This window comes from Pan paniscus, chromosome X, assembly GCF_029289425.2.
Source record: "Pan paniscus chromosome X, NHGRI_mPanPan1-v2.0_pri, whole genome shotgun sequence".
In the NCBI taxonomy this organism is placed as follows: Eukaryota; Metazoa; Chordata; class Mammalia; order Primates; family Hominidae; genus Pan; species Pan paniscus.
Genome location: NC_073272.2, coordinates 26085197 through 26157285, shown reverse-complemented (window position 1 = coordinate 26157285; position 72089 = coordinate 26085197). Strand labels below are relative to the sequence as shown.

At 42.6% G+C, this 72089-nt stretch overlaps 1 protein-coding gene across 5 annotated transcripts; it reads left to right on the top strand.

Annotated features, from left to right (window-relative positions):
* Nucleotides 1-11646: 11646 nt before the first annotated feature.
* Nucleotides 11647-51567, top strand: LOC100971827 (putative transcription factor SPT20 homolog-like 2). 5 transcript variants are annotated; one of them, XM_055106819.2, is made up of 5 exons: nt 11647-12031; nt 44605-44832; nt 45119-45160; nt 45283-45489; nt 45672-51567. In XM_055106819.2, exon 5 carries the CDS (start codon nt 45692-45694, stop codon nt 48146-48148), a length of 2457 nt encoding a protein of 818 aa, XP_054962794.1. In that variant the 5' UTR covers nt 11647-12031; nt 44605-44832; nt 45119-45160; nt 45283-45489; nt 45672-45691; the 3' UTR covers nt 48149-51567. The 5 variants fall into 5 exon arrangements, with proteins under 5 accessions (XP_054962794.1, XP_054962791.1, XP_054962793.1 ...); XM_055106816.2 differs by lacking the exon at nt 45283-45489 and having other exon boundaries at nt 44955-45160; XM_055106818.2 differs by lacking the exons at nt 11647-12031; nt 45119-45160 and having other exon boundaries at nt 38581-44996.
* Nucleotides 51568-72089: the final 20522 nt, after the last annotated feature.

The window sequence follows — 72089 nt, the reverse complement described above, 5'->3', positions numbered from 1 at the left end:
ATTCCCAACAGCAATGTTGAGAATTCCAGTTGTTCCACATCCTTGACAGCATTTGGTATTGTCAGATTTGTTTTTTTGTTTTGTTTTGTTTTGTTTTGTTTTGAGATGGAGTCTCACTCTGTCACCCAGGTTTGAGTGTAGTGGTGCGATCACAGCTTACTGCAAGCTCTGACTCCCAGGTTCACGCCATTCTCCTGCCTCAGCCTCCCGAGTAGCTGGGACTACAGGTAACCACCACCATGCCCGACTAATTTTTTGTATTTTTAGTAGAGATGGGGTTTCACTGTGTTAGCCAGGATGGTCTCGATCTCCTGACCTCGTGATCTGCCCGCCTCAGCCCCTCAAGATTTCTTTTGTTTTAATCCGTTCTAGTAGGTACCTAGTGTGTCTCATTGTGGTTTTGATTATTTCTTTAATAATTAGTGCTGCTGAGTATATTTTCATGAGCTTATTTTCTATCCATCTATGTTTGGTGACATGTCCATTAAAACATTTTGCCTATTTCTATTGGATTTTTTTAATCATTGAGGTTTGAGAATTCTTATATGATCTGGACACAAGTCTTTTAGGAGATACGTGTTTTGCAAATACTTTCTCCCAATCTGTAGCTATATTTTCATTTTCTTGACAGTGTCTTTTGAACAGCAGCATCTCTTAATTTTAATGAAATTCAATTTATCACTTTTCTTTTCAGGAGTGTGTTTTTGGTATCAGATCTAAGAAAAATTTACCTAACCCAAGGTCACAAAGATATTCTCCTATGTTTTCTTCTAGAAGTTTTATAGTTTTAAGCTTTACATTTAGGCTTATGGTCCATTTTCAGTTCATTTTTATATAAGGTGTGAAGTGTAAGTCATGTTTTATTTTTTGCATATGGATATCCAAACATTCCAACATCCTTTGTTGAAAAGGCTATTCTTTCTCCACTGAATTGCCTTTATACCTTTGTTAAAAAAAAAAAAAAGATTGACCATATATATGAAGTTCTGTTCTATTCCACTGATCTATTTGTCTATTTTTGTGCCAATATCATTGTGTCTTTATTGCTGTAGCTTTACAATAATTTTTGAAATCAAGTAGTGATACTTTCCAACTTTGTTCTTCTTTTGCAAAGTAGTTTTGGCTATCCTAGTCATTTTGCTTTTCCATAAGCTGTACATTTTAGAATCATCTTGTCAATTTCTATAGCTTACAAGGCCCAAATCCTTGTTCCATTAATTATTTGTGTGCCCTTGAGCAAATTATTTAACTCTTTTGTGTTCCTGTTTCTTCACTTACAAATTGGAATGATGATGATGGCTACTCACTTAGTTGTTTTAAAGTTAAGTGACATAGTCCAAATAAATTGTGTCCATAAAACAATGCCTGGCACATTGTAAGAACTCATTAAAGGTTGGCTATGTTCCCCCTCACCACCATCCTTCTAATTGCTTCAGAAACCTTTTATTTCCTGGGGACAGTGGGGAACTAATTAACAGTTTGGAGAGGAAAAGTAACCTTTTTTACCATGTTAACTGTAGTCATGGTGATGACAGTGGACTGGAGTGGAGTGAGATTGGTGGCAGGAAACAGATTAGGAAGTGATTGCAATACCCCAGTGGCAACTAATGAAGTCAGTGTTTGTGAAGATGTAAAGGAAATACTTCAGTCATGTCTCAGATATTTTGAACAGGGCTTGGTAACTGATTGTAGGAGTTGAAATAAGACAAGAGTTGGTTTTTTTTCCTATTTCTAATTCTTCCCAAGGTGAAGCACTTACTCAGGTGAAGCTTACAGTCCATTAGAACCTCACTCAGCAGACCCTCAAAACATTAGAGGAAAATCACAAGAAAATGAACAGGTCCAAAATGTACTCACATCCATGAGGCATCATGAAAACAATATTCGGGATCAAGATGCAGAGACAAAGCAAGATTAGCATTGTTACGAACTAAATGTTTACATCCCTCCCAGATTCACATGTTGAAATCCTAACCCCCAATGTGATGGTGTTCGGAGGTAGGGTCTTTGGGAGGTGGATTAGGACATGAGGGCAGAGCCCGTATAAATAGGATCAGTGCCCTAATAATAAAAAAAAAAGGCCCTAGACAGCTGCCTTGCCCCTTCTACTACCATGTGAAGACACTGCAAGAAGACACCATCTACAAAGGATGAAGTGGGCCCTCATCAGATGCTGAATCTCTTTGCATCTGAATCTTAGACTTTTCAGCCTCCAGAACAGACAGAAATAAATCTGTTGTCTATAAGCCACCCAGTCTATGGTAGTTTGTTTTAGTAGGCTGAATGGACTAAGACAAGCATCATCATTCAAAGATTCACTTACATTCATTGTACCCTACCTGCAGAAGTAGGAAAGTAGATCCATGCTACCACTTAGGCTTCCAAAGACAAAGGCTAACATCCAAAAGTCTTTTTCACTATCCACAATACTCTAGTGCCTAAATCAGCCCATAGATTGCGTGGTTTTACAAGAATTACCAAATGTGGCTTGGAGAATTAAAATTATAATTGGTGTTCAGGCCGGGTGTGGTGGCTCACGCCTGTAATCCCAGCACTTTGGGAGGCTGAGGCGGGAAGACCACCTGAGGTCAGGAGTTTGAGACCAGCCTGGTCAACATGGTGAAACCCCATCTCTACTAAAAATACAAAAATCAGCCGAGTATGGTGGTGGGCACCTGTAATCCCAGCTATTCGGGAGGCTTAGGTGGGGGGATTGCTTGAACCCGGGAGTTGGAGGTTGCAGTGAGCCGAGATCATGCCACTGCACTCCAGCCTGGGTGACAGAGCAAGACTCCATATCAAAAAAAAAAAAAATTATACTTGGTGTTCAGAAAAATAAAATTCTATTTGCATGTATTTGTGTCTATATGTTTATATATGTATATATAAGTACTAAAATTTTATATGTAAATATCTCAATGGTATAAATATATAAGGTTAATATGAAAATATAAATATATAAGGGAAACTAGCAGGTTCAGTGTATGTATAGCTTTAATATATATAATGTATTCATATATTAAAATTATATGTATATCAAATTTCACTATTTTACTTTACCCAAAGAAGTTCCTGTAGACAAAGTACCTCCTGTTTAGTCATCCTACATTTTGAAAAGAGTAAAAACTTAAAATATTTTTAAAAGAAAAAAATTGTGTCATCAGATCCATTTTAATAAGGCTGACTAATGTTACTAAGTATATAACACTAATACCAAATTACAGTCAAAATGCATTGCTAAGAAAAGATGATACCCCCAACTATAATTTTAGTTTTGTGAGATATGAAAGCTGGATATGACTCCTGGCCTACATTTTTTCTGGAAAGATTGTTCATTATCCATTCATCTGGCCCAGACAGTCATTGCCTTGTGCCATCACCATTTTTATAACAATCTGGCCTTTACAAAGCCAAGGTACAAAAGTATTATCTCATGTAAGAACCTCTCATATCTGGTGTGAAACTTAAACTCTAAGTGTAACGCAAACATTAGCTTCCCCTACTCTCTTCAAAGATGACTTTTTTACGTTATATTTCCAGAAAAGGAGGTTCCTCATCTGCCTGCTCCTGAGTCATCCACTTGGCATCACCCTTTCTGCTTTGTGAGCTCCTGTTCTGGGCCACCACCTGGGGATATGTCTTCCTCTATGTGATAATGCTGTCATGGAGCAGTGAAGGGCGGCCCAGGGTAGGCCGTGTTCCCAGTTGTGTCCTGCCCTCGATACCCCCGCAATAGCAGGTGATAATGTGTTTCAAGACTTGATTGACCGAGGCCGGGCACGGTGGCTCCCACCTCACGGGGGTAGAGTGGCTTTTTTTTTTTCCAAGCCAAATTGTATCCAGCTTTATTAAAGATACTTTCCATAAACAATCATGGTATTTCAGGCAGACATGGGCAGACAATCGTTAACAGTATGCAGCTTTCAAACTCCCTTCTTCAATGGACTACCAAAAATCAGAAAGCCACTATAAAACCCAATGAAGTCTTCATCTGATGCTCTGAACAGGGAAAGTTTAGAGTGAGGGTTGACATTTCACGTTTAGCATGTTGTTTAACAACTTTTCACGAGCTGACCCTGACTTTCAGGAAGTGAAATGAAAATGGCCGAATTTGTCTGAAGATCCACCATCTAGAAATGGAACCACTGCTCTTTTGAGGGGTGCTATCTCAGTGGCATCACTGGAAAGTCCAGATTGCCTGACACACTGGTAACCAATGACTGGAGGTGAGGTCCCAACAGATGTCTGGGTTTAAGGGAGTTAAGTCTGTGCTGAAAGGTGGAAAGGGAAAAGAGGACATAAAAATGAATTTGTTTTTCCATACCACAAGGCTTTTGAAATGCCAAGGTGGCCATGTGTGTCAAAGTCAGGGAGTCCCTCCTCCTGGGAGACAAGACAAAGTCTTGGGAAAGGTGCTTTCCCCACATCAATCCAGCTTCTGAAACATTCTATTAGTGACATGGTATTTCAAACTGTACAGTCACTAGAAGTACACAGTTATCAAAAATGCACACGCTTCCCTCAGCATCTCCGGCACCTTTAGCTCTCTGTGCCTGCTCTGTTTGACAATTTGCAGGTTAAAAGCAATATGGAGTCAATTAGGATAGATCTCTTTCACTGTCCTAATTTTCTCACTGTTATAATTTTTGCAAAGGCAGTTTCAGTGACATTGGCATGATTCAGATCACCCCATACTTCCCTATACACAACCTTTGAGGTCACCACTAATAAAAGAAATATGAAGACTTTGAGACATGGTGAGCATTAAAATCAGTTTACTGATAGACAAGATTAGGGAAAACTTAAGTAGAATTAGGTCCTGTAGGATGGAGTCTTCAAACTGTCAAAGAATCATTCAGAGACAATTGAAAATTGAAGTACTGAGAATTTTTTTTTTTTTGAGACAGGGTCTCACTCTGTTGCCCAGGCTGGAGTGCAGTGGTGTGATCTTGGCTCACTGCAACCTCCACCTCCTGGGCTCAAACCATCCTCCGGCCTCAGCCTCCTGAGTAGTTGGGACTATAGTTGCATGCCACCATGCCTAGCTAATTTTTTTGTTTTTGTTTTGTTTTGTTTTGTTTGAGACAGAGTCTCGCTCTGTCACCCAGGCTGGAGTGCAGTGGTGCGATCTGGGCTCACTGCAAGCTCCGCCTCCCGGGTTCACGCCATTCTCCTGCCTCAGCCTCCCGAGTAGCTGGGACTGCAGGTGCCCACCACCAAGCCCGGCTAATTTTTTGTATTTTTAGTAGAGATGGGGTTTCACCATGTTGGCCAGGATAGTCTCGATCTGACCTCGTGATCTGCCCACGTCGGCCTCCCAAAGTGCTGGGATTACAGGCGTGAGCCACTGCCCCCGGCCCCTAATTTTTGTATTTTTTAAGGAGGCGGGGTTTCACCATGTTGCCCAGGCTGGTCTCAAGCTCCAGGGCTCAAGAGATCCACCCGCCTCAGCCTCCCAAAGTGCTGGGATTCCAGGCGTGAGCCACCATGCCCAGCCTGACGTATTGAGGATTTACTAGCATTTAGGCAATATACAAGGGAGAGCATACCCTCTGGAGACCCTCAGAGTGGGTCTTATAAAAGCAAAGCTGCAAAGTTTCACAAAGATTGATTGGTTGAACAAGGCCAAGCTTATTAGTTCCAGATTGGGTCATTGTAATGAAGCTGGGCACAGGCCGTTTACTGAACCCCAAGTCTGGTTGTAGTTTTTGGGAACTGTGTTGACCCATTAAGTCGTTAGGTTGACCTCAGATATACAAGCTGCAAACAGTCATAGTTTTATCATCAAGCTATATTTTCTGCTGAATCAGACCAATTTTCTAGTAAGTGGTCACCCAGTTCCTTTTAGTGGAGCCCTGACCACATGCTGTCTTGCAATTTCTCACGCCCTCCAGGCTCAGGATTCTGCAAATCCTGTATTATATTAAACCCAGGTGTTGTCACTGTGATCAGGAACATTTCCAAAATTTAAAGTTGATGGTTTACCTCTGGAGGAAAAGGACATTAAATGAACAAGGTAGGAAATAATGTACCCTGTGTTGGGAGGTCCCCAAGTCCACCTTCAAGTCTGACAATTTGCTAGGAGGACTCAGCATATACTTGCACTCACAGCTATGTTTTATTACAGTGAAAGGATACCAAGCACCATCAGCAAAGGGGAAGGGTGCATGGGATGAAGTCCAGAGAAGACCACGCACAAGCTTCCAGAGTCCTCTCCCAGTGGAGTCACATAGGACATGTTTAATTCCCCCCAGCAATGAGCTGTGACAACATGCATGAAATGTCACCAACCAGGTGAGCTCATTAGAGACCCAACAATCAGGGCTCTTATCAGAGGCTGGTCACATAGGTAGCCTCTGCCTGGCACCTTCCCAAATTCTAGACTCCCAGAAGGAAAGCGAGGGTTCAGCACAGATCATATTGTTTAAACAGTTTATGCACAGTGAACCAGTCTTATCAGTTAGGGTGAAAACCCTCCCCAAAATCTAAGTTGCCTGACACCAGTCAATGGCCAACCTTGCAAGCAGGTTTTTAATTTTTATTTATTTATTTATTTATTTATTTATTTATTTATTTATTTATTTATTTATTGAGATGGAGTCTCGCTCTGCCATCCAGGCTGGAGTGCAGTGGCACGATCTCAGCTCGCTGCAACCTCTGCCTCCCAGGTTCAAGTGATTCTCCTGCCTCAGCCTCCCAAACAGCTAGGATCACAGGCATGTGCCATGACACCTGACTAATTTTTGTATTTTTAGTAGAGACAGGGTTTTGCCATGTTGGCCAGGCTTATCATGAACTCCCGATCTCAGGTGATGTGCCTGCCTCGGCCTCTCAAAGTGCCGGGATTACAGGCATGAGCCGCCACGGCCGGCCGCAAGCAGGCTTTTTAAAGGATAGCAATTAGGCACGGTATGTTAACTCTTTTCTGCACATATCCCCACTTGAAAACATTCACTGTCATGTTCAACTTCTTTATTTAGAACACCATGGAAAAAAATAGATATTTCTATAAAGGATTTACCAATCTGGGGAATATGTCTATCTCTCAACTTATGTTGTACAGGGCTTTTTTCCTTTGGTTAATTTTTTTCTGTTGGATCTCCTAGACAAGGGGTTGGCAAATTATGGCCTGTAGGTTAAATAAGGCCTATGACTGCTTTTGTAAATAAAGTTTTACTGGAACACAGCCATACCCATTCATTTACATACTGTTTATGGCTGCTTTCACTCTAGAGGGGCATATGTGAAGAGTTGCAACAGAGACTGTATGGTTGTCAGCCTATTATATTTACTAGCTGGTCCTTTAGTGAAAAAGTTTGCCAACCCTTGTCTTAGGCCACAAAAAGTGCAAATAATCTGCTTTCCTGTAATGCTGGCATGTGTATTCTTCCAAACCTGTGTTTCCTGTATCAAATACAGCATTCATTCAATAAGGAGAAAATGCTGAGAATCAGACTTCTAGATGAATAATAGTTAATTCTTGGGTTTTCTCCATGTAAATTGTTTACCTGTGCCCAGTATGCAGATCATCAGAATAATGGCTAAAACGTTCTAAGAAAAAGTGTCTTCCTGTAATACAAAGAAGTGTTGCTAGATTTATTTTTTCTTATCATAGTGCCAGGCCTCAGTGTGTTAGAAAAAAAATCTAAGTATTAGAGAAATGGACCAATTCTCTTGGTTTTGGAAATTCTGTAGTGATCATTTATGGGCTTTAAGACAGTTGGCTTAAACTAATTCCTTTGAAGGCAATTTTCAGAGGAGAAGGTGGGCCATTTCTCAAAGTCTCACTACAGTACAGATGGGGAGAAGAAGAGTGCAATCAATCAAGCACAGGCCTGGGATTCACAAATCCTACAGTCAATCTCACATTGCTTTGGATGGAACACACCTGAAAGTGGTTCCTGAGTATATCCCTGCTTCAGTAACATCGTAAGTACAAGATTCACTGTTAGGCAAAGAAAGAAAAAATCAAACCATAAAGATTACCACAAATGTCAAGAGACCAACTGTCCATGGACACCAAAATTCTGTACAGGAAGCTGAGAGTTAAGAATACAGGAATCAGCCGGGCGCAGTGGCTCACGCCTGTAATCCCAACACTTTGGGAGGCCGATGCGGGCGGATCACGAGGTCAGGAGATCGAGACCATCCTGGCTAACATGGTGAAACCACATCTCTACTAAAAATACAAAAAAATTAGCCAGGCGTGGTGGCAGGTGCCTGTAGTCCCAGCTACTCGGGAGGCTGAGGCAGGGAATGGTGTGAACCCGGGAGGCCGAGGTTGCAGTGAGCCGAGATCACACCACTGCACTCCAGCTTGGGCAACAGAGCGAGACTCCATCTCAAAAAAAAAAAAAAAAGAGTGCAGGAATCATTTTCAACTGCTCCAGGATTTATAGAAGCATGAACTTGTATAGGGGCCATTCCAACTCCTGGGGCAGCAATCAAATAGTATTACCCTAGTGTCTCCCTCTTATGGAAGGACAAGATAAGGCCCAGGAGCTCTCCAAGGTCTACACACGGAAGCAAATCTTCCTTCAACATGGAAGCTTCCAGAGTCTTCTCCCAGTAGAGTCACACAGGCTGCTGTGTGCTGCCGCAGAAGGAATATCAGCAGGCTGTGACCACAGGTAGTAAGAGTGATTCTGAGGAGGTGCCCATAGTCAAGGTGAAGAAAAGGAAGATCCTGAACCTTCAGAGGCATTTCTAGCAACTGAGGCAAAAGCACTAAATCACAAAAGCAGGCCTATCTGGTATCATTCATTCATTCTTTGTTCATTCAGTCAGAAATACCTATTGGTCACCTGGTATGTCTAGGTGCTGGGTGCTGGGTATTAAATGGAGCTTGCAGCATAGTGGGGGAGATGGACATTAAATAAATAGCTATGAGCTGCAGTCTAGCATAATGGTTAACAGAGCAAAGTCAGATTACTTGGGTTCAAATTCTGGCTCTGCCACTTGCTAGTATATGATTCTGAGTAAGCTACTTGACCTTTCTGTGACTCCATTTCTTAGCCTATAAATTATGATTAATAATAATTCCCACCTTCTTTGAGATGAACCAAACTATAACTACACACAACAATATAGACGAATGTTGAACAAAAGAAGCCAAACACAAGAGTGGAGCCTGATGGCATAATTACTGGAAGAAAACATGAGGGGGGCTTTAGATGCAGGTAATATTTTACTGTGGCAATTCATTGAACTGAACATTTACATGAACTTTTCTACATGTATATAAAATTTCCACAAATAGGAAAAAACCTACAGGAACAAAGTTAAAAGACAGATTTAGGTAAGTATAATTTTTATTAGAAAATATGTTCTTTATAGTTTTATTTATCTCTATGAAAAATTACAGACAGTCTAAATGTCTGACCAACAACTTTATAAAAGATAATCATGGCCAGGCGTGGTGGCTCCCGCCTGTAATCCCAGCACTTTGGGAGGCTGAGGCAGGCGGATCACGAGGTCAGGAGTTCAAGACCAGCCTGACCAACATGGTGAAACCCCGTCTCTACTAAAAAAATAGAAAAATTAGCTGGGCGTGGTGGCGCATGCCTGTAATCCCAGCTACTCAGGAGGCTGAGGCAGGAGAATCACTTGAACATGGGAGGCGGAGGTTGCAGTGAGCCGAGATTGAGCCACTGCACTCCAGCCTGGGCAACAGAGCGAGACTCCATCCCCCCCAATAAATAAATAAATAAATAAATAAATAAATAAATAAATATAAAAAATAATCATGGTGACAATAACATGGAAAAATTTTTATAATCTATCGCTAATTGATCAAAGCAGAACATGACATTTTGAATATATGTGTTTATCTCTGTAATAATTAAAATGTATCATTAAAAAGAAAAATAATGACCTCATTAGGTTGTTGGGAGGATTAAATGGGATACTAAAAGGGCATGGAAAAGTACTTAGCATGTAATAAGTGCTCAATATTGTTAGCTGTTTTTGTTTTGTTTTGTTTTGTTTTGTTTTGTTTTGTTGTTTTTGAGACAGGGTCTCTCTCTATTACCCAGGCTGGAGTGCAGTGGTGTGATCTCAGCTCACTGCAACCTCCACCTCCTGGGCTCAAGCAATCCTCCCACCTCAGCTTCCCAAGTAGCTGGGGCTACAGGCACGTGCCACTACACCTGGCTAATTTTTGTATTTTTTATAGAAACGGGGTTTCACCATGTTGCCCAGGCTGGTCTCAAACTCCTGGGCTCAAGTGATCCTCCCGCCTTGGCCTCCCAATATGCTGGAATTACAGGCATGAGCTACCATGCCGGGCCAGCTGTTATTATTTTTATATAAATATATAAAATTGTAGACTGTGAAAATAAATATAATGAAAAATGTGGTGCTCTAAAAGTAGACCTGGGTCTACTTTTTGTTTCCAAAACAAAGGATTTCTGTCATCCAGGATGTCTTGCTGCTAATACAGAGCTTCAGCCACTAAAAGGCTTTGCAGCCAAGAGTCAGAGCCACCAACCTTGGAACAGGCCACAAATGGACATCCAAATAGAAAGGGCTACAGACATCCACTGATAACAACAGTAATACAGTACATGGGTATAGCTTGTTAAAGCTTAAAAAGTATTTTCATGCGAAAAAGACTTCTATGCTTATAAAAATAAACCAATGAGGTAGATAGTATTCTCATTCTTCAGATGAGGTGACAGCTGTACTAACTCCCTAAAGTAACACAAAAAGGGGACAGCTGAGATTTGAGCTTCAGTTGGTTAAGTCATCTGTCTGTATGCCCAACTCTAAAACCCGCATTTCCCCAGTGCCCCAGAGCTTCCACAATCTGGACAGCCATACACAAACACAGAAGGCACCCTGCCTCCCACTCTTGTTCTTTGGAAACTGATAAGGAAAGGATTAGCAGCAAGCTGCAATCCAGTCTCTCCAACCGAAGGATTTCCTGGGAAGAAAAAAAAAGTGAGTTACTCAAATCTCCTTGTACACATGCTAATAACAGACCTCCTGGCAAACAAACTAATAATATTAAACTAGCAGGACAGTCCTTATCTATGGAATGTTTTCAGGAGAATGTATTTGGTTCATCTAGCATTGTTTATGGTAAACAAACTTGGAATGTTTGTATTTATGGGGCATGGCTCTCTGGAAAACGTCATGTGTTAAATCAAGTTTAGCCTAAAGTTGTCTTCTTACGTATTTTAAGTTTGGCCTAAAGGTTTATCTTTACATGGTGAGCTATAACAAGTGGGGGTGTAAACAGACTGCAGCCCACACCTGTGCCAATCACTGAGTTTTGGCCAATCAAATGTAGCCAATTGTTCAAACTGTGTTCAAATGAGGCCGACGCCAACCTGTAACCAATCCAGCTTTTTCTGTACCTCCCTTCCATTTTCTGTGCATCACTTTCTCTTTTCTGTCCATAAATCTTCTTCCACTGCATGGCTGCACTGGAATCAGAGCCTATTCTGGCTCCGGAGGCTGCCCAATTTGCAAATTGTTCGTTGCTCAATTAAACTCCTTTAAATTTCATTCAGCTGGCCAGGCGCGGTGGCTCACACCTGTAATCCCAGCACTTTGGGAGGCGGAGGCGGGGTGGGGGTGGGGGTGGGGGTAGGGGTGGGGGTGGGGGTGGGGGTGGGGGGGCGGCGGAAATCACCTGAGGTCAGGAGTTCAAGACCAGCCTGACCAACATGGTGAAACCTTGTCTCTACTAAAAAATACAAAAATTAGCCGGGCATGGTGGCAGCACCTGTAATCCCAGCTACTCGGGAAGCTGAGGCAGGAGAATCACTTGAACCCGGGAGGTGGAGGTTGCAGTGAGCCACGATCACACCATTGCACTCCAGCCTGGGCGACAGAGCAAGACTCCGTCTCAAAAAATAAAAAATAAAAATAAATTAATTCAGCTGAAGTTTTTCTTTTATCAGATGCCGTCAAAAGTGGGACTTGAAGTAGAGCTTCTAACAACCCGCAGGAGCGCTGAGTGACTAAGCAAGGCACCTGCCAGACCCATTGTGCCGTTTCTCTCTTGGAGCAGCTGGATATCATGGTAAGTTCTCTCTCCGGTTCCAAAGCTCCATAGATTTGTGTTTGGAGCTGAGTTTGAGCAAATTTCTGATCCAAACTGGGTTTGGAAGTCATGACAGAAACTGGAGTGGGTCCGGGATCGGATTGGATCTGATAATTAACTGGTTTGGATCCAGTTAGAGGCCTATTACATCTGACTGGGTGAGAAAGAACCCAGTAGTAAATGGCAATATTGCAGGGGGTGTAAAACTTGGCTTTTGGAAATTCACAGGGATTTTTGCGTTCTATCCCTTTGTTTCATTTTTCTTGCATGCTAAGATAGGAAAAACAAATCATTGGCTAAGTTGATCAAGGGAACCTGAGAACAAAGACAAAATTTGAGGTAAAAAATGGGATCCTTAATTTCTGAAGAACTGAGTTCCTTCTGGCTTACACATGCATAAGTGTTAGGCCCTGGAAGCAGCAAAGTCTTACAGAAATGGTGAAATCTTACTAAAGATAACTTACGGTGAACATTCCAAATGAACAACACTGCACTGGAGAAGTGCATTTGCAAATGAGAGCTCCCAAATTAGTCTTATCTGAAGATGCCTATTGATACGCAGAAGCTCCTAAAATTTCAATATTTTTATTTAAAGACTTTAAGAAAGCCAAATAAAAAGCTTAAGTGACTAATTGATTTAAAAAAAAATTAAATCTGCTAATCTTTTGGCTTGGTTACAATCCCAATCCAAAGAAAATAGACTGCACACCAATTGGCCGATTTGGGGTAAGTAGTGGGGTACATTTTACCTGGGTAAAGGATAGGATTGGGTTAGAGGCCCTCCCTTCAGTAAACTCCTTCTTGGTTAAAAAAGGATTTCGCACTATAGCATGTTAACCACTATTCTCTTTAGATTAATCTGCCTTGCACTTTTTGCTGATGGCTATAGGTGACAGGATTAGGCATGTACAGGATCATGGGACATGGGGAACCTTTTTTTTCCTCGGAAAGGGAAACTTGCAGGCTAATAGGACTGCTAGAAAAGATCCCTTCACAACTGATAAGGAGCCGCCTGAACTTTTGATTCAGTGTTGCTGAAATGGATGGGCCTTTCTCTGGCCACTCTGAGCTCCTTGCCTTCCCCAACTCGCCGCAAGCAATGCTTTTCTCTTTTTCTCCTTTCCCTTTTCTATCTTTTCTGTTACTCAGGACAACCATCTTGCCCAGAGACCACATGTTAAAACTCCTTTAATCCACTTGGAATGGATGAAAGATGACAGAGCCAAACTAGGGGCAAGTTTAAGCCTGGCCAGTTCGATGTTGGGCACTAAGCAGAGTGGCTAATGTCTGTTTTGTCACACATATTTTGCTCTGGCCAGAATGGAAAATGTTAATTCGGGTCCCCCACGCATCCGGTTGGGCAGCAACTTATAAAATTGAAAGGCTTTTTACTATGGTTCCATGAAACAACAACAAAAAAAGATTTTCCTTTGTGTTGTGGCTTGGGCCCCATGGCTGTGGAGCAGCGAGCAGGGTCGCTGGTGCCGCTCAGGGATAGGGAATCCAGAAACCTGGCATGCTGTCAAAAAGGCAATTTCTTACCAGACTTCTGGCCTCTTGCTCTCTGTGCAAAAATCACTGTTAGCGCCCGTGTAAAGTTTTGATTAATGGGAAAATGGATTTATGAGGCTAGTCTTAAGCTGTAGCAAATCTAATGTACTTTGTGCCATGAATTTGTCTTTCTGCATTGTTCTGTCATAAAAAGGGGTACTACCATAGAATAGAATGCAGGCTTAGGACCCCCGTAAGCTCACTGTTCAACCCAGCCAACTGGTCAGTTATAAATTTTGCTGCAGGTCCCTGAAACAACAACAAAAAACTGGATGAGGTTTCCCTCCCATCTTGTTTTATGCCCTTGGGAGCTTGACCTTATAACCATACGGCGGTACTTTTTCTTGGTCTCTGCCATGCAGGGAACCAGAATTTGGGGGGTTATGTCATAGTTAGCTCTAAAAATTATCTTGAGCAGTTAAAAGCCTTTGCAAGCTTAAAATTGACTGCTGTAGGCTCCTTCTGGGAAGAACAATGGAAACCTTCCAAAGCTATAGCTCAGCAGCTGAGGTTTTGCCATTTTACAATGGCAGTCCAGGTTCAATCCTGGCTTAGGGAATAAGTGCTTTCTGGTTGATATCTGTGTGACCTTTACCATTTGTTGATTCTCTGCCCCTCCAGGTGCAACTTCCAGCTTCCTTTCTTGAATCTTCCTTTCTGTGAGCTACCTTTGGAGATTCTAGATCTTGTAAAAACTGCTAACACCTCTTTGAAAATACCTTGTACACTTATGGTTAAGTCATAACCTTAGTTAAGGATTATTGGTTTCACCTGGGAGGTTACCAGCGTAAAGTTCAAAAGCCAGAAATATTGGCCATTTGGCCTGGCTAAAGTCAGGTAATAAGAGATTTAAGAGGACTTAAAAGGCCCCAACAGACCAGATCAAACCAAAATGGAGTCACTCATGCTAAATGTGACATAATCAAACTAAGACTTTAAGGAAACACATAGATCCTAGAACAGACCAGGTTTTGTTTTTTCCCTGTAAATAGGATGTTCCAGCGTAAGCAACTACGCTCTACTCAGTCCTTCTTCCTACCTTGCAAAACCCACGGTTTTACTGTTTCCCAGTGGGTTTCAAGACCAAATAAGTACATTTACAATGGTGATGGTGATATCAATGACTAGAGTTTTCATCAGTCTCTCAAAACTGAAATGATGACCAAAAGGGGGAAATTGTTAAATCAAGTTTAGCTTAAAGCTGCCTCCTTACATATATTAAGTTTGACCTAAAGGTTTTTCTGTTATCGTGAACTACAACAAGTCAAGGTGTAAACAGACCATAGCCTACACTTGTGCCAATCGCCAAGTTTTGGCCAATGAACAGTGGCCGACTATTCAAACCATGCTCAAATAAGGCAAACACCGAGCTGTAACTAAGCTAGCTGTTTCTGTACCTCACTTCCATTTTCTGTGTATCACTTTTTTTTTTCTGTCCGTAAATCTTCCACTGTGTGGCTGCGCTGGAGTCTCAGAGCCTATTCTGGCTGGGGAAGCTGCCCGATTCGCAAATTGTTCATTGCTCAATTACACTCCTTTAAATTTAATTCAGCTGAAGTTTTTCTTTTATCACATGTAAGCTATGTAAGAAATTTTCTTACTGATTGAGCCAGTTTGAATCAGGGCTTTCTGTTACTTGCAGCCAAAATTATCCTAACTGGCAGGCATTCTGGCTTCTATCAGTTTCCCTGGCAGGGGCAAGAGTTGAACCGCACCACAAAGACCCCCTGTGGAAGTTTTGCAGGCAAAGAGGGATGATAAGGATCTCCCCAAAGGGACTGTGCCTGAGAGCTGATGAGATTCATCTTATAGGTTAGTGCCAGGCATCCCTAACTGGTTTGAGTTTGGAGCTGGTTTTGACCACCCCCAGACAGAGGCTGCCCTGATGGGCTGCTCTCTGAAGGAAATAGACTTAAGACTGGAACCCAACCTGCCCAAGGAAAGAGCAAAGGATTACAAATCACCTGAAGTTGATCCAAAGACAAATGGACATACTATCACCAAGGTAGCCCTCTTTTCTGTAAGTAATGACTATATACATTGTTTCGCTACTTTATATGTTAAATCTGGGCTAGTGTGCATCTTAATGTTACCCAAAAAAGGACCAAGAGAGCTGCACTGGCAGTCGCTGACCTCTCTCTGCTTTGTCTGTGCCTCATAATTACTTGTATCCTTGAGATTATTAGTAAAGCTTGATACCGGGTGAGAGTTCTTGTAAGTCTAATTTGCCAATTTGTTTCCTGTGTTATTTAGCTCAGAAGTGATGGGTGTAGAGCAGTAACTGTAGCTATAGCTGTTAAGTGTCCAAAGAGCACACTGGATAGGAAACCATTCAGAGACTACAGCCCACAGGGCATCAGCCACATCAAGAGACATCCCAGGATGCTCCAAAGATGTGAGTAGTCCAAACCCAAAGTAAGATAGAATTACTCCAGGTAAGGCTTAGTTTCCCAAAGTGCACAGGATGATTCCACTGAGAGAGATATACAGGTCTTTCTAGATGGTCACAATTTTTTTTTTTTTTTTTTTGAGACAGAGTCTCACTCTGTGTCACAGGCTGTAGTGCAGTGGCAGGATCTCGGCTCACTGCAACCTCTGCCTCCCAGGCTCAAGCGATTCTCCTGCCTCAGCCTCCTGAGTAGCTGGGACTATAGGTCTGCACCATCACACCTGGTTAATTTTTGTGTTTTTAGTGGAGATGGGATTTCGCCATGTTGGCCAGGCTGGTCTCAAACTCCTGAGCTCAAGTGATCCTCCCGCCTCGGCCTCCTAAAGTACTGGGATTACAGGCATGAGCCACTGCAGATGGTCACAGATTCTTGAACCAGAACCTTAGCCCTAGAAAAGACTCAATATTATTTTTTACTACTTCTCATATCCAAACTCGAGTTCACCTTCCAAGTTTGCTGATCATACTTTAACTAAAGATCATTTGATAAAGAAAGGAGAAACCCTTCTTCAGAAAGCTTACCTGTTCATAACTCACCTTTTCAGTAAGTGTTCCTGACTGGTCTAGTTGGTTCCAATCACTCTAATCATTAACTGGTTCCCAGGGAGACCCCCAGACACTCTGTATTTTTTCCTTTTGCCATAAGTAAGTCCAAGTACTGCCCACAAGCTTGGACCTGGGACTCCCTTGTGAATACTTAAAACACCAGGCAAATGCAGAATTTTCCATTACTCATCCACAAGCTTCTCTTGCTGAAGCAGGAAGAGAAGATCCACAGGAAGCCACCTCATCTACCATAGCTAATAAGCTGATGGTGGATCAGAATAAGGCAAAACCACAACCTCTTCCTGCTCCCATCCCAATCTACAAATAAAAGTTGTTCTTCCATGACTATACAGAGTGGATTCATCTGTGGAAATGTCCTGTTGTTACAAATAGGAACACTTCATCTTCTGGTATGTAAACCATCTTCAGAGATGATTCTTCTCTGATTGAAAATTAGGTCACAACTTTCAACTCTTAAGTTGTGGTATATGCAAGCTAGGTTTTCCAACTTTATCATTTCAGGATGTATTATAGTGGGGTAAGGCTGGCCATGGCTAGCCAGGAGAAACTGATGGAAGAACAAAATTATCTAAGTGATTTCTGGCGGTGATATGTTTAGTTAGGGAGCCTCAGTAAAATATTTATCTGAGCATGTTGTATTCCCTCTTGTGAGAATCAATTCTGTCTACTTGGCTAATGGATACAAAAGCCTGAAGGCACCACAGTTAGATGGAGTTTACAGACATTTTATAATTCCTCATTTAAAAAAAATTCCACAGGCATACAGCAGGCTGGCCATAAGCAAACTGAGAGAGGTCAAATGTACCTTGGGATCTATCATTTTTAATTTCTCTCTCTGAAATAGACATTCCCCTCATACAAAAGTATCCATTCTCCAAATATTACAGTCCTTCCATCCCACTCCCCCCAAAAAATCCCTTGCTGTGTCCCAAAGGTCTCTATTAGGTAACAGCAACTCTGAAAATGTAATCATCCACTTCATTCATTCATTTATTCCCCAAATATTATTGGGCACTGTTTTGTGTCAGGCATATTAAAGTAGCTGAGGACACAAGGATGTATAAGAAAAATCCCTCCCTTCCATCTTCCCTGCCCACTCACCTGATCATCACAAAATCCTTTTGCTTTGGCATCTTAAAAATATTTTATGTTCTTTCTTCCCTGTCTCTGTCCCTACCACCATCATTTTGTCTCAGCCTTCATCAGCTGATATTGAGTCTATTGCAATAGTCTTAACTACCCATCCTCTTTCCAACCTGCTCCATCCCACCGATTTTCCATACATGGATTGATATTTCTAAAATGTTCTTGTTGCTTCTTACTCCTTCAGGTCCTCCATAATCTGACCCCTACCCCCAGACTTGTCCATTCCCATTCTATAATAGTTGTAATACACTATGTTCCTGTGCCTTCATGCCTTGCCATGTGTAGCATTTTTTTCTAACAGCTTTTATTAAGATATAATTCACACACTGTTCATTCACCCACCTACAGTGTACAATGGTTTTAGTATAGTCACAAAGTTGTGCAACCACAGTCAATTCTAGAACATTTTCATCACCCACAGGAGAAACCCCACACCCATTAGCAGTCACTCCTCATTCCCCTCATCCTATCCCCTGCCTCGGCCCTAGACAATCACCAGTCTACTTTCTGTTGCTACAGATTTGCCTATTCTGGACATTTCACATAAATGGAAACATACAGTATGTGGCCTTTGTGTCTGGCTCCTTTCCTTTGCATAATGTTATAGCATATATCAGTATTTCATTCTTCGTTACTTACAAATAATATTCCATTGCATGGCTGTTACCACATTTTGTTTAGTTGACGGACATTTGGGTTGTCTCCACTTTGGGCTACTATGAATAATGCTAGTATGGATATTAATGTACAAAATTTTGTGTTAATATGTCTCCAATCTCTTGCATATACATTTTGGAGTGGAATTGCAGGGAAATATGATAACTCCATGTTTAACCTTCTGAGGGACCAGCAGACTGGTTTTCAAAGTAGCTGCAGCATTTTACATTCCTATCAACAGTGTTTGAAGGTTCTAATCCCTCCACAACCTCATCAACACTTACTATTACCAGTTTTTGTACATTATGGCCATCCTAGTGAGGGTGAAGTGGTATCTCATTGTGGTTTTGATTTGCATTTCTCTGATGACTAATGGTGGTGAGCATCCTGCTAAGTGATTATAGGGATCTTCTTTAGAGAATATGAAGCTTCTGCTTTATGCTCTTCCCCTGGCTTGAATGACCTCTTCTTCACCTTGGGTCCCATTCCTGGCTTGTTGGAAAGTTCTGCTTGTCCTTCAAAACCTGGCTCAATCATCATATTCTCTCTCAGGCCTTCCCTGACTCTCCCAGGAAGAACTGATCACTGTTCCTTTGGACCCATCCCTGTCTGCTCTGCAGCACTTAGCACCTTGTATTTTCCAACATGTAGAAGTTAATTTCTCACAACATTGATTTTGGGCTTGGTTATGTAACTTGCTTTGGACAATGGAATGTAGATATTTATGACTTACACAACATCCTAACAGAAGCTTTAATGCTATTCATAATATGGCTGTGTCCCTCTTTTGACCTTCTCCCTTACACCATGTGAAGGCACATGGAGCCAAGTGGAGCTCAAAGATGCCCAACTATGTTCTGCCAAATTATAGCCTTTTGCTACGTAAAGTGTGGTACATGTACCAGCAGCATTGGTATCTCCAGGGAACTTATTAGGAATAAAGAATCTTGGGCTCTGCCCAAGTCCAATTTAATCAGAATTTGCATTTTAACAAGATCTCAGGTGATTGACATGCATATTAAATTTGAAGACCACTTCTTTTTTTTATTTTATTATTATTATACTTTAAGTTTCAGGGTACATGTGCACAATGTGCAGGTTTGTTACATGTGTATACATGTGCCATGTTGGTGTACTGCACCCATTAACTCATCATTTAGCATTAGGTATACCTCCTAATGCTATCCCTCCCCTCTCCCCCCACCCCACAACAGTCCCCGGAGTATGATGTTCCCCTTCCTGTGTCCAAGTGTTCTCATTGTTCAGTTCCCACCTATGAGTGAGAACATGCAGTGTTTGGTTTTTTGTCCTTGCGATAGTTTGCTGAGAATGATGGTTTCCAGTTTCATCCATGTCCCTACAAAGGACATGACCTCATCATTTTTTATGGCTGCATAGTATTCCATGGTGTATATGTGCCACATTTTCTTAATCCAGTCTATCATTGTTGGACATTTGGGTTGGTTCCAAGTCTTTGCTATTGTGAATAGTGCCGCAATAAACATACGTGTGCATGTGTCTTTATAGCAGCATGATTTATAATCCTTTGGGTATATACCCAGTAATGGGATGGCTGGGTCAAATGGTATTTCTAGTTCTAGATCCCTGAGGAATCGCCACACTGTCTTCCACAATGGTTGAACTAGTTTACAGTCCCACCAACAGTGTAAAAGTGTTCCTATTTCTCCACATCCTCTCCAGCACCTGTTGTTTCCTGACTTTTTAATGATTGCCATTCTAACTGGTGTGAGATGGTATCTCATTGTGGTTTTGATTTGCATCTCTCTGATGGCCAGTGATGATAAGCATTTTTTCATGTGTTTTTTGGCTGCATAAATGTCTTCTTTTGAGAAGTGTCTGTTCATATCCTTTGCCCACTTTTTGATGGGGTTGTTTTTTTCTTGTAAATTTGTTTGAGTTCATTGTAGATTCTGGATATTAGTCCTTTGTCAGATGAGTAGGTTGCAAAAATTTTCTCCCATTTTGTAGGTTGCCTGTTCACTCTGTTGGTAGTTTCTTTTGCTGTGCAGAAGCTCTTTAGTTTAATTAGATCCCATTTGTCAATTTTGGCTTCTGTTGCCATTGCTTTTGGTGTTTTAGACATGAAGTCCTTGCCCATGCCTATGTCCTGAATGGTATTGCCTAGGTTTTCTTCTAGGATTTTTATGGTTTTAGGTCTAACATGTAAGTCTTTAATCCATCTTGAATTAATTTTTGTATAAGGTGTAAGGAAGGGATCCAGTTTCAGCTTTCTACATATGGCTAGCCAGTTTTCCCAGCACCATTTATTAAATAGGGAATCCTTTCCCCATTGCTTGTTTTTGTCAGGTTTGTCAAAGATCAGATGGTTGTAGATATGTGACATTATTTCTGAGGACTCTGTTCTGTTCCATTGATCTATATCTCTGTTTTGGTACCAGTATCATGCTGTTTTGGTTACTGTAGCCTTGTAGTATAGTTTGAAGTCAGGTAGCGTGATGCCTCCGGCTTTGTTCTTTTGGCTTAGGATTGACTTGGCGATGCGGGCTCTTTTTTGGTTCCATATGAACTTTAAAGTAGTTTTTTCCAATTCTGTGAAGAAAGTCATTGGTAGCTTGATGGGGATGGCATTAAATCTATAAATTACCTTGGGCAGTATGGCCATTTTCATGATATTGATTCTTCCTACCCATGAGCATGGAATGTTCTTCCATTTGTTTGTATCCTCTTTTATTTCATTGAGCAGTGGTTTGTAGTTCTCCTTGAAGAGGTCCTTCAGGTGCCTTGTAAGTTGGATTCCTAGGTATTTTATTCTCTTTGAAGCAATTGTGAATGGGAGTTCACTCATGATTTGGCTCTCCATTTGTTATTCGTGTATAAGAATGCTTGTGATTTTTGCGCATTGATTTTGTATCCTGAGACGTTGCTGAAGTTGCTTATCAGCTTAAGGAGATTTTGGGCTGAGACAATGGGGTTTTCTAGATATCCAATCATGTCATCTGCAAACAGGGACAATTTGACTTCCTCTTTTGCTAATTGAATACCCTTTATTTCCTTCTCCTGACTAATTGCCCAACTTCCAACACTATGTTGAATAAGAGTGGTGAGAGAGGGCATCCCTGTCTTGTGCCAGTTTTCAAAGGGAATGCTTCCAGTTTTTGCCCATTCAGTATGATATTGGCTGTGGGTTTGTCATAGATAGCTCTTATTATTTTGAGATACGTCCCATCAATACCTAATTTATTGAGAGTTTTTAGCATGAAGGGGTGTTGAATTTTGTCAAAGGCCTTTTCTGCATCTATTGAGATAATCGTGTGGTTTTTGTCTTTGGTTCTGTTTATATGCTGGATTACATTTATTGATTTGCATATATTGAACCAGCCTTGCATCCCAGGGATGAAGCCCACTTGATCATGGTGGATAAGCTTTTTGATGTGCTGCTGGATTCGGTTTGCCAATATTTTGTTGAGGATTTTTGCATCAATGTTCATCAAGGATATTGGTCTAAAATTCTCTTTTTTGGTTGTGTCTCTGCCAGGCTTTGGTATCAGGATGATGCTGGCCTCATAAAATGAGTTAGGGAGGATTCCCTCTTTTTCTGTTGATTGGAATAGTCTCAGAAGGAATGGTACCAGCTCCTACTTGTACCTCTGGTAGAATTCGGCTGTGAATCCGTCTGGTCCTGGACTTTTTTTGGTTGGTAAGCTATTGATTATTGCCACAATTTCAGAGCCTGTTATTGGTCTATTCAGAGATTCAACTTCTTCCTGGTTTAGTCTTGGGAGGATGTATGTGTCGAGGAATTTATCCATTTCTTCTAGATTTTCTAGTTTATTTGCGTAGAGGTGTTTGTAGTATTCTCTGATGGTAGTTTGTATTTCTGTGGGATCGGTGGTGATATCCCCTTTATCATTTTTTATTGCGTCTATTTGATTCTTCTCTCTTTTCTTCTTTATTAGTCTTGCTAGCGGTTGAAGAACACTTCTTTAAGCAACCCTGAGCCATCAGCTACACGAGCTTTTAAAACTTTGGAGACCAGGTGTGGTGGCTCACGCCTGTAATCCCAGCACTTTGGGAGGCTGAGGTGGGCAGATCACGAGGTCAGGAGTTCAAGACCAGCCTGGCCAATTTGGTGAAACCCCATCTCTACTAAAAATACAAAAATTAGCCAGGCATAGTGATGCTTGCCTGTAGTCCAAGCTACTCGGGAGGCTGAGGCAGGAGAATCACTTGAACCCAGGAGGCAGAGGTTGCAGTGAACCAAGATCACGCCACTGCACTCCAGCCTGGGCAACAGAGCAAGACTCTGTTAAAAAAACAAAACAAAACAAAAAAAAAAACAACTTTGGAGTTGTTGCCCCAACAAAAACTGACTGAAACATCCACATTGTACTCAGAATCCTGACTCATAAGGAAAAGAATCAGATGTAGCTTAGTTTTCCTCAGGAAGGAGCACTGAAAGTGTTTTATTATGTCTTTTTTACTCTCCAGACAGAAAGGCATTAAACTTCTTAATTTACTGCCCACCAATCAGGGGATGACCAAGTTAACTTTTATTCAGTGAAGTATATATATATAGGAGGGAGGGAAGAGTGGAGAAAGTAGGGGGGCAGGAATTACAGTCTGGAATTTTCCTGAAACGTAGATGATACCCATGAGATCTAAGAATCCCTGAATAACCTCCTAGTTCACACTTATTCTTCTGTTCTAAAAGGACCTCTGTAAGTCAGAAGAATGTGAAACATCAGTCTGTGTGAGAAGGGATCCCAACAGAGGTAGAAGGAAACTTGGTGAGCTCGACTTACAACATTAAAAGAGAATGAAAATTAGGTAGACCTTCTACCACATTATTTAAATTATTTTAGAATATGTGATTACATTCTGTATCAAAGCATTTTTGACTTTGAGGGAAAGCTCATCTCAAACTAGATCATGCAATAAGGAAATTTATTGGCTTAGATAACAGAAAGTCTAGAGTAGGTCAAGCATCGGGTTTGGTTTGATGCAGTAGCTCTACACTGTTCTCAAGGACTCAGATTCCTCCTGTCTCTCCACTCTGATGTCTATGGTATTGATTTCATTCCTAGGCTGGATCCCCTTATGTTTGTATTATTGGTACCAGAAGCAAGCAGGGCGATATCTTCCTGATAGAGTCTGATTTTCCGTAGACTTCCTCTGAAGGGTGAAGAAGTTTTACTCCAGAAGTTCCCAGCAAACTTCTTTTCCATATATCATTGCCACAAATTATCTAAAGACCTGCCATCCTAGAACCAGTCACTGGGGCGGGGGTAGGGGGAGCGGGGGAATGAGATTATTGTAATTAGCTTAGACTAATCAGGCTTCACCCCTGAACCTGAGGTATAATGAATATTGGATTGTCAAACACAAGGTCCACTGCACATTTTATTGTCATTAGTTATTTAGTTACCTGTTTCCTCCTCTAAGTTATACTTTCCTGGAGGTTAGGAAGCAAATTTTTTTTCCTCTACCCCCACAAAGCCTGGCATATAGTAGGTACTTAACAGATGTTAATTTAATGAGACTTAGAAAGGGCCAGCCAGTATAGGCAAACCCAATTTGAGATTTCTAGAATCTGTACACACCTCTGTTATATGTGTTACTCCTGGCCAGACCTCTCTGGTTCTCAGCAGTTTTGTATAATAAAGAATTTATCTGACTTTTTCCTGGGTTTTGGGCATAGAACTTCTAAAACCCTTGGAATTTCCTGAGTGATAGGAGTGTCTTTGTAATTAATGAGCCCCTTGAATCACACCTGAGTTTATGCTAATGAGATGATTTCAGATATGGGCTGGTCACCAGAAAGACCAGCCATGTGACTGGAGGGTTGGGGTTTTGGGCCAGCCAAACCTTTGGACAGGGGAGGAGGACTGGAGGCTGAGTTCAATCACATGGCTGATGATTCAGTCATACTTATGTAAAGAAACCTCAATAAAAATTCTGGACACCAAGGCTCAGGGGAACTTCCTGGTTGAACACATTGATGTGCCAGGAGAGTGACATGCATAGATTTGATGGGAGAGGGCATGAAAGCTCTGCATTCGGGACCCTCCCAGATCTATGTATCTTCATTTGGCAGGTCCTGATTTGTATCCTTTATAATAAAACAGTCAATGTTAAGTGTAGTGCTTTTCTGAGGTCTGGGAGTCATTCTGGCAGATTATCAAACCTGAAGATATTGTGGAAACCCTTGAATCTGTAGCCAGCTAGTCAGAAGTGCTGGTAGCCTGAGGAGCCTCAAAGTGTGGCTGGCATTTGAACTGAGGGTAGTCTTGTTGGGGACCATGCCCTTTAAGTAATGGGATCTATGCTAATTCCTGGTGGATAGTGCCGGAAGTATACTGCAGTATACCAACTGGTGTCAGAATAGAGGTAAGTCTCTTAAAATGAAGAGAAACTGTAAAATCAACCATATCTTGGAAACTCTACCAGTGGAAAAGTGGGACAGTGTAGATTCTCCCTGTACAGCCAGCCCAAGAGAAGAACACAGACAAGAGAAAAGATGGGGAGAGACGTTCTGGTAGAGACACAAGACAGCAGGCTACGTATCTACCCTTTGAGAAGTAAGAAAGAGGTCATGGGGGAATCATTGGACCTGATACATTGGCCCAGAATTTTATATGACAGGAAATCCCTATAAACTTAGCTCCTATCCAAATATTGTCTTTCCATCATCCCTTATTACTCATTAGGCAAATCTGGGGAAAATTTTATTTTCTAAAATCCAGAACATTTAACAGAATGCTATCCTGTTGTTCAAAGGCTCAAGATAGTGTCAAAGGGGGGAAGCCCCATAATATTAATTAGATAATAAATAAAAGCCAGTCTAGATTTAAAAGCTTCTGACAATTTTTCTACCATCTAACATCATGTAAGAATAAAGAATTTCATTACATCATGGAGTAAGAATTTCAAAATCTTCAATAAGTAAGGAATGGCCCTCCTTAAAGCAAAAATAAATTAAGCGAAGTTTAAGCTTAGTCATAAATCACTATGGTTAGAATTTTGGGTGGCATTCATGTCAGTAGAATTTAACAATTATATTAAACTAGTATATTATAAAAGTAGGACTTTATGATGATTTTTATATGCCAGATGTTATTCTTAAAATCCTGCTGTGATTTGGTGCAGATCCAGCTAGCGTCTAAAAGAAATACTTTAGAAAGTGAAAATTATAATAAATTGAGCCTTGGCTGTCAGGTTAAAAGAGTCTATTTTTTCCTGTCTACTTTTGTTCAATATCATTGTGCATTTTTCTTCTAATGTTGGCAAATGTCGAAAGGCCTATTTTTAAGATGTGGAGATTGAAAACTATCTGAAGACTTTTGGCTAGCGCAGGGTTTCTCAACGTCAGCACTACTGGCATTTTGGGCCAGATAATTCTTTGTTGTTAGGGGCTGTTCTATGTGTTATGGGAGGTTTAACCACATCCCTGGCTACTACCCACTAGATACCAGTCACATCACTCTCTCTCCCACAGTTGTGGTGACTGAAAATATCTCCAGACATCTATGATAGATATTTTTATCTAGGAGGTTGAACTATAAAATGGCAGTTCTAGAGAGAACAATTTTGTCCCCCGGAGGACACATGGCCCCCTACAACAAAAACAAAATCTGGCCCAAAATGCCAGTATGCCAAAGTTGAGAACACTGCTGTAAACTAACAAGACTTGTGATGGCAGTGGGTGAAATTTGTTTCATTTTTTTTTAATTACTGAATTATATTCACACTTAACCTCTGAGACCATCTTGTGAACTTAATTTGTTGCACTGCCAGTGTCAATTTCTATTCTTCACCCCCACATTTTCCTTCCAATTTCTCAGGGGTGGAGCATTGGAGCAAAGCTAAGCCAATTAGTGCATTCCATCCTCCTAGACAATGATTGGTTCAGAGGTGGGTATGTGATATGATCCAGGCCAATTAGAGTAAATATCTGGACTTTTTCTGGAAAATCAACCAATTCTCTTTGTCCTGCTGGAAACGAAGGAAGAAAAAAGAAAGCCATCTTAGGACTGCAGGGGACTGTATCTGTTGGTTGAATGACTCTGCAAAAGGAAGAGTGGAGAGACAGGGTGATCCCTTTAGGGCACTGGATCAAGCCTCTCCAAATGCCAACCCAGTTTCTAGACTTTTTGCTTACATGGATGATACAGTTTCTTTATTGTTTAAGCCATTTTGAGTTACATTTTTACTTGATACTTGCTACCGAAGGCATCCTACTGATATAACCATCTACTATGATCTCTTTCTGTCCACAAAACACTTCTGGACAAAATGTGTGGGTTTTTCCTCACACCAGCAACCATTTCTCCACCTTTCTGGATATCAGCCGGGTGTCCTACAGTTTAAGTAAATCCTGACATTAACTACCTGGAGTTAGCATTACATCCCACAAGTTAAAGCTTCGGTCCCACAAGGCTGCCCCACTTCAGATGTCAATTGCAAGTCCTGGACCACTAGGACTTCTGACCAACCAGCTAAAAATTCAGGCAGTTCCCACAACCCCTCCCTGGGTATGATAATTTGCTAAAATGGTTCACAGAACTCAGGAAAGCAATTTACTTGCATTTACCAGTTTGTTATAAAGGATGCAGATGAAGAGATACATAGGGTAAATTCCAGAAGGGTCCTGAATGCAGGAACTTCTGTCCAATGGAGTTAAGATGTGCCACCCTCCCAACATGTGGATGTGTTCACCAACCCAGAAGCTCTCTGAACCTCATGATTTAGGGGCTTTTATGGAGATTTCATCATGTAGGCATGATCAGTTATTAATTCACTCTCCAGCCTCTCTCCCCTCCCTAGAGGTTGGGGAGAGTAGACCTGAACATTCTATGCTTCTAATCAAGACGTGATCTTCCTGGCAACTAGCCCCCATCCTGAAACTTCAAAAGTTTCCTCATTAAAACAAAAGAGGCTCTATCACCCAGGAAATTCCAAGGGATTTAGGAGCTCTGTGTCAGGAATGATAGTCAAGTACCAACTATTAGACTAAAGATGCTCCTAGCATCCCTATCACTTAGGAAATTACAAGGGTTTTAGGAGCTCTTTGTCAGGAACTGAGACAATAATCAAATATATAGTTCTTTTTATGCCACACTGTCATTAATACTTTTCTTCAAGGCTGAATGTTGACAGTGGTTCCAGAAGGGAAGAAATGAATCAATCTAGAATGGTGAGGAGTTCCTGTGGTTTGAACAAGCTTTCCAGGTGATTCTGATGTTCCTCTTCTCTCATCCCCAATAAAGAACATTATTTTAAAGCCTTCTCTATTGGTCAACTCTTGCTGAAATGAAGAAAAGTTTTTCTTTGATTTTAACTGTCAATACAGTGTCCTAACAACTTGTGTTCTGTAATATGCTTTCTGTTCATTATCTCCACTAATTCATCTATCTATTCATTTTTCATTTATAGTTTCTAAATTTATAGATCGTGGTAAAATAGTGGTTCTTTTCTTTTTTTGAGATGGAGTCCCGTTCTGTCACCCAGGCGGGTGTGCAGTGGCACAATCTTGGCTCACTGCAACCTCTGCCTCCAGGATTCAAGTGATTCTCCTGCCTCAGCCTCCTGAGTAGCTGGGATTACAGGCATCCGCCACCATGCCCAGCTAATTTTTGTATTTTTAGTAGAGATGGGGTTTTGCCATGTTGGTCAGACTGGTCTCGAACTCCTGACCTCAGGTGATCTGCCTGCCTCAGCCTCCCAAAGCGCTGGGATTACAGGCATGACCCACCACACCCGGCAAAATAGTGTTTCTTTTACCCCCTAAAAGGTAGCATATGAAAATGAAATTGTTTACAGGCACATAATGGAATTTGGGATTATAGTTTGACCAAATAATTACAGTTGATGCATGTATTGTCAACCAATTTAAGATTATTCCCCAGCTTTTCTTCTTTTGAATATTTGCCTCGCATTGATGGTGAAAATCAGATAGCACTCTAGATAAGCGGTGGTTCTTGACCTTGGCCACTGCACTTTGGAACCAACTGGGGAGGTTTAAAAATGACTAATGCCGAAGCCACCTCCAGAGATTCTGATTTAATTGATCCAGGGTTTGCCTTCCTGGTTATGGGATTTTTGAAAGCTCCTCAAATGATTCTAGTGTGGACCCAGAGTTGAGAACCACTGAGCTTGATGCCACATAGAATCTTATAAGTGCCATTTGGCACTTGATTTACTCACCAGGCAGGTCTTTTTGTTTTTAGTGAGTAATTTTTGGGTATGGTTTTAGGAACCTTCAGAAATTGACTGAATCATAAATTTTCATTAGTTGCAGATGAGACTACATGTTATGGTCTCCCAAGATAAAATTTCTTAATACTATAGGCTTGTTTAATGTTTCTGATTAGGAATTAACCAATATGGAAATAGAAGTTTCATATTAAAGCATATCAACAGACCAGGAGACAGAAGAATGTTCAATGAACACTTTCTTTTCTGGATACTTTACAGGAATAGGTTCCAGAGATATTCAAGACAGAAGACAGAGGGTCTCTCTCTCTCTCTCTCTCTGTTTCTCTCTCATGACACACACACACACACACACACACACACCACTCATAACCTATTCATTTTAGTCGAATGTATTCCCAAATATCAAAAATAGAGACTATTCCATTGGCTTGAAAATTTATAATACCTCCTCCACTCTTTCAAGGTCAAATGCTAGGATATTACAGGTGCCACAAAACCCAAATTGACCAGGGAATTTATATTTGTCACCTTGATGCAGCACAAATTTAGGGGTTTTCTTCTTGCAGCTGAGAATCACCTGATGTAGAAAAATAATTCCAGCTGGTAACAGGGCAATAATAATAAAGACTTCAGTAGAACAGTGGACCCACATCACAGGACCTTGAGGTTTACCCAGGAAGGGAATGAACGAGAACCCTCTGGTTAGGGCTATGTCATGTTGTTCTTGGCAAATCCAATGCCCATCAAACAGAAGGTTCATGTGCCCCCAACTTAGACTGAACATGTGGAATTGCTGTAGCATCAAGTACTTTCAAGAACTGTTGGTTGGGGCCGGGCGCAGTGGCTCACTCCTGTAATCCCAGCACTTCGGGAGGCCAAGGCGGGCAGATCGTCTGAGGTCAGGAGTTCAAGACCAGCCTGGCCAACATGGTAAAACCCTGTCTCTACTAAAAATACAAAAATTAGCCAGGTGTGGTGGCGGGTGCCTGTAGTCCCAGCTACTCGGGAGGCTGAGGCAGGAGAATCACTTGAACCCGGGAGGTGGAGGTTGCAGTGAGCCGAGATCACACCACTACACTCCAGCCTGGGAGACAAGAGTGAGACTGTGTCTTAAAAAAAAAAAAAAAAAAAAGAACTATTGGTTGGAACTGCTCTGCTCCAGTGACACCAGGAACAGGTCTCCCTATTACTGCTTGCCTCACACTAGGAGGATTTGCTCCTTGGCACAGTAAGTCAGATTTCCCCAACACTCAGGTCAGAAAGTCTCTTGGTGGCACGAGGTCAGAATGCAATTGATAGAACCTCAGAACAGGTTGAAAGAAAGCAAACTACTGAAAAATACCTTGCTTCAGCAAAATATAGGGATTGACTGACGAGGGAGAAAAGCCAATACTTAATTAAAGGATTTCTAAGTGCCCATCATGGTTACAAATTAGCTATTTGTTAAATTTACCTCCCTTTTTTTTTTCTTTCCAATTTGCTGTCTTTGGAGGAGCCGTCCTAAATGCTATTTTATATTCTCTGTGGCAGCTGATAATTAAAAGTTATACACGTTCTTGTGGCTAGATTGAGCACCGTCATAGCTCAATCTAAATAGAAGGAATTATGCTAGTCTGAGGTACGAGAAACATTGGGTTTTTTGGTCTTATTTTTGGAATTAACTTACTTGGAAGTAATTTCAAACTTATAAAAAGTTGTAAGAATAAAAATAGTCCAAAGAAACCTGTATACCCTTAACCCAGATTCACCTATTCTCCACCCCTGCCCCTTTGCAAGTTTTCCACACTATGGCCCTTGATGCCAAATAGTTCAGTATGTATTTCCTAAGAATAGAAATAGTCTCTCACATAGCCATAATACAGTCACTGACTAATTGGATGCAAGATATTGGGTCCATTGTTAAGTGCAGGATTTTTTGCAAGTCATTTTTATAATATTTACTAATGTTTTGTAAATTTAGAGCCTTTTTTTTTTTTTTTTTTTTTTTTTGAGATGGAGTCTTGCTCTGTCACCCAGGCTGGAGTGCAGTGGCGCGATCTCGGCTTGCTACAACCTCCACCTCCTGGGTTCCAGCGATTCTTGTGCCTCAGCCTCCCGAGTAGCTGGGATTACAGGCACCCACCACCACGCCTGGCTAATTTTTTTGTATTTTCAGTAGAGACGGGGTTTCACCATGTTGGCCAGGCTGGTCTCGAACTCCTGACTTCAGGTGATCTGCCCGCCTCAGCCTCCTAAAGTGCTGGGATTGCAGGTGTGAGCCGCCACGCCCGGCCAATTTTGAGCTTTTGTGTGGGATGCCGTTTAGTTACTTGGAAACAGTTTGATTCCCTCAAGGCTTGCCTTTCAGCCTGGTTAGGCTGACTCAGACCAGAGCAGCCTTTAGTCTATGGCTAGCTTGACCCACTATTGAGGTAATACTCTTCAAAGTACACACAATGCCCAGATATTATGAGGATTCTCCACTCTGGCTATTGGAAGGATGAACTATTCTTGGCCCTGTGTGATCTCCAAGAACATTTCCACCTGATTCTTCTTGAAGATTGTTTCCCTGGTTTCTTTATACGTAGTGAACGACACAGATCAGTACTAAATTGAAGATTGGAGGGAAACTCTCTGCAGGTCTCCAGAGTTCAATCTCTGGGAAGCATTCTCTTCTCTGGTCTTCTTCACTGCAAATTCTAGCCACCTTGGCCTCTCCAAATATAATACTATATATTATATATTTTATATATACTCACCATAATACTAACAAGGAGCCTCTCCAAATTCTTAACTCCAGCCCCTCAACTCAGAGATCGGGGCTCTGTTTGGGTTTCCCCTCCTTGCACTGCAGCCTGGAATCTCACTCCAGGCAGTCAGCAGAGGCAACTGTAGGGCTGGCCTTATTTGTTTCTTTTCTCTTAGTCCTATACTGCCTTATTGTCCAATGTCTGAGGACCATTATTTCACATATTTTATCTGGTTGTTTAGTTTAAGGTAAGAGGGTAAATCTGGTCCCTGTTACTTCATCCTGGCCAGAACAATATTTTTGTCTACTGTCCATATTTCAATTTTGTCAGTTGACCTAATGATGTTCTCACAGTATTTTTACTTCCCCCCTATTACAATGTATCTAGGCTCAGGTACTGTATTAGTTGTCTTTTTTTTTTTTTAGCCTCTTTTAATCTAGAATGTCTCCACAGCCTTTCTTTGTCTTTTTATGACATTGACATTTAGGAAGACTACTGCTCCTCCCCCTTTACCTTGTTTTGAGTCTATGCGATGTTTCATGATTAGACTCAGGTTAGACATTCTTGGTCAGAATACAGCACAGGTGATATTGTATCCTTCTAAGGGTATCACATCTGGAGCTATAAGATGTCCATCTCTTCTTTACTAGTGACGTTTGTTTTGGTCCCCTGGCCAAGGTGTCCAATTTTTCCATTGTATAATTACTGCTTTGCTTCTTCCCTTGCAACTAATGAGCAATCTGTGGGGAGGCACTTAAAGATCATAGAAATATCCTGCCCTTCACCAAAATTTCCCCAAGATTTAGTATCTATTGATGATTCTTGCTTGATCCAGTCTTTAACGCGATTATTGCAAAATGATCATTTTCTACATTCCCAATCCTCCACATTGACCAGTCAGCTCTTGGCATTCTACCATAAGCAACAGCCCTCCCTTTTCCCTCATTTACCCATTTATCCACCTATCTATTTATCTATTTAATCAGTATAGATTCATGAATTCCTATTTTTCCATTGGTTTATAATTCATTACTGTACTTAACTATTTTGGTGCTCAAATTTGGTGCTAAGGTTTGGCCAGTGGGAGCTCTTTCAAGCTAGTTCCTCTGTCCCTGTGGCATGTCCCCATCTTTTTTCTGATCCCTTCCTTACTTCTTGACATATCCAGATATCCCATGCTCATCTTGTATCTACCTTGCTCTATTCCAGGAATCAGCCAGAGAAACATAGTTTTAAATTGTGAAATGAACCTCTGACATACACAGTTGGCTTTATCCAAGACCAGTCTTCTAGCCCTTATGGAAATGGCAGAGGTGCAAGAGAAGAAACTGAAGCAGTACTTTTATAAGCTACCCTTGTGTCATATTTACCATTGGTCAAAGCGAGTCACATGGCTAAACTGAGATTTAAGGGGTGGGAATATATACTGTGCCTTTTCATAGCAAGATCTGTAAAGTCACAAAGGAAATGGCATGGATACTGGGAAGGATAAAGAAATTGGGTTATTAATGCAATGAAATGATCTTAATCCAGAAGAAAAGAAGAAATTCTCAGATAACCCAAGTCATTTAAAATTGTGTCGCATCCTATCAGTCATGTAGCACAATAAATTATGAAGGCATGATCTATAACACTACCTACAAAACCACTAAAACTAAAACGTTTGGAATATAAACTGAGTTATACCCTCTTCTATCTATAAAAGTTGCTCACAAGTTAGTTCACATATGGTTAATTTACATATAATTCTGAATCACACAAGATTCATTGCCTTAGTATAATTTGTATAGCACTTTATAAGCATTAGCTGTGTTAGAGTGCATTAATAACCCTATTTCTTTATTCTTCCCAGTGTCCATGCCATTTCCTATATGACTTTACAGATCTCACAATTGAAAGGCATAGTGTATATTCCCACCCCTTAAATCTCAGTTTAGCCATGTGACTTGCTTTGGCCAATGGTAAACATGACACAAGGGTAGCTTATAAAAGTACTTCTTCAGTTTCTTCTCTTGCACCTCTGCCATTTACCATAAGAATGATATGCCTGAGTTAACACAGGAGGAAGAAGAGCAACAGGTAGCACAGAGCTAATCACCGTTGCCCAACCCAGCTTAGATCAGTCATGTCCCAGACATGAGTCTAGCTTAGAGCAGCAGAACTGCCCAGGAAGCCCAGCATAGATTAGCTGAGTCCTGTACATCTATGAAAAATATATTGTTGGCTGGGCACGGTGGCTCACGCCTGTAATCCCAGCACTTTGGGAGGCCAAGCTGGGTGAATCACCTGAGGTCAGGAGTTCAAGACCAGCCTGGCCATCATGGTGAAACCCTGTCTCTACTAAAAATACAAAAATTAGCCAGGCTGGTGGTGCATGCCTGTAATCCCAGCTACTTGGGAGGCTGAGGCAGGAGAATCACTTGAACCCGGGAGGCAAAGGTTGCAGTGAGCCGAGATTGTGCCACTGCGCTCCAGTAGCCTGGGTGACAGAGTGAAACTCTGTCTTAAATATATATATATATACACACTCATAGATGGGAATTGAACAATGAGAACACATGGACACAGGAAGGGGAACATCACACTCTGGGGACTGTTGTGGGGTGGGGGAGGGGGGAGGGATAGCATTAGAAGATATACCTAATGCTAAATGACGAGTTAATGGGTGCAGCACACCAGCATGGCACATGTATACATATGTAACTAACCTGCACATTGTGCACATGTACCCTAAAACTTAAAGTATAATAATAATTAAGAAATAAAATAAAATAAAAAACTCTCCAAAGGCTTCCCAGTCACAAAAGTCAAAAATATATATATATATGACCATACATGTATATATATGAGTATATATGTGTATATACATACATATATACACATATATGTATATATATAGTCATATGCTACAAAGGCCTTGTGATTGTCATGAGGCAAATGTTAACCAATATATTAGCTAATATAATCCTTGATATCCCTCATTAGATAGGTAAAATGGATATCATTATTCCTACTTTACAGATGTGGAAGTGAGACTCATAGAAGTCAAATGCAAATGATTTTATCATAGTCTTACAGCAAGTAGGTGGAAGAACATCATTTCAGACCCAGGGTTTTTGGCATTCGATTCCAGTGATCTTTCCACTGCATCTCTTGGTAAAATTGCCTTGAAGAATGGAGTTTAAGGGCATTCCTATGGAAGTCACATGTTCAGTCAAGGATCCTATGACAAATGGTTGCTGAGCTGCACTTCAGCTGGGCCACCTAAGACTTCAGCTGCTTCACGCTTCTTACCTGGAAACCAACAAACTTGGGGCAGAGAGCAGAGTAGGTAAGAGCTAGGTGGCATGTCATTATAATTGGTCACAGTCATAGCCAATTTATTTTCCATTCTTGAAGCTGTAACCATTTGAGTTCAAGTTGCAACTTAGTACAAAATGAAAAGCATATCCATGTTCTTTTAAGAACTACCTACTTCATTTTAAAACAACAATGACCAAACAAAATAAGAACTATGGAATTGTAATTAAAGCCTAGAGTTTGATAAAACCGAGTTGGTATTATAGTTATGAGCCACACAAGATGTTTCAGTCAACAAAGAACTGCATATACAATGGTAGTCCCATAAGATTATAATACCGTATTTTTACTGTACCTTTCTATGTTTAGCTATGTTTAGATACACAAATATTTACCGTTGCCTATAGTATTCAATTCAGTAACTATACAAGTGTGTAGCCTAGGAGCAACGGGCTATACCATATAGCCTAGGTATGTAGTAGGCTCTACCATCTAGGTTTGTGTATGTACACTCTAGGATGTTCACACAATGACAAAATCATCTAAGGATGCATTTCTCAGAATGTGTCCCCATCGCTAAGCCATAGATGACTGTATTTCTTAATGTCTTCCCCTGGCAAAATCATTAAAAATAAATATAAGTTCTCCTTTGCACTGCCATTAAAGAACTCAAATTTCCTTTAACTTAGGAAATATCAACAATCGCATTAGTTCAGAATTGACAAATTGGCCAGATCATATTACTCACTTGATACTTATCAAATTACAGATTCCTGGTCCCTACCACAGACCTACTTAATAATGTCCAGGTGAGGAATCCAGGAATTTTTAGTTTGATCAAGTAATAGGTGATTCTTAAGCTCAGCCAAGTTTGCATTTAGCTGATGCAGAGACAAAAAAAAGGCTATATAAGTTGTGATTTTAAATATAGTTATAGTTCTGATGCTTTAAGAAACTCATCGAACTTCCCTGGATCTCAGTGTTCTTATCTGTAAAATGGGGACATTGGATCAGCTCTGTCTAGAAGAGGTAAATAGAGATAACAGAAGGGACTGGAGCTTTAAAGTATTGGGTAGCAATCCTGACAGTATATTAGAATCCCTGGGAAACTTTTGAAAGTTACTGATGCCCAGGTACCACCCTAGGCCAATTAAACAGAATTTTTGAGGGTGGTTCCACATGTTGCTAGTTTTAAAATCTCCCCAGGTGACTTTAATGAATAGCCATGGTCACAAACTACTGCTTTAAAGGCTGACCCCAACCACATTGAGCCAGGATGATTTTGATTAGTCTCCCTGCACCTGCTTCCTTGTCTATAACCTGGGAAGCTGATACAGTTTGGATATTTGTCCCCTCAAAATCTCATGTTGAAATTTGATCCCCAATGTTGATACTGGTTGGTGGGAGGTGTTTGGGTCATGAGGGCGGATCCCTCACTAATGGTTTAGGATTTAATGTTTTCATTTCCTGTTCACTCACTGGTTTTCTTGTGTACAGTTACCCAGGAGTAACGTTTTTGCCATAGACTGTGAGTCTTGCAGACTGGCTCAGCTTGTCCTGCCAGCCCAAAGGCACATGTCTACTGGTCTCTTCTCAGGTGGTGATTTTTTCCTCTACTCCATGAGAAAGTTATAAGGTAGATAAAATATGTCTTCGTAGCCCCACAAGATCCTTTTGTACCCTCAGTGAGATCCTCTTTCTCACCTTCCTCGGACACCCTATGCTTTATTTCCTCCCATCCCCACCCACTCATTAAAAAAAAAAATCTCCCCTCAAAAAAAAAAAGCAGGTTCTCAGAAAGGATTTGAAATTCATTTACTATTTTAAGAGATTCAAAGATCTTCTGAAATCTGTCCATGTATCCTGTAGTTTAAAACCTCTGCCCAGACTCAAAATTTCAGATGTCAAGTCAGGGCAGAGGTATTTTTGGAGTAGGGCCCCTGAAATCATGTGAGTAGCTGCCTAGTTGACCTGCTGACAAAGGCCTCTATCTCAGTCTGGCCTGTGCACATGCCCCTGTGCATGTTTCAGGATTCCAGTCCCAACCCTAGGATGTCCAGATAGCCCCTAGACATGTTAGATCACGAAGGGTCCCAGCAAGCCTTCCAACAGTTGAGGTCCCAAGGGTATCCTCGGGTTCTCTCTGCAAAGCTAAATATTTTGTCGATGTGGCAAATGGCCACAATTATTGAGCCAACAAGGTAGCATGAGCCAAGATGCTAAGTCTGAGGTAGCTGACCTTCCACCCTGACACTGCAGCAATGATGAGACTCCTCCTGGTCATGCTATGTGGTTCTAAGGCCAGGCAAAGAGAGGCTGGGAACTGTAAACCAAGCTGGTAAACTGCAATGTTTATGTGCCCAGAGCACAAATTTAGGCACAGGGATATTTCTGAAGCCAGTCTTAATTCCTGAAAGTTTGGAAAATCTTGTGAGGCTTGTGTGTACACATGTCTGGGTAACTAGGGCAGTTCAATTTGTCCTATGTTAACCTCCAACCATGCCCCCGCCCCCACCAATTCCCCCAGAGTCAGTCCTTTGTTCCAGATTGGTTATCCATTTACCCACAAGTCCCAGGTCTCTGGTCGCCATTATTGTTTTTCTCACCTGGACCCCTCTCTTCCAGGGCCATAGGCAAAACACACTTTCCCAAATATTCTCCCTTCCTTGTTTTTGATTCAAGCAAAAACGACTTACAAGAGAATTGAACACTTTTGCCATTAGTAACCACCAGAAAACACATTGAGCTTCAAATTATTCAATAAATTTTGACAGAAAAAAGTCAATTGTGGTTGTCTCTGGTTTTCACTGAAATGGGAGTGGTCTGTCTTAGAAGTAGACCCCACCCAAAGACCAGCCTCACAACTTCATATGGCCCCTTCCATCAGGGAGAGAGAGGCCCCCACACCTCCCCCTTCATCCCCATCCATGGAGATGTGGGTCCTTTAGGTGACCCATTAGGAGCCATTGGTACTGAATATTCCAGAATGAAAAATCATGTTTGGCCCACTTGGTTATCTTCATAGTTAAAAAGGGACTATCTAATTAAATAGTTTCTTTTTAATTATGTCTGGCATAATTTATACCATTCAAAAGGTTCAAAAAATAAAGAGTGAAAAGTAAACTTTTGCTGACAAAGAACTGTTATCCTCCAAAATATACAAAGAACTCTTAAGACTCAACAATAAGGAAATGAACAACCTGATTAAAATATGGGCAAAAGACTTGAATGGATACCTCACCAGAAAAGATATACACATGGCAAATAACCATATGAAAAGATGCTCAACATGTATGTCATCTGGGAATTGTAAATTAAAACAAGGAGGCCCAGCACCAGTGGCTCATGCATGTAATCAGCACTTTGGGAGGCCTAGATGGGCAGATCACTTGAGCCCAGGAGTCCAAGACCAGCCTGGGCAACATGGTAAAACCCCTTTTTTACAAAAAAGCACAAAAATTAGCTGGGCATGGTGGCATGGGCCTGTGGTCCCAGCTACTTGGGAGACTGAGGTGGGAGGATCGCCTGAGCCTGGGAGGTCAAGGCTGCAGTGAGCAGTGATCGTACCACTGCACTCCAGCCTGGGCAACACACCAAGACCCTGTCTCAAACAAAAAACAAAACAAAAACAAAGAGATACCACTACACACCTATTAGGATGGCCAAAATTCAAAACACTGAAAATACCAAATGCTGGCAAGTATGTGGAGCAACAGAAACCCTCATTTATTGTGGGTAGGAGTGTACAGTCACTTTGGAAGAGAGTTTGGCAGTTTCTCACAAAACTATACTCTTACCATACAATCCAGCAATCACACACCTTGGTATTTACCCAAGTGAGTTGAAAACTCATGTTCACACCAAAACCTGCACAAGAATGTTTATAGCAGCTTTATTCATAATTGCCAAAACTTGGAAGCAACCAAGATGTCTTTCAGTAGGCGAATGGATAAACTGTGGTGTATCTATACAATGAAACACTATTCAGCACTGAAAAGAAATGAGCTATCAAACCATTAAAAGACATGGAGGAATCTTAAATGCATATTGCTAAGTGAAAGAATCCAGTGTGAAAAAGCCACATACTGTATGATTCCAACTACATGATGTTCTGAAAAAGGCAAAACTATGGAGACAGTAAAAAGATCAATGTTTGTCAGGGGTTAGGGAGAGGAAGGGATAAATAGAGCACAGAGGATTTTTAGGGTAGTGAAACTATTCTGTATGATTCTATAATGGTAAATAGATGTCATTATACATTTGTACAAACTCATAGAATGTACAACACCAACAGTGAACCCTGATGTAAATTCTGGGCTTTGATTGATAATGATGTGTCAATGTAGGTTCATCAGTTGTAACAAATGTATCACCCTGGTGTGGGATGTTGATAGTGGGGGAGGTTAAGGGGTGGGGGGCAGGGGGATGGGAACTATACTTTTTACTCAATGTTGCTGTGAACCTAGAACTGCTTTTTTTCTTTCTTTCTTTCTTTCTTTTTTTCTTTTTTCTTTTTTTTTTTTTTTTGAGATGGAGTCTCGTTCTGTCGCCCAGGCTGGAGTGCAGTGGCATGATCTCGGCTCACTGCAAGCTCTGCCTTCCGGGTTCACGCCATTCTTCTGCCTCAGCCTCCCGAGTGGCTGGGACTACAGGCGCCCACCACTGCGCCCAGCTAATTTTTTGTAATTTTTTTAGTAGAGACGGGGTTTCACTGTGGTCTCGATCTCCTGACCTCATGATCCGCCCACCTCGGCCTCCCAGAGGGCTGGGATTACAGGCGTGAGCCACCGCGCCCGGCCTAGAACTGCTTTTTAAGAAAGACTATAAAAAAGAAAAACAAGGAGTCAGATGCTTGCAAAAAAAAAAAAAAAAACAGGAAACCTTCATCCTTCCCCCTACCCTACCATCCTGTCTCTTAGGGGATCAGTCCCCAACATCCAGCGGGACGTTTTAAATCGAGAGATATTTCAAAGGTTTCATCTAGAAATCTGGCTGATTAAGCCACCAAACTTTTGTTCACAATTGACTAAAGTTCAATGGCTTCTTTCCTTTTATTTTCTTTGGTAACACTCTGATGGGTTAGTGAGCAGTGAAATGGCCAACAGGTAGCAATTTCAGGGTATGAGAGTCAAGGGACATGCATAATCCATCACAGAGGAACCTCCCTGTGATAACTGGGAGGAGACCTCTAAGAACTACACCTACAATTGATAGATCCAACTGAGATTGATGCTAAGGAGTAGGGCGAGCCTTAGATAAAAATGATTGAAGTCTACGTTTCTCTTACCCTTTCAGGTACTCCCTCCCTCTTCCCCCAGACAAAAACTCTTCAAATTAATGTGTTTTCTCTTCTAGGTCATTTTAATGTCATTCAACAAATACTTACTATTGGATATAGGGAGGAAGAGAGAAACAGAAGAGTTGAGGATGATTCCAAGGTTTTTAGTCTGAGCAACCGGAAAGATGAAGTTGTCGCTTCCTGAGATGGGGAAGGCTGCTTGGGTAGCTTTGCACTGTGTCAACTTGGCTAAGCTGGAACTATGTTTCCTAGAATTGCCTTTCCTCTGGACCTGTCTCCTGAACTAGACTCATAACATCATGAGTATTATATGATTCTGGGGTGTAGGGCTGGCCAAAAGAGAAATTTTTATGAGATCTGGAAGTCAGGATTGAAGCAGCAGCCATTACATTCTGAAGTTCAGTGTCAGGTACCAGGCACCACTGCAGCTCACACATGTTGCTCATCTACTGGCTCACCTTGATGGGAGCTGGGGAGTAGGCAGTAGCTGGGTCCACAGCTCCCCGAGCTCCCGCTGGATATCCTCCTTCAGCTTTTCTGAGTCCTGGGCCAGGTGCCTGTGCACCTCCATGGCAAAGGGAGCCAGTTCCTTCTGCAAGTCACCTGAATCATCAAGGTTAGAGGCAATGAGAGCCAGACTCAGGTTTGTCCTCGCTGGTTCCAGTTAGCCCTTGTGTGTTCCAGATGGTCCTTGTTCTCGTGCTTCATGCCCAGCTTTTCTTCCTTGCTGCTTGCTCTACTGACCCCCAGTGGTATCAGGTTCATGCCCAGATGCAGAAGCAACAGCCCTCCATAGACTTCTTCACCAGCTTCCCTTTGTGATCCCTGGTTAATGACTTTTCTCCGACCTTCCAATTGTCCTCTTCTACACATTTACTTCCCTAGAGTCTCCCATGATTTGTGGGGTCTGGTCACTATAAGCAAATGTAATTCCATATTACTTATAGTGATTCCAATTCCTAATTGAACCCCACTGATACTCTGCCAAAGGAGCAAGTTTGGGTAGGAGATAAGGAATTCAGTTTGGACATGTCAAATTGAAAATTCCCATTCAGCAGTCAGGGGGAGATTTTGAATAGGAAGCTTGAGGTTATGAGTCTGTAGTTCAGGGGAGAGGTCCAGGCTGGAGCTATACATTTGGAAACAATTAGGGTGTAGATGGTATCTAAAGCCATAAGACCAGATCAGGTCATCAAATGACTGAGTGTAAATAGAGAAAAATTGTCTAAAGACCAAGTCCAGGGATGCTGTGACATTAAGAAAACAAAGGGCAGATAACATACCCTGAAAGAACAAATACTAAACGAAGACCAAAGATAAATTATTGAAATGAGCAAAGGTTCTTAACTGTTGAATAAATCTAGAAAATTTGGAAACGGTTATTGACATTTACCAGGCAGACGAACAAAAATATCTTTGCTAGTTTATCTTTTTAAAGATAACTTCTAAAGATTTAATGATGTTTTTGTTTGCATCTATCCCACTGGCCATGGGCTGTTTTTATTAATCAGGTCCAATGGCAGATTTAGAGCATTAGCAAAATAATTCAGGGCCAACCATAACAGCCATTGCAGTAAAAACAAAAATAACATTTTAAAAATTACATCTATCATTTGAACTATCCTAGAAATTGAGGTGTAAAGTGTTTTGTGGTTTAGAGATTGCTGCTTTATTTCTCCAGACCTGGTTTTGTGATACCACAGGGTGGTGGTTCTTAACCAGGGATGATTTTGTCCCCCAGGGAACATTCGACAATGTATGGAGACATTTTTGATTGTCATAAATGGGAGGGGGCTGCTACTGGCATATAGTGGGTAAAGGCCATGGATGCTATTAAAAATCCTACAATGCACAGGACAGCCCCCATGACAAATGGAAATAATACAGAGAGGGAGAAACCCTGTCTTAGGGTCTGGCTACTTAGAGAGCAGAATGAAAGTCTTAACAGAACAAAATCCAATTTCATTTACTTTTCAGTAAAATGGTTAAAGGATGGGCAAGTGGAAGAAAGGGAAGGGGGATAGAGTTCGAGAAAAGAAAAAGAGGGAAAAAGAGGAAGGGAGAAGATTAATATGCTGTGCAGCACTTATGGGTTGTGAGACGCTCTTAAATCCAGTAAACAACTCTTAGCAGATGTGGAAGCACTGAATGATGTAACAGGCTATGGAAAGTGATCTTCACTCAATCTCAGAGCTACAATGTTACCTAAGGTTTGCTTTACTATAGCTGGGGCCTGATCACATGAGAAATACAAAATGTCAGAGCAAGTGATGAAGGGTTAACCAGGAGGCAACGGTATCTTCAGCTTCTGCAGTCTTTGGGCCCTGTATTTTCAAATTCTCTGCTGGTCCCTCTAATTAATGGCAGCAGGGAAGAGGTGGCAAAGATCTAGACCTCAATGGGTATAGAACAAAGTAGTTTGCTAATTGTAAATTAGGACAATTATCTTGCAATTAATTGAATGTTCTTATTCCTGTAGCAAATCTTAGCATGGCCATGAATTTTTCTCAGCTTGTGCTATTCTCTGCTGTGCTGCTACAGGGGAGGGCTGCAGTTGAAGTTCTTATAATCAACCAGTGTGCTCATTAGCGTGCTTGGAAGGCCTGAAGGATGGTGTGCACTCAGAGGAATTAAAAAAAATTAATCTTGTGGAAAGGCCTGGTAATTAGGCAGCTCAAGTGAAGGGAATGGCCAAGCCATTATAAGCACTGTCAGGCCTAGTAATGCATGTTGTAACACACACACAGGTTCACAACCTCTTCCAGTGTACCTGTGGCCCAGGCAGCCTTGGGGTCTTCCCTCTGGGGAGTCAAGAGTGGGTTACATCCTCCATTTTTGGCCTTGTTGGCTTTAATACATGAGGGAAAAAAAGCTTTACATGAAATTTCCCATTTCACTTGGATGGAATACAAATTCACTTCTCCATATGCCCAGATATATGACATAGCACATTATCTACAAAATTAAGAATGAATGGGGCCGGGCTTGGTGGCTCATGCCTATAAGCCCAGCACTTTGGGAAGCCAAGGCAGGTGGATCACTTTGAGGTCAGGAGTCCAGACCAGCCTGGCCAACATGGCAAACACTGTCTATACTAAAAATACAAAAATTACCCAGCTGTGGTGGTGCACACCTGTAGTCCCAGCTACAAGGAAGGCTGAGGCAGGAGAATTGCTTGAACACAGGAGGAAGAGATTGCAGTGAGCCGAGATCGTGCCACTGCACTCCAGCCTGGGTGACAGAGCGAGACTCAGTCTCAAAAAAAAAAAAAACAAAGAATGGCCGATTTCTCCCACTTATCTTCAGTCCTAAATGTAGCTAATGCTGCGAGTGCCCTGTCCATCTCCCCTTGGCACTCACCATTCTGCACACACAGACAGAGTCTTACTGCAAGCACCTGTGACTCTGTCTGAGAACATCCTCAAGCCACATCAGCATGGGTGGCCCCTGTATGTGGCAACCAGAAGTGTCAGGAAATAATGCTCCCAGCACTGTCCTAAGCCAATGAGAAAGAAGTGGATGAATAAATACCCCAGCTTCTTTGCCTCTAGGGAAGAACAATCTGAGGCTTATTCTGTACTGTCTTCCAAGGTCCCCAGCATGGACCCGTTGTCCGGAGCTGCTCGTGCTCAGGAATACATCTTTCATTGTCTGTTTTCCCATCTCTGACTCAGCTCCCCTTTCTGTCACCAATGCTCCTAAGGATTAGCACCCAAAGAAACTACTCCGACTCAAATCCTCTCCTCCGGGAATGCTTTTGGGGAAACCCAAGTGAAGACACAGGCAATTCACCAGCTGAAGATCGAGTCCATCCCATGGCAGGGCGGGCAGCTATACCTCGCTAATAAGTGTGATGCACCCTGGGATATCAGCGGAGGGAGGGGCAGAATTTAGATCACACTCATGAGTCAGAAAAACAGGCTATGGAGTAGATCTCCCCAGAAAAGCATTATTGATCTTGTCCAATAAAACAAACAAACTGGGAGATTTCAAGGCAACAAAGTTAAAGGAAAACAATGTCCCATAAATTACCTAAGACTGAATGATATTGCTGCAAATCCATCTTTAGGATCTTAGCTAAGGTCCACAGTTTACTCTAATCATTGAAAATTTATTGCCATCACCTGGACAATTGTTCTCGTCCTTATCAGGTGCAAATCACCTTGTAGAAATGAATGGTTTCATGTCTCTCTACCATCCTGACCTGCAATCCATAGACAATGTAATGACCCACCAGGTAATTTTTTAATCTGTAGGTGCCCTAACTCAACACATGGAGAAATAAAAGGTGAGTAATTATGTAAATGAACGTCATGTACTGGGGCATCCACATGAACACCCCCAGGCGGGAGCTTACTGGACGACAACATGAAGAATCCTGACGCTTGCCACAAACCTGTGGCATCTCCGGGCATGGAAGCACTGCTAATGCGGGCTCATTCCACAGCCCAGTGGCTGATACCAGCAGCAGTGCTGCCACTGATGGCAAGAGATTCCAAAAGTGCCAACAATTGTTGAAGTTTCCGCCAAGACCAGTGACAACTTCCCATGATTTCCCGACAGTGGTATTCCTGTGGAAACTGATGTCTATGCGCGGTACGAAAGATGTGTTTATACTGTCCTTAGTGGCTCGTGCTTTTGCATGTACGCTTTCAAGGTGAAATGGCAAGTAGTCGAGTGCCGGCGCGGGAAGCAGACCCGGAAGTGCGGCGAGTGAGCCTCGCGCCCAGGAAGCCAGAGAAGCAGGGGGCGCCTGGAATCTGCGGTGTGCGGCAAGTGCGCACGCGCGCAGACGGCGCGCGCAGTAGCTGACCCCGGCCCTCCCGTTCATTTCCGGTGCAGCACTCAGAGACGCGAAGCCCAGGCCACGACAATCACCCCTCAGGTACCGATGTTTTCAGAAACCCTCAAACAGATTGCGTAGCGCTTCCCTGGGGGCAGTCTCTGGGCAGGTGCCCAGACGCGCCTAGAAGCTGACCCCGGCCCTCCCGCTCACTTCCGTTCCAGGCCACAGAGACGCGAAGCCCGGCCACGACGACGACCCCTCAGGTACCGATGTTTTCAGAAACCCTCAAACAGATTGGGTAGCGCTTCCCTGGGGGCAGTTTCTGGGCAGGTGCCCAGACGCGCCTAGAAGCTGACCCCGGCCCTCCTGCTCACTTCCGGTCCAGGCCGCAGAGACGCGAAGCCCGGCCACGACGACGACCCCTCAGGTACCGATGTTTTCAGAAACCCTCAAACAGATTGGGTAGCGCTTCCCTGGGGGCAGTTTCTGGGCAGGTGCCCAGACGCGCCTAGAAGCTGACCCCGGCCCTCCTGCTCACTTCCGTTCCAGGCCGCAGAGACGCGAAGCCCGGCCACGACGACGACCCCTCAGGTACCGATGTTTTCAGAAACCCTCAAACAGATTGGGTAGCGCTTCCCTGGGGGCAGGTTTCTGGGCAGGTGCCCAGACGCGCCTAGAAGCTGACCCCGGCCCTCCCGCTCACTTCCGGTCCAGGCCGCAGAGACGCGAAGTCCGGCCACGACGACGACCCCTCAGGTACCGATGTTTTCAGAAACCCTCAAATAGATTGGGTAGCGCTTCCCTGGGGACGGGTTTCTGGGCAGGTGCCCGTGTTGAACTCAGTGTGGACTTGCGGCGTCTTGCGGGCCTGTAGATTAATATGACAGCCGTGATTCCACCCTGCTTCACCAACGCACATGCGTTTTCTCTCCTCTTAGGGGCCCTGTTTTCTGTTACAATGGATCGAGATTTAGAACAGGCTCTGGATCGCGCAGAGAATATCACTGAAATTGCCCAACAGAGACGTCCTAGAAGGAGATACTCACCTAGGGCGGGAAAAACTCTGCAGGAAAAACTTTATGACATTTATGTTGAAGAATGTGGAAAAGAGCCTGAGAATCCTCAGGAATTGAGAAGCAATGTAAACTTGTTAGAAAAGCTTGTTAGGAGAGAGTCCTTGCCATGTTTACTGGTCAATCTATACCCAGGCAATCAGGGGTATTCTGTGATGCTCCAGAGAGAAGATGGGTCCTTTGCAGAGACCATTCGGCTGCCTTATGAAGAAAGGGCATTGCTGGACTACTTGGATGCAGAAGAATTACCCCCTGCTTTGGGTGATGTCCTGGATAAAGCTTCGGTTAACATTTTTCATAGTGGGTGTGTCATAGTAGAAGTTCGTGACTACAGGCAGTCCAGTAATATGCAACCTCCTGGTTACCAAAGCAGGCATATTCTTCTACGTCCAACCATGCAGACTTTAGCTCCTGAGGTGAAGACGATGACAAGAGATGGCGAGAAATGGAGCCAGGAAGACAAATTTCTGCTTGAGAGTCAACTGATCTTAGAGACAGCTGAACCACTGTGTCTTGATCCTTCTGTAGCAGTTGCCTGCACTGCAAACAGGCTGCTGTACAACAAGCAAAAGATGAATACCGACCCGATGGAACAGTGCCTCCAGAGGTATTCGTGGCCCTCTGTAAAGCCACAGCAGGAGCAGTCTGACTGTCCACCTCCTCCTGAGCTGAGAGTGTCGACTTCTGGCCAAAAAGAAGAAAGAAAAGTAGGTCAGCCTTGTGAGCTGAACATTGCTAAAGCAGGAAGTTGTGTAGACACGTGGAAACGCACACCCTGTGATTTGGCCGTGCCTTCAGAAATGGATGTGGAGACACTTGCTAAAGGGTATCAGTCCGTCACAGCTGCTGACCCACAGCTCCCAGTCTGGCCAGCCCAGGAGGTAGAAGACCCTTTCAGACATGCATGGGAAGCTGGCTGTCAGGCCTGGGACACCAAGCCAAACATCATGCAGTCGTTTAATGATCCGCTTCTCTGTGGTAAAATACGGCCACGTAAAAAAGCCAGGCAGAAGAGCCAGAAGTCTCCCTGGCAGCCCTTCCCAGATGACCATTCAGCTTGTCTCAGGCCTGGGTCAGAGACTGATGCTGGGAGGGCAGTGAGTCAGGCCCAGGAATCAGTGCAGAGCAAAGTCAAAGGTCCAGGCAAGATGTCACACAGCTCCAGTGGCCCAGCCAGTGTCAGTCAGCTCTCTTCATGGAAAACACCAGAACAGCCTGATCCTGTGTGGGTCCAGTCTTCAGTATCGGGTAAGGGAGAGAAACATCCACCTCCCCACCCCCAACTTCCCTCAAGCTCAGGAAAGATTTCCTCAGGTAACAATTTTCCCCCACAACAGGCAGGCAGCCCTCTTAAGCGTCCATTTCCTGCTGCTGCTCCTGCTGTAGCTGCTGCTGCTCCTGCTCCTGCTCCTGCTCCTGCTGCTGCTCCTGCTTTAGCTGCTGCTGCTGTGGCGGCGGCAGCGGGGGGGGCGGCACCAAGTCATTCTCAGAAGCCCTCTGTGCCTCTTATTAAAGCTAGCAGGCGCCGTCCAGCTGCCCGGCGCCCCACCAGATTCGTAAAAATAGCCCCAGCCATTCAGGTCCGGACAGGCTCCACTGGCCTAAAGGCCACCAACGTGGAGGGCCCAGTCCGGGGAGCCCAGGTTTTGGGGTGCAGTTTCAAGCCTGTGCAGGCCCCTGGCTGGGGTGCCCCCGCTCCTGCAGGAATCAGTGGCAGTGGCCTTCAGTCCTCAGGAGGTCCACTACCAGATGCAACGCCCGGTGCAGTGCAGGCATCTTCTCCAGCACCCCTTCAGTTTTTCCTAAATACTCCGGAAGGTCTCAGGCCTCTGACACTCCTCCAGGTTCCGCAGGGCTCGGCGGTTCTGACCGGCCCGCAGCAGCAGTCCCATCAGCTGGTTTCCCTGCAGCAGCTCCAGCAGCCCACAGCTGCTCACCCTCCTCAGCCAGGGCCACAGGTTTCCGCACTAGGTTTGAGCACGCAAGGGCAGGCCTTCCCTGCTCAGCAACTTCTTAATGTGAACCTCACTGGAGCAGGTAGTGGTCTGCAGCCCCAGCCCCAGGCTGCTGTGTTGAGTCTGCTTGGCTCTGCCCAGGTTCCTCAGCAGGGTGTCCAGCTCCCCTTTGTCTTGGGGCAGCAGCCACAGCCGCTGCTGCTGCTGCAGCCACAACCACAGCCACAGCAGATCCAGCTCCAGACACAGCCTTTGAGAGTCCTGGAGCAGCCAGTGTTTTTGGCAACAGGCGCTGTTCAGATAGTGCAGCCACATCCAGGTGTGCAAGCAGGGAGCCAGTTGGTAGGTCAGAGGAAGGGAGGCAAGCCAACCCCTCCAGCGCCCTGAGGCTTGTGGTAGTTTGTTCTCTTTTAAAAGCATGGGAGCACTGACCCACATGAATTCCCAGTTTTTACTTGAGTTTTGTTTTTTTTCTCATGTTTTGGTATTTTACGTTTTAAAATACACACTTTACACAGAAGCACAATCCACCGATTTTTATTTAGAAACAGGAAGTGATTTCCTAAAGGGGCATTGTTTTGCTTAAGTTACTCCTTTTGTTGTCATTGCTGTTGATATAATTATTTTTAATATAGTATTTTAAAGTGTCCAAATCCTAACCAGGTTGAGCATAAATTTGTGAAGCATATTTCTCTAGAGTCATAAAATGGCAGTACCAACAATGTTAATATTTTAACAAGATTTTAATTTTAATATTTTAACAAGAAGAGCGCAATTTAAAATGTTTAATGGTGATAAAAACATATAATCTAAAATGGACCACCTTCACTATTTTAAGTGCCCAGTGCAATAGTATTAAGTCCATCCCCACGGTTGTGCCGCAGATCTCAAGACCATCTTGCAACACTGAAACTCATGCCCATTGAACACCAGCTCCCCATTCTCCCTCATCCAGTCCCTGGCAGCCATTGTTCTACTTTCTTTCTCTATGAGTTGACTACCCTGGCCATTTCATGGAAGTGGAATCATATGGCATTTGTCACTTGGTGAGTGGCTTATCTCACTTGGCATAATGTCCTCATGATTTATCCCTGCTGTCTCATGTGATGTGAAGGTCATTGCTTTTTTAAAATGGTCTCACTGTACATAATATATATAAATGTGACCTATGAACTCTGAGAAACCTCTTTCAGAAGAAAGAGTGTAATCGTATTTACATTAATAGGTTTATGCACAATATATGGAATGGAATTATTACACATTCATTTTGAAAAATGAAAAGAAAGTACAGTACAGTGATGCTTGTCACACTGCGATTGAGTACACAGGAGACCTCCAAAGCTGTGGAATGGAATTAGTGGCAGATTTGCTTGTGTGACAGTCCCCTGCCCTTTCAAAGGCCCTGTCTGCACCTAGTGCTCCACAGAGCAAGGCTTTCTCCCTGGCTTTGAAAAGGCTCTTTTTGGATGTTTTGTGTGCTCTCTTTATAAAATCATTTACATTTTTTGTAGGTTGTTTGCAAGAAACATTTAGTGAAACATTTGAAAATCCATTTTATTGGTTTGCTTTTCAAATATCTGTAGCCTTGTTTCTTAAGTAGAACCCCCGTCTTTTTCTTTGTCTTTTTCTCTTTGTTGATGCATCATCATCAGTTGTTCAGCTGTTTCTGCTCCCTCATTTTTTCCCTTGTTCCAGTGAGACTCAAAGAACCATGAAGTTTTGTGCCCCTTTATCTTCCCTTTCTTTTTTCTTTTTTAACAACTAAGGGGTAATCACAGAACAACCAACCATTGTAAAGTACAATTGTAAAGTGGCATTTAGTACATTCATGGTGTTGTACAACTACCCCTTCTGTTTCCAAAACATTTTCATCACCCACCAAGCAATCTCTGTACCCATTAAGCACTAGCGTGTCATCTTCACACTCCCAGCCTCTGGCAACCACCAATTTGCTTTCTGTTTCTATGGATTTACCTAAATATTTCCTGTAAATGTAGTCATACAGTATGTGATCTTTTGTGTCTGGCCTCTTTCACTTGGCATAATGTTTTTGAAGTTCTTCCATGTCGTAAAATGTATTGCTAATTCATTCCTTTCTGTGGTTCGATAACATTTCATTGTTTGTATATAGCACATTTTTGTTTATTCTGATGATGGACACTTGGGTTGTTTCTACCTTTTGGGCGCTGTGCATAGAGCTGCTGTCAACTTTCATGTACAAGCATCTGTTCTAGCACCTCATATTTTGCTCTGTTAAAACCTTGAAGGGTACCCTATGTAATATTAGTTTTTCTAGGTACACATGTACATTTCTCTGTTTTTTGCCTTAACAAAATAGAAGGAGATTTGATCTGGCATTCCAAAAGACATCAGTAAAGAGACAGGTATCCAGTGAATCTTACTTGATGAACCCTTTTACTAATGTGCTACCGATGCTGTTAAAGATTTGACCAACTTCAAGCAAACACGTCGAATTTCCTGAGTGACACCAAGTCCATCAGAGCAGCCTGGACATAATTGGGAATGGTGCCTGCACTTTTAAGAGGCGAACGAGTGCAATGACCAGTTGTAGAGAAGAGTTTATGCATGGCCTTCGGAGCTAAGCAGTGACCTGAATTCAGTATGTCACCAAATTTGGTGTGCTTTCTCCTTTGCCTGCTGCTTCTTTCAAGTAGGACATGGAGACAACAGCCAAATTTGTGCTTTAGTGATGTGACCTTCCCTTCCCAGGCAGGCAAATAAATTTAGTTTTGTTTCTGATTATCATTTGGTGGTCTTTATTTCCTTATAATGATCCTCAAAACAGTTGATAATTGGATGCAACTGCCACAATGATGAAGAGAAAAGAATATAACCCTTGAAATAAAACCCTAGAGTATGTATTTATTTAAACACCTATATAAGGAGGATTTTCCACAATAATGTTGGAGATGGGGGAGAAGACAGACCAAAGAAAAGTAAAAATGCCTCTTTAGGACCTAGATGGTATTCAACCCTCATCTCATTGTGTCCTTCAGTAATTTAAGCTAGATTTACAGAATAATGAAATGTCAATAGATGAGTACGCAATAGAAAGAATGAGAAATAGGTTGGGGCAAAAGTAAGTGTGGTTTTTGCCATTACTTGTTTGTTTGTTTGTTTTGTTTTTTGGTTTTTCTTAGATGGAGTTTTCGCTCTTGTTGCCCAGGTTGGAGCGTAGTGGCACAATCTTGGCTCACTGCAACCTCTACCTCCCAGATTCAAGTGATTCTCCTACCTCAGTCTCCCTAATAGCTGGGATTACAGGCATGTGCCACCACACCTGACTAATTTTTTTGTATTTTTAGTAGAGACGGGGTTTCACCATGTTGGCCAGGCTGGTCTCAAACTCCTGATCTCAGGTGATCCACCTGTCTCAGCCTCCCAAAGTGCTGGGATTACAGGTGTGAGCCACCGCGCCCGGCCAGTTTTTGCCATTACTTTTAATGTCAAGAAGCACAGTTACTTTTGCACTAACCTAATAGAGGCAGGCTCAATATTTTCGTGGCTTATTGCCCTACCCCAAGTCAGAGGCGAGGACACAGACCAAGGAGATGATAGAAATAACATTACAAGAGAAAAGTATTGACCAACCCAGGAAGTCCAGGTGTTTGTATCTGCACAGATAATTTGTACTTATTTATAAGTGACAAGTTTAAACAGCTGTCATTCTGTATTAGATTTCTGTTTTGGGAAAAACACCCAATTCTACTAAGAAACTTATTTCTTAAAAGCAACAGTAACATCTTAGTGAACAGGGTGTCTTCAGGGTCCCACTTCCATTTCTCCCACCTCTCAGCTAATACCAATATTGTCATTTGTTTTCGTTGCATGCTGCCTCCCTGAAATGTCACCAAGACAACCTGTTGATTAGAGAAAGCTGAGTTTATTCTTACTGGTAAGATAGAGGAGTACTTTGTTATCAGAGTCTTAGTAGTATTGCAAGTCGTTAAATATATTTTTCCATAAAATCTAATTAAAATAATTCTTCATCTCCAGGACTTTAGTATTTCATCTGCAGGGAAAATGTACTTAACTGCTTTCATTGCATCCTGATAAACACGTAGGCATAAAATATAGGATCTTTTCCCCTCTGTTCTTTCTATATGCTTGACACTGTTCTCTCTTACTGTTTCACTCACTGAGTTCTTGCAAAAACCACTTACAATTATAAAAGAGGAAACAAGGCATTGGGCTCTTAAGTAATTTGTTCACAATCTCCCAGCTGCAAAGTATCATAGCCCAGATTTGGACCCAAGCTTCCTGGGGTCAGAGACCACATTCTTTCCCACACAACCCTCTTTACTGCCTCACTGAGGGCAAGACGTAGGCCTGTCGCCAGGGGGCTCACAATATGGTTGCAGAGACCCCATGACATGGACGAAATGACAGATGGCAGTCTGTCATTTTGCTGTATGTTGGCGTTTGAGGGGAGCTTATACATGACGTCTTTGCCATAGATTGACACCAGCTGAAAAAGAGAGGGATCCAGCAAACAGCTGGACATCAATATATCTCTTTATTAGTGATGCTCATATATTCAAGGACATAATTTAGACCTGGCTTCCTCACTCACAGGCAGGGCTGGAGGCAGGGCTGCTGTGGGCTGCAGATCCCTCCCATGATCTGGCCCTCCCACTGGGGAGAACTGAGTGGGCAGGGAGAGCCCACTTTACTCTAATGAAGAGCTTCTTAACCCCTCAACAATAGGCCTCTGGTATTTGGTGAAGCCCATAGATCCTTTCTCAAAACTTTTTTTTTTTTTTTTTTTTTTTTTGGAGACAAGGTCTGGCTCTATCGTCCAGGCTGGAGTGCAGTGGTGTGATCTTGGCTCACTGCCGCCTCTGCCTCCTGGGCTCAAGCCATCCTCCTATCTCAGCGTCTGGAGTAGTTGGGACTACTCACCACCATACCCAGCTAATTTTTTTATTTTTATTTTTGTATATTTTGTAGAGATGGTTTTGCCATGCTGCCCAGGCTGCTCTCGAACTCAAGAGCTCAAGCAATCCACCCACCTAGGCCTCCCGGAGTTCTGGGATTGCAGGCATGAGCTACCATGCCGGCCTCAAAATAACATTTTTAAGGGCATAAAATAAAATACATGGTATTACAAAGGAAACCAATTACACTAAAATACAACCCAGAAAGTATATACCGTAAATACATTCATGATAAATAATCTATGTGCTCCTTTATTAATGCATTAAATAATAAGACAACGGTGGGACTAATAACTACCATAATTTTGAAGTAGTGATGAGCTTAAACGATATTTTGAGATATCTGCAACAAGTGAAATTTCATAAGAAAATATCTCATTTCTATTAGCTACAAATTTATAGACACTGGTAATACTGCAGTTTGTTGTCTATATTCATACTTGCAGGAAATACTGCATTTCAGTTAGAAGTCAGATAAAATGGCTGGGTGTGGTGGCTCACGCCTGTAATCCCAGCACTTTGGGAGGCTGAGGCGGGCAAATCATCTGAGGTCGGGAGTTCGAGACCAGCCTGACCAACATGGAGAAACCCATGTTGGTTTCTCCAAAATTACTAAAATACAAAATTAGCCGGGCATGGTGGCGCATGCCTGTAATCCCGGCTACTTGGGAGCCTGAGGCAGGAGAATCACTTGAACCCGGGAGGCAGAGGTTGTGGTGAGCCAAGATCGTGCCGTTGCACTCCAGCCTGGGCAACAAGAGTGAAACTCCGTCTCAAAAAAAGAAGAAGAAGAAGTCAGGTGAAATTACAATGTAAGGTTTTTTTCTTATTAAGTTCATGGGTCCCCTGAAAGTGTCCACAGACCCCAGATTAAGAATTGTTGCTCTAATGGAAGCTCCGCCCCCTGGAAACAGAAGAAATAGGTAAAAAGCATCGCCCCCAGCAGTATATGTTATATGAACAAGACTACAGGTGGTGATCAAGTTTGCTTAAATTGTACCTAGTGGCCAAATTATTAAATGGTTATCATAGCAGCTTAGAAAGTAGTTGCTTACAAGGCATGCATTATCCATTTAATCCTCAAAACAATTCTATTGGTGGCTGGTATTGTTAACTCAATTTTCAAGTGAGGAAACAGAGAGGTAAATGTAACTTGTCAAAGGTCACACATCTAGTTAACAAAGAGGCCAGGATTTGAATCTAGGTAGTCTGGTTCCAAAATTCATTGTCTTAACCACTAAATTGAAGCTGCATAATAAGTTTAGAGAGCTAGTCTAGAAAAAACTAGGGCTAAGTATAACTACTGTTTATAAAATTGCTTCCATAGGAAAATACTTATAAATAAATCCTTGGGAGATGTATTAGTCAGGGTTTTCTCCAGAGGGACAGAACTAATAGGATAGATGTATATATTAAGGGGAGTTTATTAAGGACTGTTAACTCACACGATCACAAGGTCCCACAAAAGGCCATCTGCATGCTGAGGAGCAAGGAAGCCAGTCCAGGTCCCAAAGCTGAAGAACTTGGAGTCCAATGCTCAAGGGCAGGAAGCATCTGGCACAGGAGAAAGATGTAGGCCGGGAGGCTAAGCCAGTCTAGTCTTTTCACGATTTTCTGCCCACTTTTATTCTGGCTGCTCTGGCAGCTGATTAGATGGTGCCGACCCAGATTAAGGGTGGGTCTGCCTTTCCCAGTCCGCTGACTCAAGTGTTAATCTCCTTTGGTAACACCCTCACAGACACTCAGGATCAATACTTTGCATCCTTCAATCCAATCAAGTTGACACTCAGTATTAACCATCACAGTAGACAACCCTTCCATAGATTAGAATATACAGAGATTAGGAACTATGGAACACCCTATAGTTGTCTATTATCTACTATACTAAAATAAGCAGAATTATCTAAAAATGACCTCATTCTGAGTTGCCTGTACCATAAATCAGCTGGGGCTGGAACAGAGTGGGGAAGGGGCCTTCTACTGAACTCAGCTTCCTATGGGACCAGTGGCTGCCTTCCCCTGACCAGAGGGCACATAATTTCTAATGGGCTCTGTCAAGAACTGGGAAGGGTCTGAGAATTTACCCTGCTTGCAAGCTAATCAGTTAGCCTGCCACAGTTTCATGCATGCTGGCAGAAGACACAAGACTATCAGGTCAAAGAAAAATTACTTTATTACTCATAGTGCAATAGAAAGCATGAACCTCAGGTTTGCATTGGTTCCTCTGCCCCCCAAGTTTCATGGGGGCAACACGGAGAAGGACCCAGGTGGATGTTGCACGTGCAGTGGATGTGTGTCACAGATGAGCAACCCACGCTTAGAAATACTATTTTAGCTGGGCGCGGTCGCTCACACCTGTAATCCCAGCACTTTGGGAGGGATTACAAGCACAAGGTGGGCAGATCACTTGAGGCCAGGAGTTCAAGACCAGCCTGGCCAACATGGTGAAACCCATCTCTACTAAAAATACAAACATTAGCCGTGTGGTGGTGCACGCCTGTAATCCCAGCTACTCAGGAGGCTGAGGTTCGGGAATCGCTTAACCCTGAGAGGCAGAGGTTGCAGTGAACCGAGATAGTGCCACTGTACTCCAGCCTGGGCGACACAGCGAGACTCTGTCTCAAAAAAATAAAAATAATAAAATTAAAAATTAAAATTAAAAAGTTTTTAAAAGAAAATACTATTTTAAAGGGGGCTGCAAGCAAACTTGCCCAATTGTGTTCTCGAATAAGACATTATCATTTTTATTCTTTTTCTTTAAGTTGTTTAAAGACAAGATCTTGCTCTGTTGCCCAGGCTGGAGTGCTGTGGCTCAATCATAGCTCACTGTAACCTCGAACTCCTGGCCTCAAGGGATCCTCCTGCCTTGGCCTCCCAAAGCTCTGGGATTACAGGCATGAGCCACCACACTTAACCCTTTATCTTTATTATACTGGTCAACAAAAAAGTTTGCCCTTGGCTTCATAGGGAGACACTATACAAACTTTCTTCAAAAGTTAGTTCAGAATAAAAACTGTTAGTGCCTCTACTCACAAGACATGCAGAAACACACAAAAACCCATGGAGAAGTGGCACCTCCCAACAGAGGCCAGCAGCTGGAATTCCTAGGTAACTCCTTTAAACAGCTAGCATCCAACTCCAGACTTCCTGGCACTCAAGCAGTTTATGTGTCCCTTCATTAATAAAGTTGTCTTCTCATCCTCACTCTATAAAAGGAGAGCAGTAAGGGGGCAGGTCCCTCTTCCGGAATGCAGACACACACTATATAACCAGGAGGGTGCGGTGACACTGGCAAATTTCTCTAATGGATAATGGAAGGAAGGGGGGATGGGCCTTCTCTTCTCCTGTTACCCTGGCCTTGTTAAGTTTTCCTTCCCCTGAATAAAGGTGATGACTTAAAATTAACTCCAAGTCCTGATGCATGACAAGTGAGACCCAAATGGTCTCAGTACAATGGATAAAGAAAAGTAACAAGACATCTAAGAAGTCCCAGCAGGCCAGGTGCAGTGGCTCATGAGTGTAATCTCAGCACCTTGGGAGGCTGAGGTGGGAGGATCACTGGAGCCCAGGAGTTCGAGACCAGCCTGGGAAATATAGCAAGACCTTGTCTCTAAAAAAAAAAAAGGAAAGAAAATTAGTCAGGCATGGTGGCACACACCTGTAGTCCCAGCTACTTGGAAAGCTGAGATGGGAGGATCACTTGAGCCCGGGAGGTCAAGGCTGCAATGAGTGGTGATCACACCACTACACTTCAGCCTGGGTGACAGAGCAAGATCCCATCTCCAAATAAAAGAAAAAAAAAAAAGAATTCCCAGCAGCCAAAAGGAGGAAGATCAAATAAGGCAGGCACTCAGGGAAACAGAATTGCTAGAGGACAAATAACAAATTTTTAAAAATAAAACTAAGAAAAAGAGATTCAAATACAGCATTAGGGTGACCAACAATCCTGGTTTTCCCGGGACTAAGGGAGATGCAGGGATGTGAGGCCTTCAGTGCTAAAACCAAGACAGTCCCGGGCAAACCAGGATGAGTTAGTCACCCTATACATGCAAGCATCCTCCCACACACAAAAACTTTCTGTAACTAGGTGAAAATGATTTCAAAATTTTAAAATACAGTAGATCTCCTTGCATCCTGCCATTGCATCCAGAGGTAGTAATTTGGGGGAAGGAGAGGAAATATCTCAAACATACTATCTCAAAAAATACAAAAAGATGGAATTATAAAAATAAGAGACTTGGAAGATAGAGACAAGCAAAAATAGGAGATCAAGGAGGGGAAAACGAACTGATGGCGGGTAAGCATGATTATGCGAGTACATTGGCTCTTGAACGACACAGATTTGAACCTCATGGGCCCACTTATAATGGGGACTTTTTTTCAACCAAACTCAGATGAAAAATATGGTATCCATAAGATGTGAAACCCGTACATACAGAGAGCAGACTTTTCATATACTTGGGTTCTGCAGGGCTGCCTGTGAGACTTGGCTATGCACAGATTTTGGTAAATGTTAGGGTCCTGCAACCAATCTCTCACATATAAAGAGGGACGACAGTAATGACGGAAACTTTTCCTTGAACAAAACAAAGACCCAAGTTTATAGATTGAAAAGCTGCACTGAGTTCCCAGTAGTTTCCAGGAGGATAATAGTAGATAATCTACACACTACAATACATGAAATTGTTGCTCAACAGACATTTATTCCCTCCCCTTATCTAATATGGGTGAGCAGTACTTTCTTAACTCTTGACTTTGGGTTTGGCTGTGTGACTCACTTTGGCCAATGGGATGTTAATAGATGTGATTCAAGCAAAACTTGAATTATACCTGCATAGCTGGCCTCACCACCCTGTGCTCCTGCTTTCTGCCATGGGAAAAGCATGTTTTTGGAGGCTCCTGATCCAACCTGGACCCAATCTGGAGCCTAGATTTAAGTACAGCCTAGATTTATACGTGTGTGAAAAAGAATAAATACTTATTGTTTAATGCCACTGAGATTTTTGTGGTATTTGGTTATGCAGCATTATTGTGACAATAGCTGACTGATATATGCACGTATGCATACTGTGGTAAAATTCTGAGCTGTCAAGAACAAAAAATAAATCTTGGCTGGGCACGGTAGCTCACACCTGTAATCCCAACACTTTGGGAGGCTGAGGCAGGAGGATAGCTTGAGCCCAGGGGTTTGAGGCTAGCCAAGGCAACATGGCAAGACCTTGTTTCTACAAAAAATTTAAAAAATTAGCCAGGCATGGTGTCTCACTCTGGTGGTCCCAGCTACTCCAGAGGCTGAGGTGGTAGGATCCCTTGAGTCCAGGAGATGGAGGTTGCAATGAGGTGAGATCATGCCACTGCACTCCAGGCTGGGTAACAGAGCACGACCCTGTCTCAAAAATAAAATAAAATTAATATTCTTCCAGTCAGAGTAAGTTATCTACAAATAAGAAGAGGCTGGGCGAAGTGGCTCAAGCCTGTAATCCCAGCACTTTGGGAGGTCGAGGCAGGCGGATCACTTGAGGTCAGGAGTTCAAGACCAGCCTGACCAACATGGTAAAACGTCGTCTCTACTAAAAATACAAAAATTAGCTGGGCGTGGTGGTGCACACCTGTAATCCCAGCTACTCGGGAGGCTGAGGCAGGAGAATCGCTTGAATCCGGGAGACGGAAGTTGCAGTGAGCCGAGATTGTGCCACTGCGCTCCAGCCTGGGTGACAGAGTGAGACCCTGTCTCAAAAAAGAAGAAGTAAGATGAGTATTGGACTTCTCATGTACAGTGTTGGAAGTCCTAGAAGCTAAAAGATGTTGAAAAATCCTCTAGAGACTACTGAGAGTAAAGTACTACAACCCAAAAATCCCACACCCAGCCAATATTTCGTTCATCTATCACGGGAAAAAAAAAAGGTCTTTGAGGATTTTTAAGAATAAAAAAATTTTAATAACCACATGATTTATTTGAGAAAAATACTCAAGAAGTCATTCTAACCAAAAACCAAGTGAACGAAAACAGTAGCCTCAAGTACTGAAGCTTAAATTAAATGGATAGTGATTGTATTTCTGAAAATATGTAATAAGTAGTTTAATCTAAATTGATCATAAATTAATATCTTAGAATCTGTAATATGAGTACTAAATAAGGACTCTTAAAAGGAGTTGCTGCAAAGGCAATTTTAATAATAATCCAGAACGAAACTATTTCAGAAAAAAACAGGCATTAGATGTGGTGGAGTGGAGGGGAAGGAGAGTTAAAATACACGGACAACCTCATCTTATTAGGGTAAGGGATGCAAGGAAAAATAGACTGTTGGGTGAGAAAATAGTTTGGGGGCTGTGTTTTCAAGTAATGGTAACAAAATATGCAATTGGTTATAAATACCAGATGACAATGAGTTGCAATTAAGAGAATGGAAAGTGCCATGGAACTTCCGAACTAGCCAGGGCAAAAAAAAAGGAATGGATAGCAACTTCATAAAACTAACAAAAATAAGGAAAAAGAAGAAACACCAAATTAAAATGATATAGAATAAACATAATATGGAAAAAAATTAATCAAATATATCAGTCGTTTCAGTGGATATGAATAGACTTAATTTTTTTTTTTTTAAGGTGGAGTCTCTCTCTGTCACCCAGGCTGGAGTGCAGTGATGTGATCTCGGCTCACTGCAACCTCCGCCTCCCAGGTTCAAGTGATTCTCCTGCCTCAGCCTCCTCAGTAGCTGGGACTACAGGCATGCTCCACAACGCCTGGCTAATTTTTGTAATTTTAGTAGAGAACAGAGTTTCGCCATGTTGGCCAGGCTAGAATAGACTTAATTCTATCAAAAGATAGAAAATATCAAAATGAGTTTTGTTTGGGTGTTTGTTTTTCTGTTTTTTGTTTGTTTGTTTGTTTTGAGACAGGGTCTCCTCTGTCGCCCAGGCTGAAGTGAATTGGCACAATCATGGCTCACTGCAGCCTAAACCTCCCAGGTTTAAGCAATCCTCCCACCTCAGCCTCTTGAGTAGCTAGAACCACAGGCATGCCACCAATCCTGGCTAATTTTTAAAAAAATTTTTTTGTAGAGAGGGGAGTCTTGCTATGTTGCCCAGGCTGGTCTTGAATTCCTGCGATCAAGTGATTCTCCCCTCTTGGCCTCCCAAAGTGCTGGGATTACAGGTGTGAGCCACCACATCTGGCCTTGAAAATATCAAAAGGAGTTTTTAAAAATGAATAATTTATAAGAAAGAGATAGCAGGCCAGTATCATATATAACAGAAATGGTAATATTTATCATCAGGCAGGAAGGAATTGAAGATGAAAAAACCTATAGAGACTGAAGAGGGAAGTTATGGAATGACAGCAAACAGTTTAAGAAAAGAAGCGATAATATGGAAACTTGTATGTCTCGAACAACATAGCAGCTAAATATATAAAGAAGAAAGGCTAGGATTGAGTCTTGAAGAAGGCCAATATTTACAGGTTGGGAAGAAAAGAATAAGCCGGAAAAGGAAGCTGAGAAAGCATAGCAAGAAATAAAGGAAGAGCAGGAAGGTGGGAAATGGTAACATGATCCCTGTGCCCTGGGAGTGCCCCAGCCTACAAGTAAATATGAGCCAAGCAACACTGGTCAGCTCTGCGCTCAGAGAGGACAAAGCCTGAGTGACCACACTTCCTTCCCTGTGAGGAGGCTGCAGGAGACACAGGTTTTTGCCTACAGGCTTCCATTCTCCTGCATCTGCAATTTGTAACAGATTGTAATTGAGATGCACAGAGCAGAATTCGGTCCTTTTGTCTAAATGGGAGTTTTATAGGCTTGGAGTATTAAGAAAGGAACAGCTGCCCAATGTACGGGTGACACTGTGGAACACATCAGTATGTGGAAATTAGAGAGTGCCTATTACTTCCCATTAAAAGACCCATTTAACTTTCTGAGACTTAAAAAGTTAGCCCGTGTTAAGCAATGGAATGTTTCTTACCCACTGAAAATCCCCTTTTCTCTTGACTATTCAGGAATCTATGCTTATTGTCACATTTTCAGGATAATTTTAGGGAATTTTTCTAATATCTACAGGAAATACACTTCTTAATATTGGCAAATACCTGTCAAATCCCATTTCTCTGCCTTACGCTGTGCAGAGCTTTTGTTTTTCAGTCATGGTGATCTGTTGCAATTAGTAAATTTTTAAAATGACACTCTCACTTTGCATATTGGCTGCCTCCCACCCCAACCCCCCCAACATAAGCATGTGCGAACGCGCGTGTGCATACACACACACACACACGGGCTCTTTTTTTTCTGGAAAAGGCAATCAGGCAATAAATTGTAAGAGCAAAATAATACACCAAACAAAATACATGTATGATCAAGTTGTTTCTTACTTTGGATTTCTACCTAAAGGTTTTGCTGGCATTTTCAATTAGCAGGTGACATGGTTAAGTTTTGTGTCCCCATGCAAATCTCATCTTAAATTGTAGTCCCCATAATCCCCACATGTTGTGGGAGGGACCAGGTGGAGATAATTGAATCATGGGGGCAGTTTCCCCCATCCTATTCTCGTGATAGTGAGTTAGTTCTCACGAGATCTGATGGCTTTATAAGGGGCAGTTCCCCTCCTCACGCTCTCTTGCCTGTCGCCGTGTGAGGTGGGATTTTGCTTCTCCTTTGCCTTTCGCCATGATTGTGAAGCCTCCCCAGCCACGTCGAACTGTGAGTCCATTAAGCCTCTTTTTCTTTATAAATTACCCAGTCTCAGGTATGCCTTTATTAGCTGCATGAGAACTAATACAGCAGATATGTAGGGAATTAGGCCTGATTGGAGGTTGCACAGGAGGAGGAAAGTTAAAGGGTAGGTGATGTCCCAAGCACCTGAACTTCCCCTGACTGTACTAAGTAGAACATTGGAAAATAGCAAACAGCATCCATTCAGGAATGTAACGTAACAAGAAATGAATACAACCAAAATCTTGCACCATGTTACTCAAAGGGTGGTACCTGGACCAGCAGCATTGGTATCCCCTGTTAGAAATGAATGCAGACTCTTAGGCCTCATGTAAGACCTACTGAATCAGAATCTGCATTTTAACAAGATCCAATGAGACGTGCTGCTATGGAGAATCTCCTGGCGAGCTCATGAAGAACACAGAATCCCAGCCTTGTTGAAATAGTACGCAGCCTAGGCCTGTGTAGTTTTACCAAGTCCCCCAGGTGACTCTGATACCAGCCGAAATTTGAGCACCACTACACTAAAGCTGTGCCATTCAAATACGGTAGCTGGTAGCCACGTGTGGCTATTTAAATTTGATTTTAAATTACTTAAAAAGTCATCTTAGCCACTAGCCACATCTCAGTGCTCAAGAGCCACATGTGGGTACTGCATTGGACGGTAAAGGTCTAGAACAGTTCCATCAATGCAGAAAATTCTGTCGGGCAGCACTGGTTTCATTGGTTCTCAATCTTGACTACACATGCAAATCACCAGCCCTAGCTTTTTTGTTTTAGGTTTTAATACAGAACATTACTTATTTTAGGCCTCATCATACAGGCATTTTACCTTCATAGAAACTTGGCCCAAGGTTTTCTAGTACAAACACTGTTAGGAAAACCAAGATCTTGATCTCGATAAAACCACACATATTTCACATTTAGACGATCACGTGAGATATTGTCGCTTAACTTTGCTGAAATCCAGGCTGTGGTGGCAGATTCTATGTGGGCAATTTCGTGGATGTGCTACTTCATTTTCCCTTTCAATAGTTGAAAAGATTCCCTGGAAACACTGAACATTTTTAAAAGATTCCACACCGTCATACTATTTCCCTCACACAATCATTTTTGTTCAGGGACCTAACCCTCTAATCCTTGCATATCTGCATGTAGAAACTGATTATTTATTTATTTATTTTGAGACGGAGTCACTCTCGTCCTGGCTGGAGTGCAGTGGCGCGATCTTGAATCACTGCAAGCTCCGCCTCCCAGGTTCAAGTGATCTTTCTGCCTCAGCCTCCCGAGTAGCTGGAATTACAGGCACCCGCCACCACACCCGGCTAATTTTTGTATTTTTAGTAGAGACGGGGTTTTACCATGTTGGCCAGGCTGGTCTGGAACTCCTGACCTTAAGAGATCCACTCGCCTCGGGGTCCTAAAGTGCTGGGATTACAGGCATGAGCCACCGCGTCCGGCCAGAAACTGATTTTTCACAAACCTCCTGGCCTGACTGCTCAATAGATGCATAACAATCACAGGACTGTATTTCTCTAGATCAGCTCCCATCCCCAACTCGCAGAATCCACAAACATCTGTAAATGCCTGCCTTCTAACTCCTTAGGGACAGAGGCAGGGACTGGGAAGGGGGCATCTGGTTTGCCCTACAAATATTTCTACACACACATAATGTGTCATCTTCAGCCTTTGCTCCCACAACAACAATGGTGCCCCGGGTACCCAGGTTGCTATAATGATGTCCGTTGCTGCTTCTAACTCACAGACATGTCTCCATATCACACTGAATCTCCAAGAGTCACCTAACTAGGTCACTTTCACTCTGGAGATTTGCTTGGTGTAGGGTAGGGCATTATTATTTGCTCTATCTTCTTGTCCCAGCCTAACCCCCTGCAACATCTACTTAACACTGGACTACACCGAAACATCTTCCCTCTGGATCAACCATTCCTTAACCAAGTGTATGCATTTGGACTTCTTCTCCTCTTGGGGTTGGTAAGGAGTGGCCCTTATTCCCAATGGGGCTCAGTCCTAGAGCAAAGAGAGGGCCACTGGCCCTAGAGGGCTGGCTACTGTTAAAAGAAAAACTTCGGCTAAATTAAATTTAAAGGAGTTTAGGCTGGGCATGGTGGCTTAAACGCCTGTAATCCCAACAATTTGGGAGTCGGAGGCCAGCGGATCACGAGGTCAGGAGTTCGAGACCAGTGTGGCCAAAATAGTGAAACCGTCTCTACTAAAAATACAAAAAAATTAGCCAGGCATGGTGGCGGGTGCCTGTAGTCTCAGCTACTCGGGAGGCTGAGGCAGGAGAATCTCTTGAACCCGGTGGGCAGAGGTTGCAGTGAGCTGAGATCGCACCACTTGCACTCCAGCCTGGGCAACAGAGAGAGACTCCATCTCAAAATAAAATAAATTTAAAGGAGTTTAACTGAGTAATGAACGATTCGCGAATCAGGCAGCTCCCAGAATCACAGCAGATTCAGAGAAACGCCGGCGCCGCCATGTGGAAGATTTATAGACAAAAGGAAATGACAGAAATCCACAGTGAGGCACAGAAGCAGCTGAATTGGTTACAGCTCGGCGTTTGCCTTATTTGAGCATGGTTCAAACAGTTGGCTACATTTAATCGGCCAAAATTCAGTGACTGGCACAGGTGTGGGCCACGGTGGGTTTACACCTCCACTTGTTATACTTCACCATGTACAGAAAAACCCTGAGGCTGAATTTAAATACGTAAGGAGGCCGCTTTAGGCTAAACCTGATTAACACTAGTCACTGTCCCTACCAGGGCTGGGACTAGGGTGAGGCAGGTGAGGCACTCTCAGGCTTCAAATGCAGGTCGAACCTTTAAAATTTTGATGTGGTGTTCATCATGGTTTCTTGCCCTAATTTTGATTATTATTATTATTTTTTTTTTTTACTATTGCATTACAATATTTTTATCTTGATTACTGAGGGAGTTTGTCTGGCACTCTGTTAAATTTTGCATAAGTGCCTCGTTCACCCTCATCCTAGTCCCAAACCCTGGTCTTGTCCATCAGATTCCTGTCTCCTTTAGCCCTGGTAGGCTGCCTCCTCATGCCTTCAAGCTATATCTATCATAAATCCCTCCTGAGGCTGGGCGCAGTGGCTCACGCCTGTAATCCCAGCACTTTTGGAGGTCAAGGCGGGCGGATGGCTTGAGGCCAGGAGCTCGAGACCAGCGTGGCCAACATGGGAATACCCTGTCTCTCCTAAAAATACAAAAATTAGCCGAGTGTGATGGTGCTTGCCTGTAGTCCCAGCTATTCAGGAGGCTGAGACAGGAGAATTGCTTGAACCCAGGAGGCAGAGGTTACAGTGAGCCGAGATTGCGCTACTACACCACAGCCTGGGTGACAGAGTGAGACTCCATCTCAAAAAAAAAAAAAAAAAAAAACCCTCCTGGGCACCCGGTGTAGGTCCTGAGCTGCACATAGCAGCTACCTAGTTGTAATCACACTGCTCACCATTTTTTGTATTATCTTTTATTTTCATAAACAATTATTTCATAAGCAATACTTTTGGTTTCCAGGTTGCCTTAATTGCCTTTTTTTTAAACAGCTGCAAGATAGCCCACTTAGTTGATGCACTATTATCGGATATTTAGGCTAGTTTCCATTTCTAATTGATGAATGAAGCTTTAGATTTGTAAAGATGCTGAGTGTGGGGGTAGAGTGAGGTTTGAGTGAGATAAATTGCTCTGCCTGATAATGTAGGAGGCTTTGTTGTTGTTTTGGGGTTTGGAGATGGAAGAGTGGGCGTTGTTCGTTCTCTGATGGGCTACAAAGCAGAGAACAGGGTCCAACAACTTGTTGGGAAGCTGGAGCCTCATTTGGAAGAAATAGTAGAGGGACATTTTTAAAAGAGATGTGTGACACTGAATTATGTTGGAGAAAGAGGAGAAAAGAAAGACGAAATGGGAAACATTTGAAAATAGTGACTTTTTTCCCCTTAGTATCTCTTCTCTTCTTTTTATTTTGAGAGAGTCTTGCTCTGTGGCCCAGGCTGGAGTGCAGGGGTGCGATCTGAGCTCACTGCAACCTCTGCCTTCTGGGTTCGTGATTCTCCTGTCTCCTGAGTAGCTGGGATTAAGGCATGCGCCACCACATGCAGCTAATTTTTGTATTTTTAGTAGAGACAGGGGTTTTGCCATGTTAGCCAGGCTGGTCTCAAACTCCTGGCCCCATATGATCTGCCCGCCTCAGCCTCCCAAAGTGCTGGGATTACAGGCATGAGCCACCACCCCGGCTCCTCTTAGCATCTCTTCTGATGTGAATCAGCTGGTAGCTGGCAGGGCCGAGGCGTGCCACAGGAAGACCACCAGGGACACATCTCTAGTCCAAACCGAACTAGCTTCATTTACTTGCTGCAGCCAGTAAGATCTCGCTACAGGGGGACTGTAGGGGCATTTTAGTAAGAAGAACGGGGGTGGGGGTTGGTTATTACAGGATTTAGGCACGTGTGGAGGGATTCTAAGAGTTTAGGGATGCAGGAGCATGTTGTGAACTCTGTTGTCAGGAAGCAGAGGCAATACAATCATTGAGTATCTTAATTTGTATTTGGGAGCTGAGAAGCTTGAGACAGGGCTGGAATTGTCATTGGTAAAGGAGAAGCAGTGGATGGGGGAGCTGTTAATCATTTTCCTGGCTGAGGAGTGGCCTTGTCTCTGTTGAGTTCCAAACATGGTCACAGAGTGGCCTTCTCTGGACATTATTTATATCCCATGTTGCTATTTATCTTCAGTTGGGAACATCACGGCCTAGCTGCCAGCAGGGCTGTTCTTCACTTTCTCGGTCCTTCCTTTTGGCCAAGAGCAGACAAGCTGAGCCTGCAGGATATTAATCTGTGGGATCCAGGTCCACACAAGTGAGGGCATTCTGCTCTTGAACAGCTGCAGTGGTCACCCAGGGAATCATCTGGGTGGTTCAGGGATGGACGCGCCAGGAGATCTGGGAGTTTACTCTGACATGTTCGGGACAGGCTGTTTCTGCTTCGTGTCTGTCAGTGTCTTTTGAGAGCACCTGCATTTCAGTTACGCCTTTTCCCTCACCCAGTTTTTCTGAACAGATGCAAATGCTGGAACTTAGTTTCAGATCCCTCCAAGCAGAACCGGAGGTGACAGCTTGCGTATAGGTGGTTCACTGTGAGAAGTGATCCATTTTAGCAAGCATGGCTCAACTGCACAGGGGCCCACCAGAAGGCTTGTATGAGGTCCACCCAAAGCCCAGGGGAGGGGATTGCTTATCCACTGGCCTATCCCCCATGGCCAAGACTCCCCCGCTTCATGTCAACCCCTCACCATTCCAGGAGTGTGGATTTGCAAAAATGGTTGAGAGGCCCCTATTAGGTGTCCCCTGCCTAGCAGATGTTAAACATTTCATCAGTATTTGAAGACTCATGGATAAATGGAAAAAAAGTTAGGGCCTTTTGCTCCTGAGAATCTTCAGTGACTTCTGTGACCACCACCCTGGCAGGATCAAGTCCCAAAGAAGCTGTCTCATACTGATACAGTGAAAACCTTTAGACTCAGCCTGAATTTCATGGCTTTACCTAGACAACTCCCTTCTCCTCTTAGACTTTCTTTGAGTAATTAACTAGAGTGCTGCCTGCTTCTCCCAGGGCATAGAACCCAAAGGTATTTCTGTCCTTGTGGGTGAAGGCCCTTGGCAAGTGCATCTCCTACAGACCAGACCTATTGTCAGCCCAGTAATGAGAAGGAGTAAAGAGAAAAGGAAGAAGGAAATCCTGTCCCATGCTACAGCATGGATGAACCTCAGAGATACCATGCTAAGCAAAATAAGTCTGTCACAAAAGGACAATTACTTTGATTCCACTCATATGAACTGTCTAAAGTAGTCAAAATTATAGAAACAGAAAGGAGAAAGGTGATTATTAAGGGCTAGGGGGATGGGGTGGAGGAATCGGTATAGAGTTTCCGTTTTGCAAGATGGAAAAGTTCTGGAGATTGGTTGCAAAATAATGTGAGTATACTTAACACCACTGAACTATACATGTAAAAATGGCTAAGATGGTGCTATGGTTTGAATGTCCCCTCCAAAACTCATGTTGAAATTTAATTGCCATTGCCACTGTATTAAGAGGTGGGATGGTTAAGAGGTGATTAGGCCATGAGACAGCTCTATCCATATAAATGGATTAATGTCGTTATCATGGGAATGGGTTTGTTATCTTGGGAATGGGTTGTTACAAAAGCCAGTTTGACCCCTCTCTTGTGTGCTCTCTTGCCCTTCTGCCACAAGGTGACACAGCAAGGAGGGCTTTTCCAGATGCAGGCCCCTCAACTTTGTATTTCCCAGCCTCCAGAGCTGTAAGAAATCTGTTTTTTATAAATTACCCAGTGGGTGGTATTCTTTTATAACAAAAAATGGACTATTGGCCAGGCACAGTGGCTCAATCAAGCCTGTAATCCTAGCACTTTGGGAAGCCAAGGCAGGCAGAGCACCTGAGGTCAGGAGTTCGAGACCAGCCTGGCCAACATGGCAAAACTCCATCTCTACTAAAAATACAAAAATTAGCCAGGTGTGGTGGCAGACACCTGTAATCCCTGCTACTCAAGAGGCTGGGGCAGGAGAATTGCTTGAACCCGGGAGGCAGAGGTTTCAGTGAGCCAAGATCACACCATTGCACTCCAGCCTGGGCAACAAGAACAAAACTGTCTCAAAAATAAATAAAAATGGACTAAGACAGATGGTAGTTTTTGTTATGTGTTTTTCACCAAAATAGACTTTGAAAAGCAAATCCAAAAAAGAGTGAGAAAGGGAAGAGAGACTAGCTTTATCCTGCTGCTATACCACTGAGTAGACCACATATCTTAGGGAGCTCTAAGTGGACAATATGCCTCTATTTTTAGCAGTATAACTCCAGCAAAACTCTGGAAAAGTAAAGCTGAAAGCTGAAACATTCAGCAGGTTAAGAAAGACTGGCCAGAGCTGAAAAGGAGCCCAAAGTATAATCATTGAAACTGGTAATGTACATAAATAGCTGGACCAGTTTTTCTCTTGTTCAAAAATCCCATTCTATTTGAAAGCAATTTTCTTCCACTTCAAACTCTCTCATTATATACCCTTTCATTCAAAATGTTAATTCTCCCTCCTCTTGTAATTTAACCATCCGCTAATCATTTCTGGGATGGAAACACATATTCCTAAGTGAAACTCTTTTGAAGAGCTGAATTAAGCAGACAGTGGGTTTGTTTCTGTAATTTCTTGTCTAATGATTAATAGAATTGCCAGTGAAGAACTTTCTCAAAGTCTTAAAAACTATCCATGACAATGTTTTTGTGCAAACTAAACTTTTTTTTTTTTGGCCAGATGGAGATTTATATCTCAGTAATTAAGGTGAAAAAAAGACCCAAATAATACAAATATGTTGCCCACAAATAATATTTGCAAAAATGACTTAATAGTCTATTAAAAATGCAGTCCAACTCTCTTTGCAAGCAAAAGAGAAGCTATGGAGATACGGGTGCTAGCCTTGGGTCTTCTGGTTACTTTCTAAATGACCTTGGTGATATGGTTCTGTGTCGCCACCCAAAGCTCACCTTGAATTGTAATAATCCCCACATGTCGTGGGAGGGATCCAGTGGGAGGTCATTGAATCTATGCTGTTCTCGTGATAGTGAATAAGTCTCGTGAGATCTGATGGTTTTATAAAGGGGAGTTCCCCTGCACATGTCCTCTAGCCTGCCACCATGTAAGATGTGCCTTTCTCCTCCTTCACCTTCATTGTGAGGCCTCCCCAGCCATGTGGAACTGTAAGTCCATTAAACCTCTTTTTCTTTATAAATTACCCAGTCTTGGGTATGTCTTTATTAGCAGTGTGAGAAGGGACTAATACACTTGGGAGGAAAGGAAGCAACCTTGGCTCAAAGTCTGTATCTTCCAGCCAATATGAGTCCACTTGTAACACAAATGATAGAAATCAGATCAAGAAACAAAAAATAATAGCAAGGAAGTTTTATTTGGTTTTTTAAATAATAAAGTCAAATGTCCTTCGCAGCAACATGTATGGAGCTGGAGACCATTACCTAAGTGAAATAACACAGAAACAGAAAATCAAATACTGCATGTTCTCACTTATAAGTGGAAGCTAAACACTGGATATGCATGGACATAAAGATATAAATAATAGACACTGGGGACCCCAAAAGTGGGGAAAGTCAGGGAGGGGAAGGGTTGAAAAATTACCTGTTGGGTACAATATTCACTATTTGGGTGATGGGTATACTGGAAGCCCGAACTTCACCTTATGCAATAGATTCATATAAGAAGCCTATATGTGTACCCCTTAAATCTAAAATTTTTAAAAAGATTTATTTGAAAAGGGAATATCAATGCGATGGGACATTGAAGTCAAATATTTTTTCTGGCTGATTTTCTCTGACATCGCTGCTGTCTCTCCTTCCCTATAGCTCAAGGGGCTATCTAATCAGAGTAATTTATGGGCTCTTTAGCAAAAACAACCCTCTTAAAGATGTCAGCAGAGAGCAAGACCAGCTAAGACTTTCCAGTGTTTGAAGTTGATTGATAAACCAGCAATTGGCTCCAAATTATATCTCATTTATAAATTTAAAATAGAAGTACATGTGGTCAACTATTCTCACTGAATCCAATGTCATCCTTTTATCACCCTTGAGAAGAAACTGGAAAGATCTTTTATCCTCCTGTCCTCACAAAATAAAAACTTCCCAGCCTATCAAATACATGGTGTGGTAAATTACATGGAAGGCCCAATTCTCCAGCCCTCCTGGGATCCACACCCTTTGCCATGTAACTTTGTAACGCGCTGTTGCTGAGTGGCTCAACCAGCTGCAGGGCCGGCCACACGATTTGTGGGGGCCAGTGCAAAATGAAAATGCAGACTCCTTGCTCAAAAAGCAGGAAATGAGTGCCATTACAACCACTAAAATACAAAGCTTCTTTCTTTCCTCCACAGTCTTTCTCTACTCGTCATGGTGTTTTAAATTTGCTATTTCATGTCATTCTAAGTAAAGAAAATTTTAAGTTATTAGCATGGGTTTTACAGTTCATCTTTATATTTTGCAAGAAGTAACACCTGAGGCTGGGAAACCTGTGCAAAAATAAATAGGCTACTGTCTCCACTGGGCTAAGGATTCCTAGAATATGGAGACCATTTCTTTTTTTTCTTTGAATCTCCAGTGCTAGGCATGGTGTCTGTTACACAGTAGGCAATAAATAATATATTTAAAGGTGAAAGGAGGGAAAGAAATGAGTTTTAAAGTCAGTTATGCCTGTGAGACGGTGAAGAAATTGGCACATTCATACATTGCTGGTGAGAATGTAAAAGGGTACAGCTGCTATGGAAACACTTTGGCAGGTCCTCAAAAAGTTAAACATAGAGTTAACATATGACCCAGCAATTCCACTCCTAGGTATATACCCAGGAGGATTGAAAGCATATGTTGACACAATACCTTATACATGAATGTTCATAGTAGCATTATTCATAATAGCCAAAAAGTTAGCTGGGCGTGGTAGATCACACCTGTAATCCCAGCTACTCGGGAGGCCGAGGCGGGCGGATCACTTGAGGTCAGGAGTTGGAGACCAGCGTGGCCAACACAGGAAACCCTGTCTCTAGTAAAAATACAAAAAAAAAAAAAAAAAAAAGCCAGGCATGGTGGCGGGCACCTGTAATTGCAGCTACTTGGGAGGCTGAGGCACAAGAATCACTTGTACCCAGGAGGTGGAGGTTGCAGTGAGCCGAGATCGCGCCACTGCACTCCAGCCTGGGCGACAGAGCGAGACTCCATCTCAAAAAAAAAAAAAAAAAAAAAAAAAAAGCAAAAAGTGGAAACAACTCAAATGTTCATCAGCTGATGAGTGAATTTTTAAAATGTCATCTATCCATACAGTGGAATATTATTTGCCATGAAAAGGAACAAGGTACTGATTCATGCTACAACATGGATGACCCTTGGAAACATCCTAAGTGAAAGATGCCAGACCCAAAAGACCCTATATCATATGATTATGTTTACATGAAATGTCCAGAATAGGCAAATCTATACAGACAAAGTGGTTGCCGGGGTCCGGGAAAGGGGGAGTGACTGCTGATGGGTATGGAATTTTCTTTTAGGGTCATGAAAGTGTTCTGTAAATATGATGGTTGCAGAACTTTGTGAATATACTGAAAACCACTGAATTGAACACTTTAAAAGGGTGAATTTTGTGATGTGTGAATTACATATTGATTTGAAAAATCATTTCTGCCTGACTCTGTTTTTTTAGTAGTGTGACCTTTGAAAAGTTATATGACCTCTCTGAACTTTAGTATCCTGGACTGTGGAAGAAATGGGGAGAAATAATACTTAAAACATGTAGAATTGTTTGTGAGGATAAAGTGAGATCTTAAATGTAAAACAGTTTGCACCGTGCAGTCCTCCAGCCCTCTTCTGTTACCCTCTCCCCTCAATATCAGGGAGGGACTATACGGGTTTCAAGGCAGTGACACAATGTGGTCCCTCACTCACCCTCTACCCACGGGGAAGTTATGGACGGATCAAAGTTCTCTTCTTCCTCCTGCAAGTGGATTCTCCCCTCCTCAGGGTGGTCAGATGGAGCTGAATGAACTTTCTTCTAGGGAGGAGCCCTCTGCCTTGGAGAGACC

Bases quoted from the DNA above. Each gene is read 5' to 3' on its own strand.
- LOC100971827 (XM_055106815.2), top strand. From the start codon at position 45,614: ATGACAGCCGTGATTCCACCCTGCTTCACCAACGCACATGCGTTTTCT.